General features: G+C 36.9%; 1 protein-coding gene across 1 annotated transcript; it reads right to left on the bottom strand.

The window, feature by feature from the left end:
* Positions 1-32038: 32038 nt before the first annotated feature.
* On the bottom strand, positions 32039-53311 carry LOC122041916 (probable CoA ligase CCL12). Its single transcript, XM_042601796.1, has 14 exons — positions 52964-53311; positions 46892-47021; positions 46466-46725; positions 46135-46336; positions 45299-45339; positions 44174-44302; positions 41460-41536; positions 41155-41375; positions 40967-41061; positions 40667-40883; positions 40452-40577; positions 32759-32857; positions 32452-32661; positions 32039-32237 (listed from the first exon to the last, which is right to left on the bottom strand). The coding sequence occupies exons 1-14, from the start codon at positions 53242-53244 to the stop codon at positions 32124-32126; spliced, it is 2202 nt and encodes a 733-aa protein (XP_042457730.1). The 5' UTR covers positions 53245-53311; the 3' UTR covers positions 32039-32123.
* Positions 53312-72089: the final 18778 nt, after the last annotated feature.

Below are 72089 nucleotides of genomic sequence, written 5' to 3'. Positions count from 1 at the left end.
TGCAATTGTGGAGATATTTATATTCTTTTCGATCCTACAGACTCAAGTTGGGATTTCAATGTTTGATCAATATGTTAAGTTGGTTAAGTAAAAAGTCAAATAAGTCAAAGTTGACCAGATACTTGACAAGATATAAAAAGTTCAAGTGGGTCACGGTTGACTGAAATTTGGTGATCGAAAGTTCAACAGATAATTGGCAAGAGAAAAGTTCAAATGGACCCGGTAGACCAGACACTTGGTGATCAAAAGTCCAATAAGTAGTTGGCAAGAGAAAATCCAATAGGTAGTTAGCAAGAGTAAGTGGGTCTCGGTTGACTAGACATTTGGTGGTCGAAAATCCAATAGGGAGTTGACATGAGGCGAGAAGTTTTGATAGGTCAAGATTGACCAGATGCCAGGCAATAAGGAAGTCTTGGCAAGTCTTGGTTGACCAAATATCAAGCAAAAGAAGTCCTGGTAAGCTGAGGTCAACAAGATGCCGGACAAGACGAGAATTCGACTTTGGTAAGGTTGAAATTGTTAGGGTTGAAATGTGTTAGAGGGGAGGGGGTTGAATAGCTCGTCGCACTTGTCGTTGCTTGTTTCTTGGTGATGGTATGCAGCGGAATGTACAAGAAATAAAAATACAACGTTAACACAAGGATTTACTTGGTATCCATCTCAAGAAGAGGTGACTAATCCAAGGATCCACACACACGAGCACTCTCCACTATGAAAATACTCCTTTACGGTAACTATCGAAGGTGGAGAACCCCTACAACACTCTCAATACAAGAAAAAAGAAAGGAAACAAATACAATTGAAATCTTACAAGATTTACACTTGAAACCCTAACCCTAGTTTCTTCTTCTTGTCGTTGATCGCCTCTTGACTTGGACGTGCACAAGCACTTACCTCCAAGAACCTTCAAGAACTGGCGGTGAGAGCTCGGAGAAGTTGCTGTGTAGATCAGAGATGAGTCGCAGCGCTGTGGAATGATCCCCTATCGAGAAGAATGCTCGCCAACGGATATAACCTGCGTCAACGGTCGAATCTCAATTGATTGAATTGCTCTTAATCGATTGAGGAGGCTTTAGATCGTTTGGTCGATAGATCCATAGCGCCTCTGTGCTCTCTGGAACTCGCTTGAATCGATTACCCAATCGATTCACTAACTCTCGCGCGATTCCAGTCTCTCAATTGATCACCCGATCGATTGGAGGCTCCCAATCAATCGGGTGATCGATTAGGAGGCGTTCTGTGCGATGTCGATTCCTTCCCAATTGATTCACCGACCGATTAGGATGAAGTAATTGTCACGAGACTCACCCAATCGATCAACCGATCAATTAGGCATGAGTCAATCGATCGGTTGATCGATTGGACTCACTTGTGACTTATCAAATCACGTCCAAAGTCACTAAAACCAACATCCGATCAATCATGACCTGTTGGGCCATCATGTCTGACATCCAGTCACCCTCGACCTGCTAGGACTTCCTCACCAAGTATCCGGTTAACCCTTTGACCTACTTGGACTTCTCAATATCAAGTGTCCGGTCAACCTTGACCCACATGGATTTCTGCATGTCTGGTTTCACTCACCAGGTCTTCCCTTCTGCCTAGTTTCACTCACTAGGACTTCCCATCTACCTGGCTTCACTCACCAGGACTTTTACCTAGCTTCACTCACTAAGGTTTCCCATCTGCCTGGCTTCACTCATCAAGACTTTCACCTAGCTTCACTCACTAGGGTTTCTCATCTGCCTAGCTTCACTCACCAGGACTTTCACCTAGCTTCACTCACTAGGATTTTCATACTGCCTAGCTTCACTCACTAGGTCTTTCACGTGGCTTCACTCACCAGGACTTCTCCTCTGCCTAGTTTCACTCACTAGATTTCACCTGGTTTCACTCACCAGAATTTTCTAACTGTCTGCTTCACTCACCAGAACTTCTCAGTCAAGTATCCAGTCAGTCTTGACCTACTTGACTCTTCTTCACATCTAACTGGCCAACATTGACCAAAGGAGAATTGTACCAACAATCTCTCCAAATGAACGATTGCACCTACAATCTCCATGTATTATCAGTCTCCATGTATTGTCAAACATCAAGACTCAAGCTTGAGCCTTCTCAAGCTTAGTCAACCAGGTCAACCTTGACTTAGGAAATATTGTACCAATAATCTCCCCCTTGTTGATGTTTGACAATATCTTTAAGATAGGCTAATCCCATAGCCTCAAACTTCGTTTCATGCCAAGGCATGAATGAGGATTTCCTTCATTCTCCCCCTTTCCTAGAGGGCAAACTCCCTCTTTAGGTAATGAAGGCATAACTTACATCAAAAAGAACTCTCCCCCTGAAGAGTTACTCATCGTTGTTCACAACTTCACTCGTTGTTCATAACACCATAATGAAAGTCCTGTACCCTTCATTATCTTCAACGCTCTCCCTTGAGCATTAATCAATCCAACAATAAAGGTCTCATACCCTTCACTGTATTAAATGCTCGCCCTAGAGCATTATTCCACATTATGATGCTCATCCTAGAGCATCCATAATCCTACAATAAAGATATCCACTCTCTATTGGTTTCCAACGCTCAACCTTGAGCATTGTTTTTCTAAACGAAGGTTTAACCACCTTCAATGGATTTAGAAAATAAATTTTCATGTTCTTAAAGAGTAACTCCCCCTAAAGACATGCACGTAACTTCTGTCATTGCACCAACAATGACTTGGAATCCCTAAATCTTTAGGAAACCCAAAATTTAGAAGTTTTGAGGTTTAAAAATTCAATAATGAAACCAAACCTCAACCTAAACTTCTACTTAGTCTTCCTTAACCAATCCAATCTTGTTTTCATCATGAAAACTCCCCCTAAATGTAAACAAATGTATTTTGAAGGGTTAGAAATGGTTACCTAGACTTAACATAGTCTAAAATGCTGAAAACAGACTTTCCCAACCAAAATCAACACTCCAATCAATCAATGGATCGATTGAATCAGTGTGGATCGATCGGTGGATCGATCCACTGAGTTTCTATTTACGTAAAACATCTTCTCAATCGATCGCTTGATCGATTGAGACACTTCAATCGATCGGGTGATCGATTGAAGCACTGAAATTCTGAAATTTCATTTCAGTGAATTTCAGAAACTCCTCAAATATTCTATAAAATTCAAAAAATCATAAAAATTATTGTAGACATAATTTTGGGTATATACTATCAAGAAAAAATAGTTTTCTATAAAAATACTTCCTATTTTCAAAGATTGACACAAACTTTAAAACTTATAAAAACTTTAGTGTTTTCTTCAAGTTTATGCTTAATTTTTCAATGATGATTACTATCAAAAGATAGTCTTCACCAAAATTTTACAAAAATATTTTTAAATGATTTTCAAAACCAATATCCAACCATGTTCTTTGGGCTCAATATACATGACTTGTATATTAGTTTTCTCAATGATTGGAAAAACATAACTATGTATTTTGATGAACCCAAAACTCAACTAGATGCATTAAATCAACATCTTGAGTTTTGTTCATCAACCTAACATCTCACTTGTATCTAATGTGCACTAAAATACATACAAGTCACCTTATAAGTCTTTGTGAGATGTAAAGTTTAGTTTTGCCCTAAACTAGGGATCATGCATTTCTATCTAGACATTTTAAGAATTTTGAACATCCACTAAGGATGTTACTTGCTAATAAATGTCATTAGTCCTTAATTGCAAGGAATTAAAAGTGATGCATGATGAGTTATGGCATACATCAAAATAAATAATTTTCAAAAGAAAATTTGCTATAACTACATGATGTATGTATGACATGACATGGTATTTTTATGTTTTTCATAATAAAGCATGAATGCAAAGATTATGTCATGGTATATGATGGGCAAGCAAAGCATGGTAGTTTAGCTTAAACAGAATACCTAGATTATCTATCTAAGTATCCTTAAATCCTTAACTAAACCTAAAATTTTAAATCCTAGATTGCCCATATTTTCTTAAGAAAATGTCCAAGCCCAACTTGGTATTTATTTTACTCTTAATTTGTTGTGCCAATTAAAATTAGTCATAATTCCTCAAGGTTTGACACATTTTTACTCTTTCAAAGAGTAATCATTTAAAATTAAGGCCTAACTTGTCCTTAACTTTCTAAGAAAATACCAAAACCCAAATTGGTATTTCTTACGCTTCTCCCAATTGTGCCAATTTAAATTGAATTCCAAATCCTCAAGTTTTGACACATTTTACTCTTCCAAAGAGTAAACAAGTAATCTATTTCATTTTCAAAGGTTAATAAAAACCTTGAACATGCTCTTCGAGTGTCAACTTCATCAAGGTTGGGTTAACTACTTTCCCAATTTGAGTTGACACTCTCTAACTCATCTAAGGGGTAGAGAAATGCTCCTAGGAACCCAAAACCTATTGGTGCTCCTTGGATGCTCTAGATACTCACTAGGGATAACTTCCCTAGATACCTTCCTAGTGACCTTTTTAGGCTTCTTAGAAGCCTTGGTCACCTTCTTTAAGTCAACTCTAGAGATTTCTTCCCTTGTGACCTTCTTAGTGACTTTCTTAGACTTCTTTAAAGTTTTAGTCACATTTGTTGCAAAAATACTCTTAGCGATAACTTCCCTAGTATTTTTGACTTGACCACTAGACCTAGACTTGGTTCCATAGCTATATGGAACCCTATGGTAAGAAGTTACATCCTTCTTAGCCTTTGGTTTGTAACCCAAACCTCTATGACCATAGGATAACTCTTGTTTCTCTAAACCTAGGTTTTGATTCTTGAACTCTTGTGTTTCATTTTTTATTCTTTTAAGGGTCCTCTCCAATTTATCAAGTCTTGACCTCAAAACTTGATTTTCTCTCTATAATACCTCAACCTTAGATTTTTCACTAATACCTTGATTTTTCTTTTTCTTAGGCAAATACCTAGAATCCTTAGAGTTATTGCCTAAATTATTTTCTACCCTTCTAACCTTAGGTTGAGTGGTTTTAGCATGATAGGCTACATAATTCTCCTTAATTCTATCATGCTTCCTTTTTTTTTGGATAAATAGCATTAAAATAATATAAACTAGAATTAGCATGTTTTTTACCATAATTCAAGGGGATAGGCTCAATAAATGATACCTTGGGTTTTACCTTGGAAGCTCCCCCGTGACTTGTGCTTCCTCCTTTAGCTTTGACCGCTTTCTTCCCCTTTGGACATTGACTCCAATAATATCCTTTTTGATGACACGAGAAGCATACAATATGCTCCTTGCTCTTCTTTGTTGTGGAGGCGGTCTCCTTAGGCTTCTTTTTTCCATTTTGTGTCGGTTGACCCTTCTTCTTGGCCAATTTGGGGCACTTACTTTTGTAGTGCCCATGTTCCCTACACTCAAAACATATAATATGATTTTTATTTTTAATTGAACTAGTTATACCTTCGCATGTAGGGATGGCACTTGATCCTGCATTTGATGTCTCTTGATTTTTGGAGGATGCATCATCTTCTTCTCCATTTGACCCGAATGTAGAAGCTTCTCCTTCTTCTTGATCCGGTGTCAACGAAGGTTGCTCCCCCTCAATCCTAGAGGTGGAGGCTTCTTCATCTTCATCTTGTATATGGGACAAGAAGTATGTTCCCTCCTTGCCCTTTTTATTGCATTCCTTTGAAGATGAGGCTTCTTGGATTTCTTTTTCGGAAGTTGAGCATCTCTCAACCTCGGAGTCCTCTTTCTCTTGATTTTGATCCACTGAATCACCCTCTTTGGATTCTTCTTGATTTGGTACAGTGGAGAGGATCTCATGAACCTTGGCCAATTTGCTCCATAGCTCTTTGGCATCTTTAAATTCTCCAATTTGCTCCAAGATGTTACTCGGCAATAGATTGACCAATAGCTTGGTCACTTTATCATTGGCCTCACATCTTTGGATTTGCTCTTGGCTCCATTTACTCTTCTTGAGGATCTTACCTTTTGAATTTCTTGGAGCTTCGAAGCCTTCCATTAGAGCAAACCATTGCTTTGTCTCCACCATCAAGAAATTTTTGATCCTTGATTTCCAAAGATCGAAGCTTGTGGATACAAATGGTGGAGGCACTCTCGTGTCGAATTCGAATCCATCTCCGAATTCCATTTGAAGTTTGAGCTTGATGAAATCTTTGACTTAAGAATTTTGCTCCAAATTCTTCACCCTCTAGCCTTGTTGCCCCTTCCGACGATGATTCCGGTGAAGAGCGACCTCGCTCTGATACCACTTGTTAGGGTCGAAATGTGCTAGAAGGGGGGTGAATAGCTCGTCGCGCTTGTCGTTGCTTGTTTCTTGGTGATGATTGTTGGAACCCCAAGATTGTTTTGGTGTGATCAACAAGTTAAGTTAGGTCTTGTGTGTTTCTAACCTTGTGTCTAAGTGTGCAGGAGCTTAGGAGCACAGGTAGTCGAGCGGAAGACGCAGCTAGCGAGAAGGACGGCAGTCCGAGGGACAAGGTGCTGCGGAAGAGTACACCGACGGATGAGAAGGAAACGTGTGGTGGTTCCAAGGGACGAAAGCCGAAGCAGAAGATTGCTCGGGGAGCAAGAGACGCAGCTAGCGAGAAGGACGGCACGCGGTGCATCCGAGGGACGAAGACTACGAATGAGTACGTCGACGATGAGAAGGAAATACGCGGCAATTCCGAGGGACGAGAAGTCGGAGGGAAGCCCGCTCGAGAAGATCGGAACTTGGGTTCGAGTGAGCCCTATTCTAGATAGCAGAGATCACCCAACCAAGCAGAGGATCCGGACGAAAGTCAACTAGAATTGACTAAGCATCCAGGGCGCCTGGAACTGTCCGGGGCACCCGAACTAGTCCAGGGCGCCCGGACCAGCTCGGGGCGCCCGAAAGTGAGTTTTTGACCAGATCGAGCTTTGACTCGATCTGAACGTTGAGGGATAAAATTTATCCCCCCCCCAGGGCACCCGGAACCCTTCCAGGCGCCCCGACCAAGGCTATAAATATAGCCTTGGTCCAGAAGCTCTTCATCAATTCAGAAATTGTAAATAACACTTGTGCACTTCCACTGTTTAGATAAGCTTCTGTCTTTCTGTGCCTACACTGCTGTAAACGAGGCTTCTCCGCCAGAAGGAGTTCTTAGTGCGACCATCTTCCTTGGATTAACAACCTCCCCGATTGTAACCAAGTCAAATCCGGTGTCTCGTCTTTATGCTTTATTTTCTGCTTAATCTATTTTTTAAGTGTTACCTTAATCGTTCGAGAAAGGGTTGTGTTTTATTCAGGGCTATTCAACCCCCCTTCTAGCCGGCCCAATGGTCCTACAAGTGGTATCAGAGCCGAGACGCCTCAGAAGGACTAACCATCGTCTGAAGCAACAAAGAGATGGTCGGACCAAGCATCCACCTATCGAAATTCTAAGGGGATTTCGCCACTTGGAAAAAGCATATGCAGGTATTCTTTACCACCAATATTGAATTAACTTTAACAATGAAACTTGGCTTTGAAGCTCTAGAGAACAAGGAAATATATCAATGGACAAAAAAGGAGCAGGCCGACTTCGTGGCGAACGGTAAGGCAAAATACCATCTGCTAAGCGTTCTTCCGCCTAAAGAAGTCAACCGGATCGGGAACTATAACACCGCAAAGGAACTTTAGGAGAAGTTCCTCGAGCTGCACGAAGGAACGTCCGAAGCCAAGCTCGCTAGATGAGATCTGCTTCGCAATCAGCTCACCAGCCTGCGACTTGGGGAAGACGAGACAGTCGCACATCTGCACTCCAGAATAAAAAAAATCATTACCGGACTCACGAATCTCGGAGAAAAGGTAAGTAACCGAAATTCGCTCATATACACGTTAAATTCATTTCCGAGAAATTCAAAATGAGCATCACTAGTAGATGCTTTTTACATTTCGAAGGACTTAGAAAAAATTTCATTAGAAGAATTTTTTTCAACATTTGAAGTGCATGAGTCAAGATGTGCAGGAATGAAGGAGCCCAAGAACAACGTCGCCCTCAAAGCTTCGAGAGACGAACCTGAGTCGGAATCTTCTCTCGACGACGAGGAAATGGTAATGATGGTAAGAAGATTCAAGAAACTTTGTAAATCTAGATCTACTAACCATCTGCAAGGGAAAAAGAAAAGGACAATCCGCTGCTACCACTGCGACGAAGAAGGGCATGTCAAGGACAACTGCCCCAAGCTGAAGAACAAAGACAAGGAAAAGGGTAAGAAGTCTATCCAAAAACGAAAGGCCCTGAAGGCGACGTGGGACGATACGTCGTCTGAATCGGAAGTCGAAGCATTCTCCGGACTCGCACTGATGGTGAGTCATCAAGACGACGACTGCGATTCAAGCTCTTCCGAAATGAGTATCGAGATCATCGATGAAGGGGGAGACACGTCGGAAGAAAGCAACAGCTCGGGGGGAGAAACGAACAACGAGATCAACAAGGTAAGTCAGGTACGATCTCTTCCTCCCGATAAAATGTTTAAGCTCGTTAAACTTTTAACAAAAGATTGCTGCAAATTAGAAAGTGAAAATAAAAAATTAAAAGTAAATCTAGTTAAGTCTTGTCCCTTAGAAGAATTAGATAAATTAAAACTAGCAAATGAAAAATTGAAACTTGGAACTAATGATTTGAAAATTCAAGTAGATAACTTGAAAAACTATGCATGTTCATCTAAAACCAATTTTAGAAGATTTAACCATTTAAATTGGTACTTTAAATATCACCCGGGACAAATTAAGAACATTTCAAGAAAATATGTCCCTAAAAATTTTTTGGTTAATCCAGTCGGCTGGAACCTATATTGGGTTCCAAAGTGATGCTTAAATTAATTTTAAAATTAAATTTAGCGCTTTAAGTGAGAAAATTAAACAAAGAATTTCTTTATGAGGCTTTGTCAAGGAAGTGGTTGTTGCTCCAATAACCAAAAAGGCCTAATGCCTCACCACGACCTGGAAGCCAAAATATTGAAATAAATGTTTAATTAAATTACTAATAAAGCATTAATGCAAGAATTAATTAATGATTTAAAAAGGTTATTCAAAATATTTTTTAATTTAGAAATTTACTTACTTAAATTTTTTTAAATTTACTAAGTCATTTTTTTTTTGGAAAAAATTTCTTAAAAATTCTCAAATGATTAAGTTAGAAAATTTTATTTCAAAAATAATCTTTACTTAGAAATTGTTTTTTGTTTTTCTTAAGTTAAAAGATTTTCTGAAATTAGAAATTTATGCTCAAATTACTTAGAAATTTTTTTAAAAAATTGCCTAAGTCATATTTTTAAAACTTTACTTAGAATTATTTCTCAAAATAATTCTTGCAAAAACTTAGAATTGTTATTAACTTAGAATTTCTTTTAAATATTTTTTTCAAATTTACTAAATTTTTAACCCTTAGATTGTTTTTCTTGGAACCCTATTTTTTTGTGATCAAAGGGGGAGAAGGGAAAGTATAGGTCTAGGGGGAGGTAGATAGATTTAAAGGTAGATAGATTTAATTTTTTTTTCTTGTCTATCTTTTTGCCCTTAAATTGAAAATTAAGTTAATTTACTTAATCTTATTTTATGTCGATTTTTACCCTAGCTTAACTTGGATTGATCACACCAAAAAGAGGGAGATTATTGGAACCCCAAGGTTGTTTTGGTGTGATCAACAAGTTAAGTTAGGTCCTGTGTGTTTCTAACTTTGTGTCTAAGTGTGCAAGGGCTTAGGAGCACAGGTAGTCGAGCGGAAGACGCAGCTAGCGAGAAGGCCAGCAGTCCGAGGGACGAGGTGCTGCGGAAGAGTACACCGGCGGACGAGAAGGAAGCGTGCGGTGGTTCCGAGGGGCGAAAGCCGGAGCGGAAGATTGCTAGGGGAGCAACAGACGCAACTACCGAGAAGGACGGCACGCGGTGCGTCCGAGGGAAAAAGACTGCGGATGAGTACGCTGGCGGACGAGAAGGAAATACACGGCAATTCCGAGGGACGAGAAGCCGGAGGGAAGCCCGCTCGAGAAGACCGGAACTTGGGTTCGGGTGAACCCTATTCCGGATAGCAGAGATACCAACCAAGCAGAGGACTCGGACGAAAGTCAACTGGAGTTGACTAAGCATCCGGGGCGCCCGGACCAGTCCGGCACGCCCAGACCAGCCCAAGGCGCCCGGAAGTGAGTTTTTGACCGGATCGAGCTTTGACTCGATCTGAACGTTGGGGGATAAAATTTATCCCCCCCAAGGCGCCCGGAACCCTTCCAGGCGCACCGACCAAGGCTATAAATATAGCCTTGGTCCAGAAACTCTTCATCAATTCAGAAATTGTAAGCAACACTTGTACGCTTACACTATTTAGATAAGCTTCTGTCTTTCTGTGCCTACACTGCTGTAAACGAGGCTTCTTCGCCAGAAGGAGTTCTTAGTGCGACCATCTTCCTTGGATTAACCACCTCCCCGGTTGTAACCAAGTCAAATCCGGTGCCTCATCTTTATGCTTTATTTTCTGCTTAATCTATTTTTCAAGTGTTAGCTTAATCGTTCAAGAAAGGGTTGTATTTTATTCAGGGCTATTCAACCCCCCTTCTAGTCGGCCCAACAGTCCTACCCATCGAAATTCGAAGGGGATTTCGCCACTTGGAAAAAACATATGCAGGTATTCTTTACCATCGATATTGAATTAACATTAACAATGAAACTTGACTTTGAAGCTCCAGAGAACAAGGAAATATATCAATGGACAAAAAAGGAGTATGCCGACTTCATTGCTATAACGACCCGACCCTTTGGCCTCTTGGGTGACCCTTGTGGCGGCCCACTGGCGGCCCTTATGTCGTCAGCCCATTTGGCGACCTCTAATGTCATCGACCGACGACCCTTTGGTCATGTCGTTACTCACTAGGACTTTCCACCCCTAGCAGTGGATTTTTGCCTTCCCCAGGATTCGAACTCTAGACCTCCAGGCTAAGTAGTAGAGTTTATGAATCCTGGTAGCCAAGTAAGCGGCACTGTAGCGACACAACCTCCCTACTACTCTCTAGAGGTGGACGCTACTTAACTGCTAACTCTACTTAACCGGTATGATCGAAACCACGAGGAGTCCCTACCGAAAAAATTTGGCAACACCTCCCTTGTACCGGTGACCATAAACTGAGATACATATATAGTATACATCAGCCATAGGTGGCTGGAACATATATCAAACACTCACGCAGTTAAATAAGTGTCAAACACCACTCACGTCAAAAAATATAACCCAAAAACAGAAGAGAACTATACTAGTGACATCACACGAGATCACAATCCATCTACTATGTCCTAATAACAGCAAGACAACATACACAATCCCAAATACCTCTAACATAGCAATAAGGAAAGAAAACTAAAAGAACTCCTTTCTAGCCCCAAGACTTCCATAGTCCAGGGATCGCACATCCACCACACATCCCCTTGTCGCCTTCCTTCTGGCTATAGCTTCCCTTTACCTTTATCTGCAGTAGGAGGAAATGCAAACTATAAGCGAATTGCTTAGTAAGCGCTATTTAACTCACAAAACTCGAAAGTGCGTGTAAATACAAAAGAAGATGCTAAACTGAATGCAACAAAAGAAAACATATACATAGCTGCTCATGTTAATCTAATAGCATAGAAAAACTAGAAAGTATACCTGTGTATATCTCGTGGCAAAGGAAACTGATCATGCTCAACACATAGCAAACAAAACTAGGAATTAAATCTGCTCATGCATATTCAATAGCAAAGAATCTAGAAAATCTGCTCGTGCTCTACTAATAGCAAAAATGAAAACTGCACATGCTCAAATAACAGCAAATGAAAACTGCACACGTACATCTATAGCAATGGAAAGTCTAAACAGCAAAGGAAAGTTGCTCATGCTCAACTGAAAGTAGCAGTTAAACTAAGGTTTGCAGTGCTAAAAGGAACAATCAGTTCTAACTTGCTGAACTTGAAAATAAAGAAGCTAACTTGCTGATTTAAAATAAAATAGCTAACTTGCTGAAATTAAAACTGATATAACGTTTATTTTGTTTGTTCCAAAACTTATACTCTTATACTTCAAAATAATAATAAAGCTTCTCTAGGCCCAGGCTTAGTACCAATGCGCGCTCCCTAATAGAGACTGTGGTAGCTAGTCACCAGTCCTACGAGGGTAAAGACCTTGGTCTTACCAGGACCAAGACCTTGGAATTGGTCACCTGGATTTGTTTAACGACAACCTTGGAAGTCGGGTACTAGCCTTTCTTTAAAATAAAATACTTGTTATCTTTTAATATTCTTACAATAAAATGCCTTGGCATTTCTTTGAGCACTTGGTGTGCTGCTGATTCCAAATTCTTAAAATTTAGGAATCCTACCAAGACCTTGATCTTTTCTTACTTATAGCTACTCATAATCCTCAAAAAGGGTTTAATGGAACACATAAACACTCCACCAAAATTCATGACTATTCATGCTTATTAAATGGCACGGAAAATCTAGGGCTACATGCACAAAATGAGAAGTTGTTCAGGTTCAGAAATCATGGAGATCCAAGGCTAAAATACCAAACTTAAAGCTAATCATGTTCATGGAATTAGCAAGTAAAAACTAAGCTACAAAATACACTATGTATAGTTGTTCGTGCCCAGTATTGGCAAGGAAAAACTAAGCTACAAGGTACACTATGTATGCTGTTAGTGCCCAGTATAGCAAGGAAAAACTAAGCTACAAATATATTGTTCGTGCCCAGTATAGCAAGGAAAAAAAACTAAGCTACAAATATGCTGAGAAAAACAAATAAAACTGGGATGCTAAAACTGAGATGCTATTAAAATAACAAGGAAATCTAAGTTTGATATGCTAACTTCAAGGGACTGCATACTAAAGGGAAGAAAGTCTGTTGGTGCGGGAAGCATCTAACGATCGAACCTGAGTTTTGATAATGGCAAAGGATTCAAAGTTAAGGTGTGTTGTGATCTAAGATGTTGAATGAGTATTTCAGGAAAAGTCCTAACTGCGGTTAGGCAGGTGAAAAACCCTAGGGGTGGTAACCCTAGGTCCTAGGGGGTGGTAACCCTAGGTGGAGAAAAGTCCTAGCTGCGGTTAGGCAAAGGGAAAAACCCTAGGGGGTGGTAACCCTAGGTCATAGGGGGTGGTAACCCTATGCGGAAAGTCTTGGCAGGTCGATGGCTTCAGGCAAAAGTCCTAGGGGGTGGTAACCCTAGGTGGAAAGTCCTGGTGTCGCGAACCAGGTGAAAGACTGGACTAGCCGGGAAGCGGATGTCCAGCAGAAAGTCCGGAAGCGTCGAGTGCTGAGCAAAAGTCCAGTCGATCTGGAGGATCGCACTGGCAACAGGTAAATCTCCTGAGTGGAGTATGTGAGGACGTGTTCCCCGTAGAGGGAACAGTAGGCGTCGGGTCGACCTAGGGTTTCCGGAGGGAAACCTGAAGTCAGACCCAGACAGTTCGAATGCTGTCAAAACTTTCATTATTATCATTCATTATGTTTCTGTGCTAACTTTGTTTTGCAGGGTATGTGTTTGGGACTAACACATTTTGCAGGAACAAAGGAGCAAGTTACAACTCGGATGAACAGTGTCCGAGGCGCCTCCATGGAGCTTAGAGAACCAGGAAAAGCCAGTGCAGAAGGTTGGAGGCGCCTTAGATGAAGTTCAAGGCGCCTTGGGTCGAAGGTTGAAGGCGCCTTGGGTAGGCTGAAGGCGCCTTGAACTGGATGAAGTTCGACCAAGTCTGTGCTGATCTCCGCGGGTGACTCGGCCTGTTTAAGGCGCCTTGAAGGGCTTCAAGGCGCCTTGAACACCCTTTATAAGGGGTCTCGAGCAGCAGCACCAGAACAACGAACTCCAAGCAATCCTTACGCTACAAGCTGCTCTAGAAACACCCAGAAGTGCTGTTACAAGTCCCCGACAACCCGGAGCTTCAGATTCTGCTACTTTATTGTTGTCGGTATAATTTGTTTTAGTTCTTTCAATTGTAATATCTTATTGTACATTTTACGAGCTTATAGTTGTTGCCCACGGAAAGCGATCAAGGATCGCGGGCCTTCGAGTAGGAGTCGCCTTAGGCTCCGAACGAAGTAAAACTTCTTGTGTCCCTCTGTGATTGCATTCGTTATTTCCGCTGCGTATATTTACTTTGATAGTTTTACAATTCCGATACGATCAAAATAGCCACGAGTGCTATTCACCCCCCCTCTAGCACGTCTCGATCCAACAATTGGTATCAGAGCGGGGTCGCTTCGAATAGGTGAAACCACCATTCAAGCATTTCTTTTGTGGCTTTTTCGTCTATTTAGGCTAAAAATAAAACCTTACGCCTTTCGTTTTTTTTTCCCTCCAAATTTTTTTTCAAAAAAATTCATTTTCATATTTTCACAATTGATTGGGATTAACGAAATATCGAATTTGGCCAAATTTAAAATAATATTTTTTAAATATTTTTTAACAATATTTTTATTTTATTATTATTTTATCATTTTTTCTAGAAACTCGTAAATTTTTATTTCTAGCTTTCTACCACACTATTAATCCAGGATTAAGTCCTGGGACAAGTTTTTGCTCACTTTTTGTGCAAGATTCAATGGCTCTCCAAGAAGGCTATAGCACCACTCGACCACCGCTCTTCTCTGGTGAAGACTTCGGCTACTGGAAAGGCCGAATGGAGTCGTACCTACAAACCGAGTTCGATGTCTGGATGATCACTAAGACCGGGCTTGAAATACCAACTGACGACGTCGGCATACCACTACCGTACGAGAACTAGGACGCGAACCTTATCAAAAAGGTAGAGGCAAACGCAAAAGCAACGTATACAATTCAGTGCGGCTTAACGAATAAGGAGCTGAATCGCGCCGGCACGTTCTCAAGCGCCAAGGAGCTATGGGAGAATCTGATTCAGTTACACGAAGGTATGTCAGACACAAGTAAGCATGATAAATTATTTGAATTACATGAGCAGACTGATACTACTCTGGCCGAGGAAGGTATTGCGATGGTTGCAGGTACAAGCATAACACAGGAAGCTAGAAGATGAAGGCGTGTGGACGAGATCCTGGCGGCGGGGATGGTGGAAGAGCTGGGTCAGTACTTCTAAGAAGTATCGGCATCCGTGGCGGGCGAGTCGAGGAATCCAGAAGGCAAGTCGATACCGAGTCCGAGCGAAGCCACGGATCCGTATCCGTTTTCGAAGGACCCAAACTCACTGTAAGTGCTCTAATTTCAAGTATTAGCTTAGATGATTCAGAAAATTTAATTCCTTACTTATTAAAGAAGTTAGCTAAATCCAACGTCCGGGTTAAGTCGCTCCAAAAGGAGGTAACAGCCCTTAAGGAAGCGACTGACTTAAGTGCTTTAACTGAGCCAGTTCAAATTGGAAGTTCGACTCAAGTCCAACAACTTGAGGAAGAAAATTCCAATTTGAAAACTCAAATTAAAGAACTCAAGGACACGTTGGAATGGTTCACCTTGGGTTCCAAGAATTTGGATCTAATTCTTGGAAAACAGCGAGCCAGTTACAACAAATCCGGACTTGGATTTAAGACTAAAACAAAATATAAATCATATCTGTCTTTATTAAATAGAAATAATAGAAAGGTAGTCCAAGCGTGGGTACCTAAGTCCAACTTGGTCAATCAAGTTGGACTTGGTCAATATTGGGTCCCCAAGGATCAAGTCTACTACATCGATAGACCATATCGAGGCTATGATCCAGGGAGAGTTAAAAGAAAAACGATCTTAATGAAACAAAATTAAATTACAAATTCAAATTTCAAAATTCAAAATTTGAAATTCAAAATTAAATTTAAATTTGAAATTAAATTAAAAAATTGAAAATTAGATGGAGGATCCAAACTAGCTGGCACCTCCAACTGAACTACCCGATAGGGTAACTGAACCTAATCTACCCGAAATGGGTAAAACAAGAGTAGATTACTCGGCAGAGTAATTAAGGTTAGATTAAAACGGACTAGGTTTAACTTGACCCACAGTACTGGTGAAGTTTTTGGATGATAGTACGTTAGGGAAGCTTGGGCATCGCATGTCTAGGAAGATATGGCTTCGACCTGGTGCATTTGGCCAAGTGGAACTGACCGAAGCTACCCTTAAATGGATCCTAACTAGTTAGACCAAGGATTAGTATTAAGTTCAATGGGTAGGACTATTTGGGAAACCTCGAAGGCATGGTTACTTTAATGAGTACCTTGTGACTCACCATAGCCCAGAAGTTTATCCAAAAAATGCTTACTTGTTGAACCCAAAGCTAAACCTGAATCTAACACAAAGTTAAACCAGACCCTTAAATTCAACCATAATTCATCTCACAACAATTATAGGGTTCCCTGATTGAAAATTTAGATCGAGTGAGATGACTAGTTAATTCAACTAAATTATTTCAAAAATCTTTTAAACTTAATTTCAAAATTATTTCAAAAATCTTTTAAACTTAATTTCAAAATTATTTCAAACATCTTTTAAACTTAAAAATTATTTTAAAAATCTTTAAAAGAATTCATTTCAAAATTATTTTAAAAATCTTTCAGAATTCATTTCAAAATTATTTTAAAAATCTTTAAAAGAATTCATTTCAAAATTATTTTAAAAATCTTTCAGAATTCTTTTGAAAATTCATTTCAAAATTATTTTAAAAATCTTTCAAAATTAATTTCAAAATTATTTTAAAATCCTTTCAAAACTTAATTTCAAAAATCATTTTAAAATCTTTTCAAAACTAAATTTCAAAAATTACTTTAAAAATCTTTTCAAAACTAAATTTCAAAAATCATTTTAAAATCTTTTCAAAACTTAATTTCAAAATCTTTTCAAAATCATTTTAAAATTTCAAAACTAAATTTCAAAAATTACTTTAAAAATCTTTTCAAAACTAAATTTCAAAAATCATCTTAAAATCTGTTAAAACTTCATTTCAAAATTATTTGAAATTCAAAACTTATGTTTTATATCAATTGCAAAGACAACTCCATCTCACGCTCACTCATATGCTAAACATGCTTGTTAATCTAGAATGAGTGAGATGGAAAGATAGGAAAATATTTCTTTTACCTCTCATGCTTGGACTCCTGAACTCAAAAATTTATTAAGGCATTAATTAAGGGGGAGTGATTTTGAGTCGGTTTTAAAATTAGTTTTTCTTTAAAATTTTTAACTTGACCTCAAAATTAAAAATTATTTTTACTTATCTTCAAAAATTCAGGTTATTTTTAACTTAACTTTAAAATTAAAATTATTTATGACCTGGCTGTTAAATTACAACTCTGCTAGAATGTTTTCAAAGCTAAGTCTTTACGTAAAACCTCTTTAAGCTAAGTACTTAATCAAGTCTTCTTTAACTAAGCTTAGTTAGATTATACTCTAAACTGCTATTTGGCAAGAAGTTTTCTCATGACAATCATTTTTAAGCTGAATATATAGCTAAGTATTTTCAAATTTAGCTAAGTGCTTTTTAAAGTTTTTTAAAAGACAAAAAGGGAATTTAGCTAAGAGTCTTTCAAAGCAATTGTTTTCAAATGCTAAGTTTAAAGTATTTTCCAAAACATTCTCAAAATTTAAAGTATTTAAAGTGTTTTGATATCACAAAAATTTGCTGAGTCACTTGTTAAAGACAAAAATAACCTTATCTTAGCTAAAAGTATCTCTCAAACTAAAGGAAATGGAAATATTAAGATTAAGATTACCTGTACTTTAGGGCTCAGATACCTGATCAACACCAATTAGATAATTTGATTACTATTTAACTTGACTCATGCTTGGACTTAAAGACCAACTGAATAAATAATCTAAATTAAAATTTTAGCTACTCTCTCTCTTCAACCAAAAAACTAACAAGTCCTTTTTCAAAATAAGTATTATTTTATTCAAAATTAAGCTAAGTCCCTTTTCACTTAAGCTACATTTTCAAAAAAAATTTCAAACTTAGCCAACCTTGAAACCTAACGTTATATATTATTGCTAAGATATTTTCTAGGTTACCTTTCAGATAGTTTTGCAAAATTTTAACTCAGTGCTTTCAAAATTTTAGGTGAAAAGTTATTTTTCAACTTAGTACTTATCCTGTTTTTAGTCTAATTTATTTTTCAAAAAGAAAAATTGAAACTGGCTTATTTTTTGATAAAGGCAAAGGGGGAGAATAAGAAAATTCAAAAGTAAACTTTAAAAGTAAAAAGTAAAAATTTAAAAAGGAAACCCTGGGGGAGCTTCACAAAAGTTTAAGTGTTAGCTTAAGTTAGGAGCTTAAGTTAGGCGTTGATTTGATTTTATATACTTAAGCTTGCTCACTTAAAACCTTTTATGCATTTGTTTTTACTTAACTTTGAATTTGGGGTTGCCATAATCAAAAAGGGGGAGATTGTTGGTGCGGGAAGCATCTAACGATCGAACCTGAGTTTTGATAATGGCAAAGGATTCAAAGTTAAGGTGTGTTGTGATCTAACATGTTGAATGAGTATTTCAGGAAAAGTCCTAACTGCGGTTAGGCAGGTGAAAAACCCTAGGGGGTGGTAACCCTAGGTCCTAGGGAGTGGTAACCCTAGGTGGAGAAAAGTCCTAGCTGCGGTTAGGCAAAGGGAAAAACCCTAGGGGGTGGTAACCCTAGGTCATAGGGGGTGATAACCCTATGCGGAAAGTCTTGGCAGGTCGATGGCTTCAGGCAAAAGTCCTAGGGGGTGGTAACCCTAGGTGGAAAGTCCTGGTGTCGCGAACCAGGTGAAAGACTGGACTAACCGGGAAGCGGATGTCCAGCAGAAAGTCCGGAAGCGTTGAGTGCTGAGCAAAAGTCCAGTCGATCTGGAGGATCGCACTGGCAACAGGTAAATCTCCTGAGTGGAGTAGGTGAGGACGTGTTCCCCGTAGAGGGAACAAGGGTTTCCGAAGGGAAACCTGAAGTCAGACCCGGACAGTTCGAATGCTGTCAAAACTTTCATTATTATCATTCATTATGTTTCTATGCTAACTTTGTTTTGCAGGGTATGTGTTTGGGACTAACACATTTTGCAAGAACAAAGGAGCAAGTTACAACTCGGATGAACAGTGTCCGAGGCGCCTCCATGGAGCTTGGAGGCGCCTCGGGTGCGAACCAGGAAAAGCCAGCGCAGAAGGTTGGAGGCGCCTTAGATGAAGTTCAAGGCGCCTTGGGTCGAAGGTTGAAGGCGCCTTGGGTAGGCTGAAGGCACCTTGAACTGGATGAAGTTCGACCAAGTCTGTGCTGATCTCCGCGGGTGACTCGGCCTGTTTAAGGCGCCTTGAAGGGCTTCAAGGCGCCTTGAACACCCTTTATAAGGGGTCTCGAGCAGCAGCACCAGAACAACGAACTCCAAGCAATCCTTACGCTACAAGCTGCTCTAGAAACACCCAGAAGTGCTGTTACAAGTCCCCGACAACCCAGAGCTTCAAATTCTGCTACTTTATTGTTGTCGGTATAATTTGTTTTAGTTCTTTCAATTGTAATATCTTATTGTACATTTTACGAGCTTATAGTTGTTCCCCACGGAAAGCGATCAAGGATCGCGGGCCTTCGAGTAGGAGTCGCCTTAGGCTCCGAACGAAGTAAAACTTCTTGTGTCCCTCTGTGATTGCATTCGTTATTTCCGCTGCGTATATTTACTTTGATAGTTTTACGATTCCGATACGATCAAAATAGCCACGAGTGCTATTCCCCCCCCCCCCCCCCTCTAGCACGTCTCGATCCAACAAAGTCATCCATACTAAACTTCATGGTTGTTTTTGTTCGGGTTTAATAGAAAACCTATAGCATAAATGCTATAACACATACCATAAGTTCAAAACCACATGTGTGAGGAAACTAATAGCAAAAGATAACTACATATCAAACCTAACAATCCCCCTTTTGTTCTTTAATGAAACTCATGGCAGCAAAAACACAAAATCCCCCAATCCTTACAGCATGCTTCAAATTCAGAAACACAAAGATCCGAAGCAAGCAACCACAAGCTAAACAAACACACAAACCCTATTTCCTTTCATTGAGGTACACGGCAGAAATCTAAAGACTAAAAGAAAATCTTACAACATACTTCGAATTCAAGGAAAACAAGATCCGGAACTACTCCTACCGCAGGTGAGAAGCAACTTACCTTGCGTTCTTGGACTCACAACCGAGAAGAAAGGCTCTAGGGTTCCGGTTAGCTCAAGTTTTCCGGCTCCTCTTCGTGCTCACGGCTTCCCTTCGACAATAGGAACTCATATTGATGAAGAACTCCCAGAGTTAGCCCCTCGCCGGCCACCGGAAACAAAGCTAGGGCTTCGTTTGTTTTCGCTCGGGCAGAAACGCCGCCGTCACACGTGAGGAAGGAGAAGGGAGAGGGTTAGGTCACGAGCAAATAACTCAACTTCCCCTCTTAATATCTCATATTTCTATTATCAACTACCCTTTAAATATATATCGTCCCTTATTTGATCAACATCGCCCACTGGCACACTTGGTCAGCCGGATTCGCTTAGGGTTCTGCTTAATCCGAGGTCTCCGGTTCGAATCTCGGCTTGGACATTATTTTTGTCGAAACTTCTTTCGTTTAGTAAAAATACCAAATGACCTCCAAAAATTACATAGAAATACTCTAAAAATTTCTAAAAATCTCTAGAATATTTCTATAGATATTTTTAAATTACTTTTAGGACTCGAAATGAGGAAATTTGGGTTGTTACAATTTCCCATACCTTATAAAAAGTTCGTCCTCAAACTTAGAATAACTCTAGATATTTCTGTCTCATACTGTCCTCACGCTCCCAAGTAACTTCATCGTGCTTCTGATTCTGCCAGATGACCTTTACTAGTGGCACTTCTTTGTTCCTTAGTCTCTTAACTTCTCTGTCCACTATCTGTGTAGGTCTGCTCTCATAGCTAAGATCCTCCTGGATCTACACTGACTGAGGCTGAATCACTTGGCTAGGGTCGTAGAGACACTTCTTTAGCATAGAGACATGAAATACATTGTGTATTGCTGACATGTCTTGAGGTAAGTCCAGCTTGTAAGCTACTTTCCCAATCCTTTTTGTGATCAGGTAGGGTCCTACGTCGCGGGGACTTAATTTGCCCTTCTTGCCAAATCTCATCACTCCCTTCATAGGAGCGACCTTGAGAAAAACATAATCCCCTACTTGGAACTCAAGTGGCCTACGGCGTGTGTCAGCATAACTTTTCTGTTTACTCTGGGCAGTCTCAATTCTCTGTCTGATCTTTTGGATAGCCTGAGTGATCTCATCTATCATCTCTGTCTAGATGCCCAGCTCTACTTCCATTTCTCTTCTTTCACCTGCTTCTTCCCAGCAAATGGGTGATCTGCACTTCCTACCATACAACGCCTCATAGGGTGTCATCTTGATGGTGGTCTGATAACTATTGTTGTAGGCAAACTCAGCTAAGCACAGATACTTGCACCAACTACCCTTGAAGTCTAGTGCACAAGCTCTGAGCATATCTTCTAAAATCTGATTTACTCGCTCTATCTGTCCATCAGTCTGAGGATGGAAGACTATACTGAACTTGAGTTTGGTGCCTAGTGTATTCTGAACACACTCCCAAAAGTGAGAGGTGAAACATCCACCTCTAGAGAGTAGTAGGGAGGTTGGGTCGTTACAGTTGCTCACTTGGCTACCAGGATTCATAAACTCTACTACTTAGCCTGAAGGTCTAGAGTTCGAATCCTGGGGAAGGCAAAAATCTACTGCCAGGGGTGGAAAGTCCTAGTGAGTAACGGCACGACCAAAGGGTCGTCGATCGACGACATTAGAGATTGTCAAATGGGACGACGACATAAGGGCCGCCACAAGGGTCGCCCAAGAGGCCAAAGGGTCAGGTCGTTACAATAAAAAGGCTCCTTTTATTATAACGACCCGGCCCTTTGGCCTCTTGGGCGGCCCTTGCGGCGGCCCCTTATGTCATCGGCCCATTTGGCGACCTCTAATGTAGTCGACTGACGACCCTTTGGCCGTGCCGTTACTCACTAGGACTTTCCACCCCTGGCAGTGGATTTTTGCCTTCCCCAGGATTCGAACTCTAAACCTCCAGGCTAAGTAGTAGAGTTTATGAATCCTGGTAGCCAAGTGAGGTCTAGAGTTCGAATCCTGGGGAAGGCAAAAATCCACTACCAGGGGTGAAAAGTCCTAGTGAGTAACGGCACGGCCAAAGGGTCGTCGGTCGACGACATTAGAGGTCGTCAAATGGGCCAACGACATAAGGGGCCGCCAGTGAGCCGCCGCAAGGGCCGCCCAAGAGGCCAAAGGGCCAGGTCGTTACAATAAAAATCCTCTGCTCTACCAACTGAGCTAAGGTCGCACCTTTTTATTGTAACGACCCGGCCCTTTGGCCTCTTGGGCGGCCCTTGCGGCAGCCACTTATGTCGTCGACCCATGCCGCTCACTTGGCTACCAGGATTCATAAACTCTAATACTTAAGCCTGGAGGTTTAGAGTTCGAATCCTAGGGGAGGCAAAAATCCACTGTCATGGGTGGAAAGTCCTAGTGAGTAACGGCACGGCCAAGGGTCGTCGGTCGACGACATTAGAGGTCGCCAAATGGGCCAACGACATAAGGGGCCGCCGCAAGGGCCGCCCAAGAGGCCAAAGGGTCGGGTCGTTACAACTCGTCCCTTTGGGCGGCCCATTTGGCCCTTATGGCCGTGCCGTTACTCACTAGGACTTTCCACCCCTGACCAGTGGATTTTTGCCTCTCCCAGGATTCGAACTCTAAACCTCCATGCTTAAGTATTAAAGTTTAAGAATCCTGGTAACCAAGTGAGCGTCGCTCACTTGGCTACCAGGATTCATAAACTCTAATATTTAAGCCTGGAGGTTTAGAGTTCGAATCCTGGGAGAGGCAAAAATCCACTGGTCAGGGGTGGAAAGTCCTAGTGAGTAACGGCACGGCCATAAGGGCCGGCGGTCGACGACATGAGAAGCCGCCAAATGGGCCGCTGGCTGGGCCACCCAAGGGGCCGGTCGACGACATAGAGGTCGCCAAATGGGCCGCCCAAAGGGCCGGGTCGTTACAGTTGCGAACGGTAAGGAAGAATACCATCTGCTAAGCGTTCTTCCGCCTCAAGAAGTCAACCGGATCGGGAACTATAACTCCGCAAAGGAACTTTAGGAGAAGTTCCTCGAGCTGCACGAAGGAACGTCCGAAGCCAAGCTCGCTAGACGAGATCTGCTTCGCAATCAGCTCACCAGCCTGCGACTTGGGGAAGACGAGACAGTCACACATCTACACTCCAGAATAAAAGAAATCATCACCGGACTCACGAATCTTGGAGAAAAGGTAAATAACCGAGATTCGCTCAGGTACGCGTTAAATTCATTCCCGAGCAATCTTCCGCTCCGGCTTTCGTCCCTTGAAACCACCGCACGCTTCCTTCTCGTCTGTCGGTGTACTCTTCCGCAGCACCTCGTCCCTCGGACTGCCGTCCTTCTCGCTAGCTGCGTCTTCCGCTCGACTACCTGTACTCCTAAGACGTTGCACACTTAGACACAAGGTTAGAAACACACAGGACCTAACTTAACTTGTTGATCACACCAAAACAACCTTGGAGTTCCACCAATCTCCCTCTTTTTGGTGTGATTAACCCAAGTTAAACTAGGGTAAAAATCGACATAAAATAAGATTAAGTAAATTAACTTAATTTTCAATTTAAGGGCAAAAAGATAGACAAGAAAAAAATTAAATCTATCTACCTTTAAATCTATCTACTTCCCCCTAGACTTATACTTTACTTTCTCCCCTTTTGATCACAAAAAAATGAGGTTCCAAGAAAAACAATCTAAGGGTTAAAAATTTAGTAAATTTGAAAAAAAAAAATATTTAAAAGAAATTATAAGTTAATAACAATTCTAAGTTTTTGCAAGAATTATTTTGAGAAATAATTCTAAGTAAAGTTTTAATAATCTTTACTTAGAAATTTTTTTTTTAAGTTAAAAGATTTTCTGAAATTAGAAATTTATGCTCAAATTACTTAGAAAATTTTTAAAAAAATTGCCTAAGTCAGATTTTTAAAACTTTACTTAGAATTATTTCTCAAAATAATTCTTACAAAAATTAGAATTGTTGTTAACTTGGAATTTCTTTTAAATATTTTTTTCAAATTTACTAAATTTTTAACCTTTAGATTGTTTTTCTTGGAACCCCATTTTTTTTATCAAAGAGGGAGAAGTGAAAGTATAAGTCTAGGGGGAAATAGATAGATTTAAAGGTAGATAGATTTAATTTTTTTCTTGTCTATCTTTTTGCCCTTAAATTGAAAATTAAGTTAATTTACTTAATCTTATTTTATGTCGATTTTTACCCTAGCTTAACTTGGGTTGATCACACCAAAAAGGGGGAGATTGTTGGAACCCCAAGGTTTTTTTGTGTGATCAATAAGTTAAGTTAGGTCCTGTGTGTTTCTAACCTTGTGTCTAAGTGTGCAGGAGCTTAGGAGTACAGATAGTCGAGCAGAATACGCAGCTAGCGAGAAGGACGACAGTCCGAGGGATGAGGTGCTGCGGAAGAGTACACCGGCGGACGAGAAAGAAGCGTGCGGTGGTTCAAAGGGACGAAAGCCGAAGCGGAAGATTGCTCGGGTAGCAAGAGACGCAGCTAACGAGAAGGACGGCACGCGGTGCGTCCGAGGGACGAAGACTGCGGATGAGTACGCCGGCGGACGAGAAGGAAACACGCGGCAATTCCGAGGGACGAGAAGCCGGAGGGAAGCCCGCTCAAGAAGACCGGAACTTGGGTTCGGGTGAGCCCTATTTCGAATAGCAGAGATCACCCAACTAAGCAGAGGACCCAGACGAAAGTCAACTGGAGTTGACTAAGCATCCGGGGCGCCGGGAACTGTCCGGGGCGCCCGGACCAGCCCGGGGTGCCCGGATGTGAGTTTTTGACCAGATCGAGCTTTGACTCAATCTGAACGTTGGGGAATAAAATTTATCCCCCCCCAAGGGCGCCCGGAACCCTTCCAGGCGCCCCGACCAAGGCTATAAATATAGCTTTGGTCCAGAAGCTCTTCATCAATTCAGAAATTGTAAACAACATTTGTGTGCTTCCACTGTTTAGATAAGCTTCTGTCTTTCTGTGCCTACACTGCTGTAAATGAGGTTTCTCCGCCAGAAGGAGTTCTTAGTGCGACCATCTTCCTTGGATTAACAACCTCCCCGGTTGTAACCAAGTCAAATCCGGTGCCTCGTCTTTATGCTTTATTTTCTGCTTAATCTATTTTTCAAGTGTTACCTTAATCGTTTGAGAAAAGGTTGTGTTTTATTCAGGGTTATTCAACTCCCCTTCTAGCCGGCCCAACGGTCCTACAAGTGGTATCAGAGCCGAGACACCTCAAAAGGACTAACCGCCATGCAGTGGAATGTACAAGAAACAAAAATACAATGCTAACACAAGGATTTACTTGGTATCCACCTGAAAAAGAGGTGACTAATCCAAGGATCCACACATACGAGCACTCTCCACTATGAAAACACTCTTTTACGATAACTACCGAAGGCGGAGAAGCCCTATAACACTCTCAGTACAAGATGAAAGAAAGGGAAGCAAATACAATTGAAATCTTACAAGATTTATACTTGAAACCCTAACCCTAGCTTCTTCTTCTTGTCGTAGATCGCCTCTTGACTTGGGCGTGCATAAGCACTTGCCTCCAAGAACCTTCAAGAACTGGCGGTGAGAGCTCGGAGAAGTTGCTGTGTAGATCGGAGATGAATCGCAGCGCTATGGAATGATCCCCTACCGAGAAGAACGCTCGTCAACAGATATAACCTGCGCCAACGGTTGAATCTCAATCGATTGAATTGCTCTCAATCGATTGGGGAGGCTTTGGATCGATTGGTCGATCGATCAATTGGGAGGCATTCTGTGCGATGTCGATTCTTTCCCAATCGATTCACCGATTGATTAGGAGGAAGTAATTATCGCGGGACTCACCCAATAGATCAACCGATCAATTGGGCATGAGTCAATCGATCGGTTGATCGATTGGACTCACTTGTGACTTGTCAAATCACGTCCAAAGTCTCTAAAACCAACATCCGGTCAACCATGACCTGTTGGGGCATCATGCCTAACATCCGGTCACCCTCGACCTGCTAGGACTTCCTCACCAAGTATCCAGTCAACCCTTTGACCTACTTGGACTTCTCAATATCAGGTGTCCGGTCAACCTTGACCCACCTGGATTTCCATGTGCCTGGCTTCACTCACTAGGACTTCCCTTCTACCTAGCTTCACTCACTAGGACTTCTCATCTGCCTGGCTTCACTCACCAGGACTTTCACCTAGATTCACTTACTAGGATTTCTCATCTGCCTGGCTTCACTCACCAAGACTTTCACCTAGCTTCACTCACTAGGGTTTCCCATCTGCTTGGCTTCACTCACTGGGACTTTCACCTAGCTTCACTCACTAGGGGTTCCAATCTGCCTGGCTTCACTCACCAGGACTTTCATCTAGCTTCACTCACTAGGTTTTTCATACTGCCTAGCTTCACTCACTAGGTCTTTCACCTGACTTCACTCACCAGGACTTCTCCTCTGCCTAGCTTCACTCACTAGGTCTTTCACCTGGCTTCACTCACCAGGATTTTCCAACTGCCTGGCTTCACTCACCAGAACTTCTCAGTCAAGTATCCAGTCAATTTTAACCTACTTGACTCTTCTTCACATCTAACTGGCCAACCTTGACCAGAGGAGAATTGTACCAACAATCTCCCCAAATGAACGATTGCACCTGCAATCTCCATGTATTGTCAAACATCGAAACTTAAACATCAAGACTCAAGCTTGAGCCTTCTCAAACTTAGTCAATCAGATCAACTTTGACCTAGGGAATATTGCACCAACAGAAATAGGAGTAAAAAAGTCTTGGTAGGTTGAGATCAACTGAATATCGGACAAGACGGGAATTCGGCTTTGGTAAGGTTGAAATAGGAGTAAAAAAGTCTTGGTAGATTGAGATCAACTGGATACTGGACAAGATGAGAATTTAACTTTGTAAGGATAAAATAGGAATATTAGTCAATTGATAGGGTGTATTGATCGACAAACGAATGTAAAAACCTCAAAGCATTAAAAAAAAAAAAAAAAGTTGCTACAGTACTGTGACAACGTTGCTACATTAATTAAACAATGTTTAGAAATTGAACAGAAGCAAATCGATTCGATTGCTTAATCAACTAATGACATCAATCGACTAATGGTTGATATCAGATAACTAATGTTGATAAGAAATAGAATAAAGGATTATCGATTCAGTTGTTCGACTCGACTGATAACATTAGTCAATTGATGTTTGATATTAATTGGTTGATGTCGATCAGGAGTTGAACAGAAGCAAGTCGATTTGATTGCGAGATTCAACTAATGAACCTAGACAGGTCGATTAATCGGATTCAATAGTCGACTGATGGTCAAAATCCACTAATGAACCTAGATAGACCCGATTGGACTTATTTTAGGTCTTATGAATTTTTGAGGTTGCAAGGAGTCCAATAGCGCTCTCCATTACTTATTTCAGCATCTCCGGAGGTACTATAATATTATGCTAACTTTCAATTAGAACATGGTCATAGTCTCTGGAAAATCAAGCTCATGTTAGACCTGATTTGAAACAAATTAGACCTGTAATAGTGTTGATTCAGATCATCCGAGCTTGGTTTGATTCAGATCAAGACCAACATGGACCTAATTTCTTAGAGTCCAAGACTATATGAGCATCTGATAGTTTCATTACAGAGTCAGTACCACATGATCTCAACCTCGTTATCTCTTGCAGCAAAAACTTAGATATATCTTACACTAGAGAAGATAAACATGATTTTTAATGTCAACTTCATTCTTTTTTATCACCTTATATCTCATGATTTTCTGGCTACTTGTTACCTTTCAATTATTTGATATTGAATCTTGTTATTTCTACTAGTGTTTTGTTATTATAATAAATGATGCGCAAACACTTTGATTCATCTTTGAATACCAATTGCACTTACGTCGGGTCTAATCTGAATCAAATTAGGCTCAGACATTTTGAATTAGCACTACCACGGGCCTATTTTAATTCAGATCAGGCCCAACGTGGATTTGATTTTCAAGAGACTAAAACCATGTTCTAATACATAATATTGTAGTACCTCCAAACAAATTGAAATAAGCAATGGAGGGCACCGTTAGACTCCATACAACCTTAGAAAATCACATGACCTAAAGTGGATCCAATCTGACCTGTTTATGTCCATCAGTGAGTTTGTAGATGGTCTTAGACAAGTTCGATTTGAACAATTTCATATCATATGGGGTTCTAACACTGCAAAGAGTCCAACAATACTCTCCATTGTTTATTTTGGCATCTCTGAAAATGCTACAATGTTATACTAATTTTCAACTAGAACGTGGTTCTAGTCTCTAGGAAATCAGACCTAGTCTCTGGGAAATCAAGCCCGCATTGACCTGATCTGAATTAGACCAAGCCTATGGTAGTGTAAACCAGGACTATCAGCGGTGCTAATATAATTAATCTGTGGAGATGATTTTTAAAAATTAACACTACAATATTATTGTAATAAAAAGTCATACGTTAATCCCAAGCGCCCCACATGGCTGGCTCCAAAGCTATCTATAGAGAGGTAAATCAAGAAATTATAGTTGGCTAGCATGTGGGATATACAATTTTTATCAAAATTTGATCCATGTCAATTGTAGCAATACTACCACATGCTAGCTAACTCATCCATATCATGGGAGTAGCACCATAATAATTATTGAATGCATAAAAAAGAGAAAAGAAATGATAGAAAAGAAAAGTTGCATGCATAGGGCAAAAAAAAAAAAAAGTGGAGAGAGAATCATATAAAGTCAGATTTGATAAAGGGGTAAAATGAAAAAAAAAATATGCACTTTTTAGACATTTTCAAACATTAGGAGTGTCTTTTGGGCAATTTCAAACTTTGGATGTGTCCCTGGGTGATTCTTATAGTATTTTTACATTTATCAATGATTCTGTTCAAAATCTGAGTCAGACGAATGTCGGCTGAGATGGCATCGGTGTTGACGGAGAGGCTACTTGGACACACCTAGTGTAGGTGCACCAGGAAGGCGAACCCCCACGTGGAGCTCAAAGATAGTGGTGACGAGATTGGCGGTACTTAGGCTCTGCGCACACTCAGATAAGTACACAGAACATTAGAAACCATAAACTAGGGAAATGATCCCCGGCGCAAACCCTTCGATGCTCAAGTTAAGTCTTTTTTCCCAGAAGAACAGTGTACGAAGGAAAAAAGAACTGTAGAAGACGAGTGCGAATATGAGTGTACCTGGCTAAGGGAGAGGACCTTCCTTTTTATATGATGCCGCATACCTTCAAAGCCTGCATGTCGTCAAAGAATGTCGGATGTCAGAGTCTGTAGGGTGAGAGAAGGTGTACAGTGGCCTCCTATTAGTTAAAAGAAGGTTCCATTCGCAGATGATAGCAGACCATTGAAATATTCTCTGACGTATGATAGTTATTTTCTGACAGGAGGTTACGATTCCCTGACATTGTTGTCGCCTAGTGCTTTCTGTCCCGCTCGAGTTTAGCTATGGACAGCTCGGGATGACCGTTCGGGTATGCCACCTGGCTCGAGTCTTGATGAGGGGGACGAGTTGTGGTGAGGGCCTCATTTTCACGTTTGGATCGCTAAAGGGCTGACCGAGAGTTATTTTACTAAAAGTACTAGGCATGGCTATGCGGCCCGAGCTAAAGAAATCGGACCAGTCGGGGCAGGTCAGGCATTACTCCTGACTGTATTTTATGTCTCAGATCTGGGACCCTGATCTGTTTGTACCCGTTGAAAATTATGCTGCTGGTGATATTAGGCGATCTAACTCATTCTTTCCCCTCCTAACTGCTGACTGTCACGCCCTTTTAACTTCTGACTGTCATGTTCCCTTGACTTTAGACTTTCCTTGACTGTCACATCCCCTTAACTTCTAACTGTCTGATCTTATCAAACCCCACTTTTATGTACCATATCATGAGTAATAAACTTCATCCTCAAGCTCAGTGAACTTGTGAGCACCAAACTTAGTTGGTCAATCCAACAAGATCGAGCGAGTCAATCAATTTAGCTAGACAAGCTAAACATGGTTGCCAAGTGGGCTTGTCAAGTGAGTGAGAAAAGCTAGTTAGGGTTGGACGGGCGCGAGCAAGCTAAGTACATCAAAGAGTCACTTGTTTCAGAAAAGTAAGATAGTTTAGACAGATGGATGGATCAACTAAGCTAGAAACAAGGGCTAAGTAGTTTTGGTTTGAGTTAGCAAGCTACTAGTCTTGTAGGCCTATCATACAAGCAAGTCGGGTAGTGTAAGTTGGATTAGACAAGCCAGTTAGGTCGGTTAGACTGATCGTGTTGGCAAGTTGATGTATCTGAATGGTCCAATTAGTTTGACAGGCCAAGCAAGCAAGATGAGCCCTCCGATCTATCAATTCATACAATCTAAGCAAATCAATCAATTTGTTTGAATTGATTAGTTTTAGTGGAGTCTAATTGTAGTGTATAATATGGGTGCAAATGAGCCGAGTTGCTCGTGAGCGGCTTGGTCAAAACTCGACTCGAGCTCGAATTTGATTGAACTCGAACCGAGCTCGAGCCGAGCTCGAGCTCATTTAACACTGACTCGAAGGCTCATCGAGCCTTGTCAAGTCAGGTTAATTTAATATTTTAATAATTAAAATTATTATTACTTTTAAAATAAAGAATAAGTTAAGGAGGAGTTTGTGATTAGAGCATGTCATTTAGTGTATTTGAGGTCTACGATTTGAATCCCTACTTGAATAGGTTTTTAATTTATTTTTCCAAGTCAGGCTCAAGCTCGGCTTGAGCTTGACTTGAGCTCGACTCAAGCTCGAGCTCAAACTCACAAGCTCAATCAAGCTCGAGCTCGAGCTCAAGTTGAGCCTATGTAGTTTTCTCGAGCTCGAGCTGGCATGAGCTCGAGCTCGGCTCGGCTCGATTATAGCCCTAGTGTTTAACAAGTTAATTAGATTAGGTAGGTATTGAGTGATTGATCATGAGATTTACTTTAGATGAATGGTTGCTTAATTTTGGTTGGTTCGGAGGCAGAATTTGTAGCTCATGGCTATTTTTTATATAAAAAAACTATTTGATGAATATTTTTAAAATTTTCTTTTCTATTTTTTTTATTTGGGCTCTTGATTATATGTGGTAAGGAAATATCATTTGTTAGGTCACAGAAGTTGAACACTAACCCAAGGGATGGAAGCATGGTCATTTAAGGTTAGACTACTAACCATAACAGATATTCTCCTTTGGAAGTATAGGTCGAAGTCGTAGAGGAATTCGTTATGACTTTCCTTTGCTAAATGAGGTGAAGATGGATATCGTGCTGGATTTTGATAATCCAAAAAGGTGTTAGATTTTATCATCCCATATCACTCCCCCATGAAATACATCTTTGTAGATTCTACTTGGCAATGAAGCATTTCTACTCTACAGGAGTCTTCGTAGAACCAACAAAGGGACAAAATCACAAATGAACACATTCAGAGATATCGAGTAACTTGTAATCCACACACACACATTAAGAGATATCGAGTCTTGACCACTAGCTTTTCATGTTGCTATGTATAATTCTTGCGTTTACTGCCCACCAGCTCGACTGAAGGACACAACCAGTTGATTGACAGGACACAAACCATGGTTGATCTGTTTAAATGAACCTCATGTTCCAACTATGAACTCTGACCCCTAAATTAAACAGGTCATGTTCACTCTTGTTGAGTTTGTTTTGAAGTGCCGAACGGGTGAATGATGTGAGCTAATCTCCAAGGGCCCCAAGAGAAAGCAAATGCCACAAACAAAACTTAGTGATGTAAGCATCTAGATTAGGAAACCTTGTACCCGTATCATTCTATAACTCCTGAAGAAGGTAAACTTTTATTGATTGTAGAACCACAGTGCAAAGAACAGATTTAGCGTACAAAAGAAGGTAAATTTTTATTGGCCTACAGGGTGATCACTGTGAATGTACCAGATGACCGTTGCAGGCTGATAACTCACTAGATTCGCATGAGATTGTACCTGATATGCGCCATTGCTTCAAACTGACTGATCCCCTTTCAAATTACATTATTTCACAGTTTGCCGAAAGTAAAATGCTCTTGTTGGAGCTGATCTCTTAGCACTCTTCTCAGCAATTTGTTGGACGGAGTCCGAGGAAACTCTGGAACAACTTTTACAAAGCTTACCTGTCCAGTTTGGAGGCAGAAACGGACTGTTAGAGCCTTAACTTGATGCAACATTTAATTGTACATTATTACCGATCAAATTTCATCGTTATCATAAAAAGTGAATAAGCTTAACATTACCATAGTCTTGTTCAGTTTTGTTTTTTTACCCTTGAGTAAGCCTAAACAACTAAAAGACAGTAATATAACATTTTATCTCTAGGAGATGGGATACCTTGAACAAAGGATTGAGGTGGTTCTGGATGGCTTTCTGGAATTTAGCTTTGAGAAAGTCTGGATGACAATTTGCCGACCCATTTCTAAGAACTGCCAACACAACCAGCTGTTCAGGTCCCCCAGTCCTGGATCGAACACTCACTGCTGCCGTCTCCATCACATTTTCATCAGCTTTGTTGCATATGCGTTCTATCTCCACTGAACTTGTCTAATCACAAGTGTTCAAACAAACATATTCATATGACTTGAAATATCTAGTGTAGGTGAAGGTGAAGTTTGTAGAATAAGTTGGGACATTGTGTTACCTTAATGCCCCCAAGATTCATGGTATCATCGGCTCTGCCAAGCACAACGTAATAATTACCCACAGTTCTTTGGATTATATCCCCATGTCGTCGAAGCGTCTAAATCCAAATGTTTTATTAGAGAGAAAAGGAATAATATAATCTAATTTGCATTCCTTTAATCAAGGTACAGGGAAATAATTAACTTTCAAGTTTCGACTAGGCACTTAATGCAGGGATGATGGTGAATCTAGATAAACTATTACAAGCATGGAAATTTTGCATGTAACTGTAAGCGTATAAGACAATGGAAGTAGTTACTCAACTACACAACCTAATAATGACAACACAAAAAATACACGGACTCGAATAATAAAGGCAATGTTTTCAATACCCATCAGCACCAGATACTAGTTTCCACCTTGGTGGAACATCAAGGGCAACGGGTCGGCTATAAGCTGACCCCATGATTTACCTCCCTTCACAAAACCTAGGAACGAACTGAGGGGCGTGTAGGGTGAGTGTAATTACCTTTGCTACAATGCTACAATCATGACAATATGAATTTATTAACAAGGTATCATCTAAAGATGAATGTTTTTATACTAGTCACGAACAAATGAAAAAAGAGGAGGCTAGAAGAGAAAAATAAGTGTAGGAGGAAGCAACAACAATTGCAGGTGAACAACAGAGGAAAGTAGAGAAGATGAAATATTGTCAAATAATAAATATTCTAGAAAGGATGTAAGAGATTGAAAAAAAATCAAAGTCAATCCTATTCTAGCTTATTGGTTCAAATCTACACCGATATATTAAGAAACCCAAACAAATTCTTAAAAAAAAATCCTATTATTACAAAATTACCAAACAACAGAGAAAACTAATGTGCAAATGATATCATAGACCGCAGTCTCAAAATACACCTACAAGGTTAGGCATGGCCTATTAGCTCATTTCTGCATTGTCAAGTTTAAAATCTCAACCCGTGCCGAGGTTTTGGTCTCAGACCGGAACATTACGATTTCGGTAACGCATCGTACTGTGCTGATATGGTTTCAGTATTTTTTTTATTTATATATAATAATTATTAGATAAATATATTTATAGTGTATAATTTAAAAATAAATTGTATATTGATTTTATATAAATTTTCAATTATTGGACAATGTAATATAGTTAGAAAAATAATTAAATATAGTTTTATTTAAAGAAAATTAATCTATCAATAACTTGAATTAAAATTGATACATCATAATATATTAATTAAAAATGATACATCATAATATATTATCTTACTAATACCAAAAAGAGTGACGTGAATCAAATGAAAGCATTGATTCTTGCAACATTTTGTTTAGGTAAATAATACAAATTTTAAATAGTAAAAAATTATCAATTAAACAGTAAAATAGTAAAAAATATATATATATAAAATAAAAAAATATCAGAATATAAATTTAATTTTTTTTATTTTTAAAGATTTTTTTAGAATTTTTAAATGAAATTTAAAATAATAAAAAAATTAGAATATAAATCAGAATTATTATATTTTTTTAGAATTTTTAAATAACATTTAAAATAAAAAAAATTAGAATATAAATCAAATTTATTATAATTTTTTAAAAAAATTTAAATGAAATTTAAAATATTAAAAAATATTTTTTCCAGAATATTAATTAAATAAAATTTATGAAAAAAAGTAATTTTAAATATATTTTTTATATTTTTTTATTGGGATAATTTAATTAGCATTTATAAAAGTCTGTTTAAAATATCACACATGAGAATTGTTTAAATTAATTAAATGAAAATTTTAATTTTCAATCGTCAAAATATCGCTGCGGGGCAACGGCGGATCGTAGTGGGGGGTCGTCCGACTATCTTCCGGCAGCGCCGGAGGTGTCCCGCAACGCCTTGCGAGCTGAAGGTGTCGCGGGATGCTTCCAACGCCTCCGGAAGCGTCCGACAACACCTTCGGCACCGCCAAAGGCATCCCGTGACTCCTCCGACGCCGCCGGAGGCGTCCCGCAACTCCTCCGGTGCCACCTGCAAAGCATTGAGATGGGGAGTCTTAAGGTGCCGATTTTGGTCGGGTGGCGGAACGGTAAAAACCATCTGTATTGCCCGACAAAGAATGACATTTCAGTCCATGGTTGCCATATTGGACCGAGCACGTCATGAGTAGTCACTGCTCGTGTCAGAGATTTCTTCATGGTGCTGATGGTTGGGATACAAGTGATGCTAAGATTGGAGTTCTTTGACTAAGTGCCCACATTTCCTCTACTTGTGGCTAACTCCATCAACATACTTGAAGAAAAGTTGTATGTGGTTCCAACGGAGCTTGCCACCAAGGTACAATCTAAGGCACTATCAACCATGCAATTCAAAGGGGAGCTAGAGACAGCTTGCCACTATCTGGGAGTTGAATGACAGAGAAGATCTTGTCAACTCTAAGGAGTCAATTCTAGAGGTCATACAAGTAGTACTTGAAGCAGCCAAGGATGTAATGCTACAAGAGCTTCCAAAGTAGCTTCCACCAAGGAGTTGGTAGATCACCAAATTAAACTGGAATCATGTACTTAAGCCACTTGCCATGGCACCTTCTCAATTAGCTAAGTTGTGGAAAGAACTCCAAGACCGGTTAGATTCAAGCTATATTCATCCCTTGAGAGCTCCCTTTGGTGCCTCAGTATTATTTCAGAAGGATGGATCTCTCCATATGTGCATTACTATTGAGCACTTAACAAGATCATTGTCAAGAACAAGTACCCCATCCCCCCTGAGAGCTGAACTTTTTGACAATTGGGGAATACTCAATACTTTTTCAAACTAAACTTGTAGTTAGGAGACTATTAAGTGCGAGTTGCAGGAGGGGATAACAACATGTGTAATAAAGTAAGCCTTTGAATTCCTGTTATGTCTTTTGGTTTAATAAATGCACCAACTACTTTTTGCACCCTTATTTAATAAACTCTTCCACCTGTATCTTGACCGCTTCATGGTAGTCTACTTGGATCACATTGTTCTGTGTAGCACAACTCTTGAAGATCGCGTGCAACACCTTAAGTAATTTTTTCAAGTGCTACGGGAGAATGAGTTGTATGTCAAGAAATCACGGTCAATCAAGTCAAGGTAAAGGTCATTCAAGATTAGGAGCCACCCACCAAGGACAAAGCTAAAATTATTCCTTGGGTTGGTAAACTATTATCGCCTTTCATTAATGTATTTTCTACTAGAGTCGCACCCTTAACCAATCTCCTAAAGAAGGATCACTTATGGTAATAGACAAAAAGGTGTCACCAAGCATTAAAGGAGTTGACAAAAGCTATCACAAAGGAACCAATGTCAGTATTGTCTGGTCATACTAAATCATTTGAGGTACACAGATGCCTCAAAATTCGATACTGATGGCCTATTGTGTTCCCATCAACTGAGAAAAATTATAAGGTAGACATTTAAATTTATATATATTTTTGTTTTAGGCTAGGATGTCTAGTTGAGGATGAAAATTGATAGTAGGGGCTGTGTAGGAATGGGGATTATATCAAGCTAGCAGGATCATGATTTTATTCATCAACTTTGAATTTTAGATAATTTTTAGAGTTTCATGTTACTATCATTATTAAATATTTAGCTTGAGTTTTCTAAATTATTTTCATATTGTATTTATAGATATAAGTTCAAGTGGAGCACGTTGATACACTCAGAGCTTTTGTTGTATATAGAGGTGTGGGTAAAATTGATCCTTTGACTTCTCTATATATTTTGTACATGAATAAATAGATAAAATGAATTACATATATGCTTCTACAACTGCTTTCGAAAAAAAGGAATAAAATAATAATTACAATAATGAAATGGATTTTAAAGCAAAGTAAGCTATTGGAGGTTAAATATATCAATATTTTTTTTATATTCATATGTGGATTTTATATGGGGCTAATATGGGAGGGGATTATTTAAAAAATTAAAAATGGATATTCTAAATAACTCTTCAATTGATACCTATCTTAAATCTGATTTGCTTTTTATGATTTCTTTTAAGTTAGATGTTGAGGCCTAATCCTTTAAGTTTATACCTCATATCCAAAGATCACATATCTATTAACACAACTCATTTTAAAAGTTGATTTAGGTTAGTTGCTTAGACTAACCAATAAGATGTGAATCTAGAGAAGAATAATTGTAGTGTAAAGACTTAAAGAGAAACAATAATACATTTAAATGGAGAAAAGAAATACTAAAAATGAAAATTGTAAGTCTATACTTATACCAAAGTAGCTAACCGCCAATGAAAGGACGTGGTAGCGAGGGATCGCTTGTGGTCAATATTTATATATGCAAAGGCACTATATTGTTGTATATCAAGGTGAGGATTTCAGCTCATACATTCAATCTGTGTCAGATGTATTACACTTTAAGAACATTAACGCCACCAGTTCATTCATTAGTGGATTTATTGGTGATTGACTTATCATACCATAGATTTATAATTAGTGACTAAATGATGATGAGTAAAATTATAATAACTTGTGATAAAAAAAAAAAGAAAGAAAGATGATAATTCAAAGAGATAATAGTGATTCTAAATATTGATAAATAATGAAAATAATAGTTGATTTTAATTATATATAGTTAGAGAGAGAGAGAGAGGGGTTTGTATGTTGTGCACCTTGCTTGCGCGACGCACTCGAGATGCCTGAATGGCTCCCAGGCTCTCCGCCTCACTTAATCGTGTAACAGTGTCGTGCATGGTCAGCCCACAGCATAACAAATTTCTCTCTCTCTCTCTCTCTCTCTCTCTCTCTCTCTCCCTCTATATATATATATATATATATATATATAATTAATATGCTCCCTAACCACTCAGTTGCGGATGTGCAGCGCAAACAGATGATCGAGCTCTCTCTCACACACAATATATATATATATATATATATATTGGGCATGTTTGATTTTTTTAACCTCTTAATCAAGATTAAATTCAAATTAATCTTTTGTGCTTACCTAGTTAACAAATTTATGCTCACTTTTGAGAGTAAAGTTGGTTTCTATTGATTTCAGGTTGTCTTATTTTGTTGTATTTTTTGTCAATTGTTTATTATATTTATAAAAAAATGAATATATAAAGTTTTTAAAATTTCTAATTTACCCGAGTTAGTAAATGTTGCAAAGCTCTCAATTCCCTTCTATACTATTGCCATCAAATGACATACTTCCTGGTAAGTGGGAATTACACCTCTAGAGCGTGATATGTAGAGTTCAAGGAAGGTTACATGATAGTGGTAAAACCCTTACCCTAACAATTAAGCCCTTGAAAAAAGTGTACAAGGGGTTGGAAGAAGATATAAAGACCTTCCTAGTCATCAAACGTGTGGGTAAGATATCTTATCAAGTCTAAGTTCCACTAATGATCAAGATTTATCCTACTTCCATCAAGCCTTATAACAAGAAGGATACCCAAGCAAAAACGAAATCCAATCGTGCATCAACAACTGTTGTCACCTCCTTTGATAAAGATGTGGAGTCCAGTATTGCTAAAAAGATTTATTCGAAGGAGAGAAATTCCAAACTACATCTAATGCTTGATAAAGTAGAAGAATCTACCACACATTAAGGCAAGTTAGGAATTTAGAGGATGCCTTGTGGCAATTCACTAAGCACATCAAGCATTAGAAGGAAGAGATGGAACCAAAGACATTCCAAGCTTATGTTGGGGAGAATGTTAAAACCCACCAAATTTTAAGTGCAAGAAAAGTTCTTGATCCACCCTTGCTCACTCTTCTAGTTAGGCTTGATCATGGGTCAGGTTCAAACCGGACTCTGCTCAAAATTGGGTCAACAAGCCAGTTATGCGTTAGACCCTAAGTGAACCGCTGGTTCACTAGTATTTATTAAAAAACCCTTAAATTTTTAAATTGTTTTAGATTTTTTCAATGAGAGATTAACGGTATTCATAATAATTTAATGATATTAATGGTATTGTTCAATATAAACTAACTTATTTTCTTTAAATTTTTCATTGTGGGACTATTCTTCCTTTTAATTGACACCAATTTTTCAATCTATTTGCCATGAATTTTATAATGTGTGACTATTCTACATTTAACTCATTAAATTTATTAATCTCATTTAACTCTCTTAATAGGTTATCCATTAGTCTTATTTTATCTTTTTATCTATTAAACATTGAGTTTATAGAGACTGTTTGACTGTTCAAAAATAAAATTATATATTTATAATGGATGACTATCATCGAACATATAAAATTAATTAAAAGATATGACTTAATGTGATATATATGTCGCATCACACTAACATATAATAATGTTAATGTTAGATAAAAAAACGTATCACAAAAAAGGAGATAGTTTAGGGTTTAGTATAATATTCTTCCTGATCTACTTTGGCTCTCGGCATTTTAGAAGCTTAAGAGTAACTTGATGATTGAACAAAAGTTATAAAAAGAATAAAAGGAATGCAACTTTCAAAGGACGAAAAGACGAAGTAGAAGATTTTGATACCGAAAGAGCTAACAAACTATGTGGCTTTAATTCTCTTATACACTAAGTGGATAGATAGGCAACTTAAATAAGTTCACGCCTTTATTTAATTTTACAATTTTCCACATTTATAAATTTTTAAATATTTGTTTAAAAAATAAAATATAAATAATAATCTTGAACCGTTGTGAACCGTGACCTAAATCGTAACCACCTTTGAAGGTTAAGGTTACAGGTCAAGATTTTTTGAACCGTCGAACCGGCGATTCCTAACTATCGAACCGACTGTCGAACCAACGATTCCAATTGTCGAACCGTCGGTTATGAACCGTGGTCGAGTCTACTTCCTAAGTATCTTGGCTCATGGTCTTTCTTCTAGGTTCTTCCTTTAGATCATTATCGATATTTCTCTAGAATCTTCTCATTGTGAAAATATCCAGACATTATATAGGATCTTTCTAGACCCATAATGTATACCATTGGATCAAATTTATCCCTTCCCCTAACTTGTAAATTATCCTCGAGAACATTCTCAAGAATATTAAGCTCTCTTTATTTCCTAATCTCTCAAGCCCTCTTAATCTCTCTTAGCTTTTGTGAGGGTCACTAGTGAGTTAGGCGTGTTTTTCGTTGAATCAAATTTCATAGTTTGAAAAAGATTATTAATTAATCATCATCAAGTCATGCAACTATATGAATCTTATCCCTTTATTATTTTTTATTGTTTTAATCTTAAAATGCATAAACTAATGTTTAGTATTTGATTAAATAAAAAAGTAATTAGCAAAATTTATCCATCATTACATGGGTTAAAAGTTAGTATGTGCATATATAGACTTCTATGTATTGGTAACTGGTTAAAATAGGTCAAAATAGTAAAATCAATTGATAGATACAAGCATTTTTAAGATTACGAATTTGCTTGAGAGTAGTCCCACTGATTTTTTACAATATCAATCATAGAAACTAGTTCTAGAAGTTACTGCATGATACCAATTAAGTATTTGCTTAGTGTTGGTAAATGCTGAATACTGATTTTGAGGAATTCCATAGTGTTTAGGTTAGGAACCAGATGATCTTAGTCTGAAGCACTTGTAAGATCTTCATCAAGAACTAGTGGTCATTTATACAACTTGAATATATACCTAAGAATAAGATAAGAACTTCTACTTTAGTTAGAAAATTTGGCTGAGAATTAGATCTGTCCATACCGACATTTTGTATGTTGGCATTCCATCAAAGTAAACCTTCTTGTGATCAGCATTGAGCAACCTATTAGTTGCACCCATATATACCGGAAACAAGCCTACTTCTCCAACACAAGGTTGATCATCTGGCTGTAATGTTGGGCACAAAATATCAAATCTTTAAGATCTTAAATGCTATTATTGTCCCATATTCATCTCTATAGAAAAAACCAACTTACATAAGGAATTCCTCGTTCGTCAATAATGACTAATCCTGTTGAAATTGATGGACTGCTAAATGCAGCAAAAGCTTGTGGCTGCAACAAGCTGCCCTGTATATAAGAAGATGCAAGTTCAGTTCCACCGCAACATTCAATAATTGGTTTGTAGAAGTTGCACGAAGAGAGCCATAGGTCATCATCGATATCAGATGCTTCACCAGTAGAAGCAAATACCCTGCCAGCATTAATTCATAGAAATTGTATCAGTTATTCATCACTTGAGATTATAGTGAACAAGCACTAACATTAAATAAGCACCTGATATTGGACCAGTCAAGACGTTCCATGCATTTGCTGCTCTTCCAATATTTCACTAGGCTGGGAACTGTTCCTAACATTGTCACAGATGCATCCTAGGAAATATGTTCACTGATCAACCATGGCTCATGGATAAATTAGTGTATTTATTTAAAAAATGGAAGCTTTGAATTTGTAGCAGGAATTACCTGCACAAACTTTCCAAAACCACGTCCAAGAGGAGATCCATGGTAGAGAGCCATAGTAGCTCCATTTAAGAAACATGAATAAAGTAAAATTGGTCCCATTACCCACCCCAAATTTGTCGGCCAGCAACAAATATCTCCCGGCCGAATATCTATATGGGCCCATGAATCAGCTGCACATCTTATTGGAGATATCTGAGTCCAAGGAATAGCTTTAGGTTCTCCTGTGTGAACATATTAAATTAAACAATCAGCTACCAAGTGAAAAGCTATTGAAGATTAATCTAGAATCAAAACAACAGTAGTACCGGTTGTCCCTGAAGAAAATAATATATTGGTTACTCTATCTCCTGATTGATACACGGGAAGATAGTCACATTGAATGCTGGTAGAAAGTTAAAATTGTCAAATACAAATTGAGTGCTTGTAATTATATATACGTTCGAAGAAGCATTCTTCAGTATATTGGTTATCAGTAATTTGCTTGTATTTAAATTATGAGCTTCCACAGTTCTATCTCATATGCATTAGCAGACGGAGAAACTCTTTGACTCAACAGATGATCAACAGATGATCAACCTTGTGAGTTTCTCCATTGTGTCAAATAGCTTCCCATTCATCAAGAACATATTTTCAAAGACTGCACTAGCAGATAGCACTAACACCAGAGGTATGAGTAGTCATGATTGGAGTACTTGGTTTATCCAGATAAGAAAGAGAAGAAAAATTATCATTCAGTGAAAGCAGATCCAACAGATAGTGCATTCACAAACTATAGAAATATTAGCAGAGCAATGGGAAAAAACACAAAGGATTAGAGCAATGGTAACAAAAACAATGGAGTATCAATATCTTCAGCACCCAAAACTTGATTAAAAATATTATGCTATCACTAAAATGTTTGAGTAATTGAAGACAAAAATCAAAGGAAACCTTGAGCTGATAGAAACCTAGACTGTTTCTGATGTGTCTGAATTAAATTAGATAGTCAACAAAGGGATCATTAAGCTTCATTCATTAACCTTACAAGATACACATTTTGTAGCATATACAAAATTTCGTGCACACATGATTTTAATGATCATTTAGTATTGGTTGGCAATATCAGAACATATCATTTCAATCATACTAACACAATGTCAGCATCAATAAATGTCATTGTGCTGCCTATTCCAACATAATTTTAGTGGTACCAATCAAAATATGATTTGTCTCAACCAAGGTTCAAAATGTCGACTCGTGCCGAAATTTTGGTATTTAAATGGAATGATACTGTTTTGCCATTCTGTTAATGTTCCTATAGTGTCAATGGTGAATTAGAGGAGGAAGGACATATATATAGCACAAAGCTCCCACCAATGCGGGGTCCCGGGAAAGGGTCTGACCACATTAGATCTATTGTACGTAGTTTTATCCTGTATTGCAAGAGGTTGTTTCTACAACTCGAACCTGAAGCCTTCAAGTCATACGGCAGCAACTTTACTGTTATGCCAAGGCTCCACTTCTTATATGAACAGAAGCTACAAAAATTTAATATTATTATTTTAATTTAACTTGACTTATATTGTCGCACCTTTAGGGGTGTCAATTATCAACACAGCATAATATTCACATAATTGACATAATGTCACATGAGATTAATCTATTTGAACAATATATTTTGACAGCGTCATTTAGCATAGTATGAAATTTCAAACCATATTCTCGACCAATATGGTCTACAACTATTTGACACAAGAAGGAAAAAATAAAATATATAATAAGATAGGAGAGAAGACATGAACCACCAATTGGAGCACCAATAGAAATAAAAAGGAGTGATGCTAGAGTCGAAGAAATTGAGATGATCCATATCTTGTACCTTCATGTTTTCTAGTTCCAATTATGCTAGCCCAAGTCTATCTCTTAATAGAGAATCGAGATATATTTTTGAATATGTAAAAAAGCAAGTTTACATACTCGATGTTATAGAAATATTATTTAATTTGGTATTAAAAAATTATGTATTTAATCAGACTAGCATGAACCTATGTCCCCATCCAATAAATAACATTTACGTTGATATCAATATGGTATATATGAATAATCACTATAAAGATACTAGTTATATTTTTGTAATTTTCTACTCTGAAGTCTTAATTTAATTGGCATTGTAATTACTATAAATTTATATTTGGAGGTAAACAAGCTAAGTGGGAAAAGAATATAGATAATCAATTCATTTAAGATGAAATTGGCATACATTGAAGCGAGTCAAGTATCAACATAACATGGCATTGAGGCCAAGAATTTGGGTGTCGATCCATGCAGCCCGAAATGGGCAATTTTTACCATTTCGGAATGGAACCGACATTGTTACCCTTTTGGCACCGGTAGAGCCGCGAGGCAAAAACGGCCTTGAGGCATGAGCCTGAGTTTTTTTTTTCTTTTTTTTTAAAAAAAAAAAATCTTTCTAGTTTAGGTTCTTTTATTTTATTTTATCATTTTAGGATATTTATAGGGTTTAGAGATTAACATTTAAGGCCATTAATTTTTTTCCTCTTTCATTTTTTTAAAATTTTTTTAATTAATTCCTTTCCCTTTGGTAATTTCTTTCTCTCCTTCGTTAGTTTCTTTTCCTACTTCATCCGTTTGCAAATTAAACAACAAAGACCATGGATTGTTACATAGACTAACGGAAAAAATTTCTTTAAGGATAAAAGTGGAGATGAATTATTAGAAAAAGCATGTATAGCAATCAAATACTAATAAAAATATTTTTAATTAATATATTTTATATTTACAAAAGCACTGAAACCGTATGGGTACAATACGGTACCAGAACTGTATCATTCCGATTATAAATCAAAACTCTGATACAGCTCGAAATTTTAAACCTTGATTAAGACTATAGTTTTGTTCAGAGACCAAAGCTCAGTATGGAATGATACTTTAATCCTTCATGTACATTAAATTTCAAAATAAGTGATTGTATATATTAAGTCATTCAACGACACAAATATATAGAATTTTAATGGAATACCTTGGAAATGAAGCAGCAGATAGAAGAAAATCTTTCCATGGCATATCATGATCTCTTAGTTGAACTCCCACATCATCGCCAAGTGCAGGAACAACAATAGCAATACAAGGTGTACTCTTTGCAACACGACTGAATAAAACAAGAGAAAATAATAAATTCAATACCCATAACTTTACAATGTGGTCAACAAGTTTTCGTAAGGCTAGTAAAGAAAACAAATGTAGCAAAGTTTCTATAAATTATATTACAATATTAAAGCCTATAAATTCATGCATTTATCTAAATCATCTTCTTTATTTTATTTTAGATTTTTTAACCCATCAGACTTGTCAAATAAGAACACTTTATTCAAATAATGGGTAGCAAATATTTTTGCCATTACTCTTTATTATAGATGTACTTAGGCAAAGAATATTTAAGAGGGACACATATAGGTGGATAAGTACAAAAAATTTGATTAACTACAAGAATTTTCCATTCAATCATTTTTCTAGGATTTTTTTGGTAGAAAAAAATATGACGAAGATGAGGCAGATGAATCACATAAAAATAAAATTTTTACAGCTGCAAGTAGCTACTTCAATACAATGAATCATTATGACGTCTGCACTAAAAAGTTAACAAAAATATAAAGAGAATATAGCCATCAAGTACTTAGGAGAAACAAATGAAACGAGACCAGACATGTTAAACAATTTGATACTGAGCAGGTGTTCCCATCTTTGGTATCATTGTCATCAACTATACAACACCATATCATAAATATGTACTTAAGCATCATGTAACATTCAACTTAGTCAAAATTACTCCAACCGTGGTTTAAATCTTGAGCCGTACCGAAGTTTTGGTCCCGGACTGAAACGATACGATTTCAGTACCGTATCGTATCGTCTCATGTCGATATAATTTCAATATTTTTAAAATATAAAACATATTAACAAAAAATAAAAAATTTAATATAAATATTTGAATATAAAAAAATATTTTTTAATATATATATATACCTATGGTCTGAAACATGTAGAACAATTAATTGATATTGTAAAAGGATTGCAAAGCTGAGGTTATCACATGTGCATCTTGGCAAATGCTTAATTAACAATTGAATAAACTCATGAATCTCACCTGTAAAGTGGAATCTTTCTTTCTCCTCGAAGAATGAAGTCCTGAAATTGGCAAACTAATTACAAACGTAAAACTGCAACCAACAAAGCTACATTATTTACTTCCATTTATCGTCAAAACTATCTTTGCTATGATGTGGGGAACAAATTTAAACCTTAAAGGCCAACACATGTTGCTTAAAGGAACGATACTCTCTTTTGGCTCTTATAAACATGGTTGATTTTACGTAAAGAAAGATTCATTCTGAACAGTTAACATTTGAGAAGTTTCTGCAATAGTAGAATCAGCATATCATTCCTTTTGTCAAATTTTTTTCAAGTCTTTGACACTCCACCAAAATTTACTTATATAAAGCATGACATGACAATCTACTATTGACTGATACCAACTATATCAGATGGTAACTTTGATGGGCATGGTTAGTGTCAAGTGCTAATGGGAACTTGTGATGTTAATCTCCAATAAGGGCTCTGTAAAATGACTTATATTTGGAAAAGTAAGATCATGATTGCAAATTCATGCAATTCAGTGTAGTGAAACAAAATGCAGATGTCATTATGAAGTATCTTGACTTCATAGAATAGCAATGTTCTCTCGCCTACTGATCATTGAATTTCACATGAATTAAGATATGTAAATATCATGCAAGTGAGGATATGCATTTGTAGAATACACGATAATGAATATCTCTAAATGAAGACACTACCCTAAATGTATTACATAGCAGAAAATCTTGTCACAAAGACCTGGCCACAAAATTTAGAATAGAAAATAGAAGGTTTCTTAAGAACCATAATATTTCCTTCCTTTTGATGTATATCCAAGGATGATCTCACCTGAGTAAATATTCCTCTGGCTTTTGCCACCTCCATTCGTTTTGCAATTTCATTTGATGTGAAACTGTCAGCTATAGATACAACAATACATCCAGCAAGGATAATTGCTAGGTATATGATTACTGCAGTGCATGTCATTGGCATATCTATGGCAATTGCATCTCCCTTCATAAATATTTTCTCCAAAGCACTTGCAACTGACCTGACAATTTGAATAATGTATATTTATGATTTATTACTATCATCAGTTATGATGACAAAAAACGCTATCCACATTGTAGATTTTTGATAATTTTTTCAATAATAGGTTATTTGTGGCAATATATCATACATGACTTGATTGCGAAGGTCCTTCAGTGACAAATAGTTTATTGGGAAATCATCAAAACCTTCATTCCTCCAGAGAATAGCTGCACTTTCATCTGTCTTTTTCTGGAAATCTACTGGTTGAATACAACATTCAGCAATATTTAGTACTGCACCTGGAAACCACGTCCCACTAGCATTGGAATTGTCTGAAGTATCCAAAATAGATGTTGGGGCGCTTTGGAATACCACTGAAAGCTCCTTAATCATAATTGACCAGTACACCTAAGCAAACATGAAAACTAAGTCATATAGGACATAATCAAAAACCTGTTAAAGGTTCTATGAATGTATACTGCAAACCACAGTGGTATTCCACTTTTACTACATTCAGTATGATGATAGCATAGTACTACTGCCAGATTCTAAAATTTCTATAAAGACAAATGACCTCAGGATGGAGCGCTGAGAACTTTTGGAAGAGGGCAAAGCTTGTAAGCGGGTCATGATACGATGAACCTAAAATTTTTGGACCATGATGTTCCATCAGTTTTCCAAGATTTGTGTACTTGGATTGTGACCTGCGAATAACAATCGTAAAAGACCTTGTGATAGGATCTGCATGTTAAATTACACAATGATATTTCTAATATGAAATCTTCAAAAGGTTATTTTACACATTAGGAGTAAACTTCGTTTCCTATATATTCAGTAAAATCAGGACTTCAGATTTACTCAGATACTTATGTAAAAATCAGGAGAAAAGGAGAAGCATAAAAATAGTAAAGACTAAAATTCTGCCAAAACTATCTATTAGAAAACCTTCTAAGATTTACATTATCCTGAAAAGTTCACTAATATATCAAGGATTCTCATGAAAATTTCACAATGCAGCACTTTTGCACCATTAAAAGTTCGAACAACTCATTTCACTAATTTCACTAGAAGAGATCTTAGCCCCTTTTATAGACCGAGAATAAGAATAGGATTGATTCTTTGTAAAAATATGACTTAGCTAACCAAAAAAAAATTCTAACAAATCTTTTTCTAAAAAAAACAATGTGTCAAAAATTCTCTTTCTAAATATATAACAAACTATAGAATTTCAAACAAATTTACCAACTTGATCATTTAAAATAAAATTTGAAGCCTTAACTGTGTTATTCTCCAAAACGGAAGAGGCCTCGAATTCAAGTGAGTTATCAACATCATTTTTAGGTTGTTGTTTCCAAGTATAAGTCATGATAAATTTAATGTTAGGACTGGTAGGATGATGGCCAATTAGCTAGAAGGCTAGAAGAGAATGAATAACACTGGACCTGCAAATATGCCTCTTTGCTCTTATGAAAGTTTTAGCAAGGTCAATCAAACTGATTATACAAGTCAATGCTATCAAAGCAATTTACGTGGATTGAAACACTCGTTACTCCATGGCCTATGACTCTTCGGTGAATTGCTCTTGAATCCCTATTATCAGATCATTCCCAAGAGGAAATACAAGTCAGAAGTAGTACAACTACAAATCTAGGGCTATCAAATGGCACAAGAAAGCTAAAAGAATATTAGAATTTAGCTCAGCTTCACCAACCTTGAAGGGCTCTTCTTGGTCCTCTATTTATAGCCTAGAAGTTGTCTTCAGCAAACCAGTCAATCAACTCCATTCTCAACTAATTGTTTTCGCGAACACCTCATCTTCAGTATGCCAAGTTGACTCCGCTATGCATCAATCAACTTCTTGGCCAGCTAATGACTATTTCAGTCAAGTCACCTTGACTTGAGTCAACTAAACCATTTTATTGTATAAGCAATCTAACGACTTCAACTTTCCTTTGTCTAATAAACATTCAACTGCCCAGCTGACTCAACTCGTCTAGTTGATTACCCAGTCAAGCTTTGAATAGAAATATTTTGTTCGTAACTCGAAACACCTTCAATCGACTGGATTGCCGACTTTGACTAATCTAATGGTCGTGTCATCACCAAAGTCAAGTACTACCATGAACCTAAAATATAAATCGCTTGACTCTCACAAGTCACTTAAAAGTTTACCTTTGTAGCTTGACTCTCATTGACAAAGTCATCTCCCATCAAATCTTAAGTCTCCTGAATGCACTAAGCCATAGGCTTGTTTCAAATGTCATCCTTCACTCTTTACCTACATAGTTTGCCTCCTTCCAACTATCGTCAATGTTGCCACCTTGATGCTCCTTATTATGCGGTGCTTCAAATGCCTTATTCCATTCTTCTCTAATCTCCGTAGACCTCAAGCCCTTGAGACAACTAACTTAGTCTCACTAGGTCAATAGCCATGAGCTTTTTTAATCCTATTCAATGTTTCTCATCTTGCAATTCATCGAATACCTCAAACATCCTTCTCCATCTCCAATAAACCTTCAAGCCATTGTGCATACCAACTTGGCCTTGTCAAGTTATCATCCACAACTCTAATTAGTTGGGTCACAAGCTCTCTAAGTTATGTGTGCATCCTATCAAGTTTCCACACAATTTAACACACAAATAAATACACAGGTAAACCTATCTTAAATCCTTTACCCAATACATTAAGGCGCCAAAGTTGAACATACATGACTACTAAAGGTCCAATTGCACCAACATGTATATGCTTTCATAAAACTTCTAATAGGATTTCTTAGGATAATGAATGCACGGGTATACATTATAATGATTATTGAAGAGTGGTAAATCAACATATTTTTATAATAATTATTACTTAGGAACAATGCCAACATCTAGTTGAGGAGCTGAATAAATGGCTGTGATACAAAATTTAAATCAATCATTAGTAATATGTGTGTATCAAGATCAAGGAGATAAAAATACATGCATAATATAAATAAGACAATAAAGAGTGTATCACTAATATAAGTAATATAACGTGGTTCGAAATAGCAATTTCCAACCCCACAACCTTGTCAATCTAGCATAAAAATTCTTAAAACAAAAAATCACTAAATGTTACATGACATGAGGCAATGGAGTAAACCTATATAAGTTCTGAGGATAAGACCTCAAGCCACAAGTAACAAATGTATATCAAGTAGATTTAAGTATAATAAAACTCATCAAATATAAATGATAAATAAACCACAATGAAATTATCAATTATATCTCCTCCTAACATAAGAATCGACACAAGAATAAAACTAAATTTACCAAATAAGAGCTTTTATCAAAAACAAAGTCTAGATCACATAATTTTGACCTTTGCAAATAAGCTTTTCTACATTGTTATTTTCGAATAGGGAGTGAGTGTTCTCTTGTAGAGAGTGAATTTCCAAAGTTCCAAAGAGTATATAGAAAAATGGTAAAAAATCTAACCTCAAAATTCAAATTTTAGTTGCCTAAAATTGTCCAATTTTAGTTGTCTGACCAAAGTTTGATAGACCAAAAATCCATAAGCTTTAATGTGTCCCCCGAGCTTCTTGAACAAATAGAGAATCAAGGCCAATTGAGCTAAAAAGGAACTACCACTTCACAACTATTAGCAACACCACAAGACTTGATTGATAGTTCCATCTCCCCACTCGACAAAGTCGAGTTATTCTTAGTGGAGAGAATAATATAGTGAAGGAAATAAATCGGTGTCGAAAAGGAAACAATTGAAGGAAACAAATTGAAGACTAATTCCATATTGGTGCATACAACAACCTCCAAAATATTCGAGATTGGCATGGCCATAGGAAATTTTAAATTTGATTTTTGTCAATTAGTAATTCAGAATTAAATCAAAATTTTCATTTTGGTAATATGCATGCAATAATTATAATCTCAATTAAGTCTAACATATTTTTCTTATTTAGAATATTTATTTCCATGATTGCCATCAAATTGAGTTTATAAAAGAATTCTAGAGTCTCTAAGTTTTCCCTCTTAAATTAATACAATATCCAATTTGTCTTCTTTGTGTGAGAGTTATTCTTATGGGTGAGGTTCATGCCCTATAAGTGAAGTTCATTCCTCGAATGTGTTGTGTCAATAGATCTTGATGCTTATCCAATAAGCTGAGATCAAGATGCAAACTAATTCAAAGATGAGAAAAGGCCTCAATATTGCAAGAGGTAGATGGGGACATTAGTCCGCTAGAGAACATTGTGAAAGAAAGGGTGCTGCTGTTGGTGCAATTATGCCCTAGGCATGTGATATGCTTTTGATATTTGGGAAAAATTTAAGTTAAGGGAAATAATTGTTGAGTTCACATGTGTGTCAAGTGTGCAGATGCAGGAAAGTCTGACATGTGTTGCAAGTGCAACAATGAAAGCCCAAGTAGGTCAAAGAGGATTGTTTACTTGCATGTAGAAAGTCACAATAGGCCAGGAAGATTGTATGCTAGGCAATGAAATCCCAGCAAGTTAGGAAGAAACAATGCTAGGCAAAAAGACAAACTCTCGAAGGAATGGAGCCTCTTGGCATGAAAGTAAACTCTGAAAGAAAGATTTTAATTGTAAATGCACACTAGAAACAAATGGGAATAAATTTAGAAACAAGCTTAACCTTAGTTCGGTAGGTAGTTGACTAATGAGTCAATTGATGCTTAATTAGTCAACTAAATACTTATAGTTGTCGATTGATGATCAACAGTAAGAATTCAAGTGATCATGTTAAACTAATAAGTTCAGATGACGACGATCAAGATACCTACACCTAAGAACTAAGCAGTGAATTGATGGTCATTATCAATCAACTGATATGATCATTAGCTAAACAATTCAAGTAACCAGTTGACAGATGGCATGGAGTAGTCAACTAATTATAAACAAATAGGTTGATTCATAGACAGACTTGAAAATAAAGGTTGAGGCTATATACTGGAGCTCAAAGAGGCTCGAGAAGACGAGCGAGAGATTGTACAATTAGATTCTTGTGCTCAAGTGCTCAAATTTCTTGTTCTTTGCAAGTGCTCTCTCATTGTAATCTTCTTATATTCAATTCTTTTCTTTATAAGAAGATATTGTAAGAGCCTAAGAGGTTTCCCCACCTACGATTGTTGGCTAAGAAGTAGAAAATTAGTGGTGTATTAGAGGAGTGATCTAGCTAAAAGAACATATGTTGTAGAGTAGGAGCCAAGAACTGCCAAACCACTGTAAACACTTGTGTCTTGAGTTTGGATTTGTATTTTTTTGTCCTTTTCTAATACTTTGCATATCATTGTTGCATGACTAATCTTGTAGAAACAAAAAACAAGTGCAAACGAAGGCTATTCACCACTCTAGTATCTCCAACGATCTAACAAAAAAAAAAAAAATGTGGAACCGCCACATCAGCGGCCCCCCTAGAGCCGGTCCCACGGATATGGAGGGAAGTAAATGCAGGTACACAGGTGGAAAGTGCATAGCGGAGACGTTAAATCTCCAACGATCTAACAGCTACCACAACAAGTAGATCGAGGCAAGTGGTTGATTAAAGGTGGCTCGTTTAGCAAAATGTGAGAGATGGTGGAGAGATTTTCTTTGGTTGAGCAAAGGGGAGATTTTTGTCTTCTTATCTGTTTTAATCTCATGGAAGAAATAAGCAACAGTAAAAGCCAAGTCTCCATTTAGTGAGGCAGCAACGTCCTGCTTGATGGTTGCAAGCTAGTATAAGTGATTAATGGTTCTTCTATTGGAAATGATGCAATGGTGTGAATATTGGTCAAGGTAGGATCAATCACAAAGTGAAAAGGTTGTGGAGATGAAGACATTGGGACTAGCAACTGGAGAAAAAAAATTTGTAGCACAAAGCATTTGAGATCTTTCCTTCATTTAGAGGGATTATGCAGCAAGTGGGAGGAATTCGAGATAACGAACAAAAGGATACCAAAGTAGCTATTGGCTCTAATACCAATTTATTCAGTAGAAAAATTCACATTAAAAAAATCAAAATAACTCGGCTCACAAAAACCAAAAAAAAAATATTAATAACTCAATACAGAGGATTCTACAACTTTCAGAGATTAGCACTGAGTTCTAGGTTCCTTATAAAAATACAACTTCGCTATCTTAATAAAACTCTTTTAACTTTTTTTTTAAAGATCCAAGTAGTATCTAAAATTCTTTCTCACAAAAAGAAACCCAGGAATAAGTGCGCTTGAGAATCATATAGTCCTTGATCTATTGCATTCCAGTAGCACATTGAAGTACACAAATATACATACTAGCAAGTTCAGCTGCCTAAACTGATACATACTAATTTGCTACCACCCTATTGCCTTTGAAAATTTACAGATAACACATTCATGGGCATGGGCCATTCCATTTAGTAGTCCCAGCAAGCATCAGACTGATCAAATTGTAACGACTCACGTTTCATACAATATAAAAGGTTGAACTTTAATAACTCAATGTTGATTTAGATCAGCAACAAACCAAAAAGTCTATACAATATTTGCAATCTCTTATTTATTCTGAATGTTGTAGCTAAACAAATGGAGTTTACAAAGAATGTGAGGGCGATTCCCAGATGACTATTCTTTAATTGACACAGAGCGACAGGCAAGAGAGGTACTACTACGTAGAGAGTGACTTACAAGGAGGGGAACCAGTAGGGAGGCGGGCCCCGGAGGGCCCTGTCCCAGGTGGAGTAGACGGAGTAGTAGACGAGCTGGTGGAGAGGATGGGGGTGATCGGGCCTCAGTAGACCGGTGTCCACCACGGCCCTCCACGCCTCCGACTCCGCCCCCAGGCGGGGCTCCTTCCCAACCGCCCCACGAAGCCGCGAATGGAAGCGCCGCGCCTCCTCGGGCGGTAGCCCGGCCGCCACAATGTCCTCGACGCCGATCTCCCATACGCTACCCTTGACCGTCGCCATCGCGGTTGCGACTCTCGGTCAGTGAAACCCCTCGCCCAATGGAGGATCAAGGAGGCAGCACCTTATCATATTTATAGCAGTACGGTTAGTTGGTGATTAGTTCGACCCTGCACAGCAGTCATGGGAGTGGGTGGGGCCACTCAAGGGGTCGGTGGGATCCACCCCATGAGTCCCAGGCATTGCCTCGACAGACTGGATCGAATTAACCGGTAGTTGGCTTATGTGGTTGGAAGAAGGGAAGGACAGATAGCGAAGGATATTGGTGCGATGGGTAGATAGAGAGAGAGAAAAGGGTAGACGAATCCAAGTAACTTGGACTGAGTAGCACTAGTATTTTGGAGTCTTCTCATTTAATATTATATTGTTACGATGTCAACCTCTAACTAATTAAATACTCCATAAACACTCCCTTCTCATTCAATCATGCTTAGTAGATGGGTGCCTAGGGTTATGGTACAATGATCAATGATAGATGCAAGCTCGGTTTAAGGCCTAGACCATTAAAACTTATGCTTAGGGCCTAAATTTTTTGGACCAAGGCATTTTTTGGACCAGGTCATTAATATTAATCAATTATAGCCTCATAAATGTTATCTAATTCATTAATTGTACCTTACCAATTAATTTATTATCATCCTATTTATACCTTATGCTTATCATTATTTTCTCATTAATTGTCTTCCATAATTTTATATTAAATTCTATAATTCATTTCTTAATTAGCATATTTATTATTATTATTATTATTTTACAATTAGCCAACACTAATTCTAATTAATTATATGTCTTATAAAATCTAATAAACTCTTTCCTTCTTAATATCTCTAAAAAAATCCTAGTTATACTCTCGTCATTGTTTAGTGTCCTTTTCTTTTCTCATGATTCCATACGTTTTCTTCTCTATTGCTACTCTTAAAGAACGTTCTTCTCTTCTCTTGTCAATAATATTTCTTCCTCACTCTTTTCTGTTTCTTTCTCAATAATAACATTAATTAGAGATTTTTTTATCCATTCAATCCAGTCTTATTTACGTTTAACAATATCTATAAAAAATAAATAATTTATCAATTTTATTAATGGAAAAAATTATTAACAAAATATCATCTAGAAAATTAAGTTTTATTTAAAAATTTATTTTGTAAAATTAATATTTTAATTTTTTAAAAAAATATTTTTTTTTCTTTTGTTAAACCCGTCATTGTCGATCCAAATCCAAATGAAAAGGAATGAGTTAAAATTTAAAAATATATTAAAGGATTTTTTTTTATGCCTAAACCTCAAGGAATCTTAAGATGACTCTGGATAAATGATAGGAGAGTTGGGCGGACTTCTTTGATAACAAAGATTTAAATTCCAGTCCAACATTTCACATATGGCACATTGCATATAGAGAATTTAAACAATTTATGAAGGTTGTCGTCAGAATCCATTTGCACTTCCGAGTGTTCAATAAAAATTTTTCGTAAGATTAGATCAATCATCTTTAAGATTAATCAGATTTTACAAATTAGATATCTGAATTTTAAAAAAAAAAAACCCCTCGAGCAGAGTGGCAACAAGAGAGTTTAGTGGATTTACAAAATATCATGGCTTGAATTCAATTAGGTAAGGACAGACTTTGTAGTAAATTTTTAGTTGTGGAGATCAGCTATTAGATGAATTGGCACGATGGCTTTCAAATTTACCCGACGGTTAAAAGAGAAAGAGGATGACCTTCAAAATTGGTATAAGGATCTATATACTTCGATTAAAAAAAGCTGAATAGATGGGAAGAAGCCTTCTCTAAGTGCGCAGGTTTTTAACATACAAACAACGAAAAATCAGTGAGAGAAGGGAGGTCATTTTAATTTTTTTTATAATTTAAATATCTAAATTTCACTTTGATACGGTGATGATGAAGGGCTCCACCCCGCTGTTATGATAGAGGTCAATGGAGGTCAAAATTAAGACAGTAAATAGACGGATGGTCTTAGCCAGTCGGATAGGACATATCCAGACTGGGGGTTAAACATAGACCCACCGTCTCTGACACAGAGTAATCAGACTGATGCTCAAGGGACATGTAGAAGCTGAGCCGAGCGGCTCTCCCGCTAGGCACAGCGGTGGACGACACAGACCAAGGACTTTTAGCCGAGCGGCTATTCCGCTTGGCGTGACAGCGGGCTTCCGGCCGAGCGGTCATCCCGCTCGGCCCAGCAAATGGGTGACACTTCACTTGAATGACACTTGGACCAAGCGGTTATCTCGCTCAGTATGGTAGGGATACCAGTCTTGGTCGAGCGGCCATTTCGCTCGATCAAACAATAGATACAGTAGGATGTCCTTCGACATCCTTTTGGGAGCTAGTGCCGCTGATAGGCGGCATGGCCAGACAGAGGATCGTACAACGGAAGTTTCCACTGTCAGTTCAGAGATATGTGTTGGTGCAAGGTGCACCAGAATCAAACTTGAGTTTTGATGTTGTCAAAGGTTCAAGTTAAGTCTTGTTATGATCTGATGATTTGACTAAGTGTGCAGGCTATTTACTCAATCAGGAAAGCTCTAGTCACAGCCAGATAGTAAAGTCCAAACAGGTCTGGAGGACCCGACGTTTGGCAAGTATGTTGAGGTAAATAACTGGAGGAGCGACAGTGAGGTCGGGTTCCTGAAGGGAACAACCTAAGGTCACTGATCCAACTGAATAAACTGGAAAAGTTTCCAAGTTAAGATCAAGACAATCTTAACTGTTATACTCATACATATTACTATTCATGTATTATAACTGTGCTAACTTTGTTTTATAGAAATATTATTGTTATATCGAACTAACTTTGTGTTGCAGAATTATATGACCCCTTGAACTTCAAATGGTCATAACTTTTGACTCAAAACTCAGAATCAGGGTCTGTCAGCGGCCACGCGACCAGCACTCAAAAACCTTCATTTAACCAAGGGTTTGGTCGACTGAATATGAGGTTCAGTTGACCGAAACAGGTATTTTATCAGTCAATTGAAAAAAGGTTCGGTCGACCGAACAGGCAAATTTGGCAAAATAGATCAGGCTCACAAACATGATATCACAGCATGATCGATCGACCGAAAATGATGTTTGGTCAACTGAACAATAAAAGCATTAATGGAGCATTAAGTGTGAATCTCGGCGAGAAGGGAAGTTCAACATTCGGTCGACTGAACAAGGTTATCGGTCGACCGAACCATTAAAGATTAGTTAATGCTCAAAGATCAGATCTCAGCGAATTTCATCACAGAAGGAAGGGAGTAGGTTCGATCGACCGAACCCAGGGATCGGTCGACCGAATATCGACGGTTCTTATAAAAGAGAGCTCAAGGTCCAGGGTTGAGTAACACTATTTTGGTTTGAAATTCATCTCTGTGGAAGCTTCTGTTGTTCGTGCTACTGCTCTACAACTCTTCTACACGCAAGCAAGTGTCGACCGAGCTTCAACTTTCATATACTATCGGTATACTTTATTTTTGTATTGCACTTAAACTCATATAAGATAGTAGGCTTGTTACTATCTTATATTATTGCATACTATACGTATTGTTTCTTTCCGAGATTTTCGGGAAGAAGAATCTTAGTGGATTGTCCATCGGTGTGGTTAAGGATCGCGGGCCTTGGAGTAGGAGTCGACCTAGGCTCCGAACTAAGTAACCGAATCTGTTATCTACTTTTCCGCTGCACGACTTTATTTTCTAAAGTAAAAGAAAATTTTTGAAAAGCACGATATTCACCCCCCCTCCCTCTATCGCACTCATCCGATCCAACAATTGGTATCAGAGCCTCGTAGCTCTGAAATTACTTAACCATTTTTTAAAGCACTTTTAAAACTTTTTCTTTTCACTTATTCTTTTTATTTTTCTTTTAAATTTTTCTTTCTTTTTCCAGCACTACTAATCCCAAGACGAGAGTCTTGAAAATTCTTTTTGTTTCTCAACTTTTGGTACAAGAACAAATGGCACAATCTAAGGGATATTCGACCGTGCGTCCTCCGCTATTCGATAGAAATGATTTCCCATACTGGAAAAAGAGGATGAAAGTTTTTCTCAAAATAGACATTGATCAATGGTTCATTATCCGATGCGGCTACACATCACCAGTCAATAACCTAGAGGAATGTATAGAAGAAATAAAGAAGAAAGTACAAATTGATTCAAATGTACTCAACAGTTTACAATGTGAATTATCAAAAGAAGAATTAAAACGAGTCGGCCCCTTCGAAAATGCAAAAGAGTTGTGGGATAAGTTAGTCAAACTACATGAACGGGCAAACAAGACAAAGGTAATAAAGCGTGATCTTTTATTAAATTCATTACTAAATATTAAAATGCAAGATGGTGAATCGGTAAGCCAACTACACATGAGGATTAAGGACATCCTCAATGGACTACATATCATCGGTCATCAACTTGAGAATCGTGATATCATCAAGTATACACTTAACTCATTCCCTCAAAACTCCTTATGGGCATCTATTATAGATGCCCATAAAGTTGCGAAGGATCCTTCTACTATTAAATTAGATGAGTTATTTTGTGAATTAACATTACATGAACAGACTAACTTGAGTCAAGCCAAGAAAGGGTTAGCTTTGTATGCATGACCAAAAAAGGAAGTTAAGCCCCGAATAAAACCAAAACCAGAGCACTTGAGTCATATAGCATTTATGGCAAGGACAGAAGAGTCCGAATCCGAGTCTGAAAATGAGTACGAGTCAGAGTCCGACGACGAGTCTAAGACAAGCCACAGATTTGCATCCGTTTCCAAAGGACCCGATAAGGTAACTTTCAATTCGAAGTCTGAAATGTTGAAAGTAATTAAATGCTTGTTTAAAAAATTAGCAAAATCTGAAAAACAAAATAACTTGCTACTTAAGGAAATAGACCACCTTAACGAGCAAGTTAACTTGAGTAACTCGACTAATCATGTTCAAGTTGGAACTTCGACTCAAGTTACAAAACTTGAGGAAGAAAATTCCAATTTGAAAGGACAAGTCGAGTGACTCAAGAAAATATTGGAAAAGTTTGAACTGGGATCCAAGTGTTTAAATATGTTACTTGGGTCGCAACGAGCGGTGTACAACAAATCGAGACTCGACTATAAATCAAATAAAACAAACAAACCATACTTCTCTTTAATCAGTCAAAATGTTAGAAGTCAAGTCCAAGCATGGGTTCCAATAAAATATTTAACCAAACCAATTAAACCAAATCTTTATTTGATCCCTAAGAGTCAAATCCACTACTTAGACCATATCTAAGTTATGACTCAAGGGAAGCAAATAGAAAAATGGTTCAACCAACTTGATTAACCAACTTTACATGCTTAGGGTTAGGTTTACTTTCTGCTTAGAACGGTTAGTTAAAAAGGTTTATCAAACCCTATAACATAGCATCAGAATAGATTGGGATGATAGTACGTCAAGGAAGTTTTGTCGAAGGCATGTCAAGGCTGAATCTTGTGTATTCTACCTGGTGCACTAGACTTAATGGATCTGACCGAAGCTACCCCAGTCAAACATGGGCTAGTTAGACCAAAACTTAGTATTAAGTTTTTTGGGCAGGACTATTTTGGAAAGTATTTAGCAAGTGGTCCATCGTTGATTCACAAGAAAATCATATGCCTCACCACTGAACTGAAAACTTATCCTTAGAAAACTTACTTGATTTACCCAAAGCTAAATTTGAATCTAACATGGGTTCAATAGTCTTTTTTAAAATATTTAATTAAAACTTAACATAACTTAAAACTTAAAAATAAATTTAAACTAAAACTTAAAGCAATTGAACATTATAAATAAAACGTAAATTTTAATAAACCTAAATGAAATACTAAAACTTAATTTTAACCCTAAGTAAAAGTTTAAAACTTAATTCTAATTAAAACTAAAAATTAAATTAACAATCAATTAAACTCAAACTTAATTTTTAAAATTATAATTAAAACTTAAAATCGTAAACTTAAAGGAAAACTAAATCAACTCTAAATTCAAAACTAAATGATTAATCAATTAATTGAACTTAAAATCACTAATTAATTAGTTAATTTTATTTAACAATTAATCTTGAAATTTCTAAACTAAAACATGAATTAATAAATAAACAAAATAAATCTATAATAATAATAAACTTAAAAATAATTAAAACATAAATTAAAACTTAACTAAATTCAAGGTTAATAAATTAATTAATTAAAACTTAAACTAAAATTTAAAAATATAAACTTAAAACTTAAAGTAAAAAAAATAAATAAAAACAAACTTACACACCGTAAAATTTAATTAATCTAGACCTAAATTCAATACTAAAGTTTAAAACTTAATTCAAATTAAATTAACACTTAATTATCTCAAAATTAAACTCTAACTTAAAATGATAATCATCAGAATAAGTAATAACTAATCTAACAATGATAATAATGTAAACCTAATCAGTCTAACTCAAAACTAATTTAATTCAATTAATTACCTCTTAATCAATCAAATTATTTAAAACTAAAATTAATAATTAAAGTTAAAATAAGTTAATCAACTTAATTAATTAATCTAATTTAATAAATAAATGAATCAATTATTCTTAATTAATACATTTGTAATTAATTACTAACCCTAAATTAATTATGTTAATCAAAACTAATTAAATTGTTTTAAATAATTAACTTAAAAATCAACTTTAAATTAATCCTTAATTAATTAATTCTAAATTAAATAATTTTAAATTATACAATAAATTAGAAACTAAATAAATCAATAAAGTTTTAATCTCAAACCTAATTTATTTAATTTAATAATTAAAACATTAATTAATTTAACTTTACAAATCTAATTAACGCAAAATTCAAACTAATCCAAATTGAATTCTCAACTTAATCAATTAATTATTTAATTTAATACGTAAATTAATTCAAGTTTAAATGATCTTAATCTATTTTAATTCAAAATTAACATTAATTTAAAATTAATCAATTGATTATTAACTTGCTTTAATCTAAAATTGATCAACAACTTAAACTAATCACCTTATTTTATTAATTTAAATTTAATTAATCAATTATTTTAATAAATTATTAATCCTAATTGATAAATTTAAATAATAATTAATTAATCTTACTCAATTCAAAACTAACCTTAATTAAATTTAACTTAAATAATTCGATAATCAAATTTAGCAAATAATATTTGATTAATTAAATCAAACTTACTCATTAATTAAATTAACTTTAAACTTTAACCATAGATTAAAATTTAATCAAGTATTAATTTAACCTAATTACCAAAATAATTTGAATCATTTCACACAACTATAGGTTTATTTAGTTTGATAACTTAGAAATGGTGAAATTAATTAATTAAATTAAAAACTATTCCAAAACTTTGGTCTAACATATATTTTTCATATCTCACTTGGACCTTAGGTTATTATTTAATTAAGGGGGAGCATCAACATCATTTCAATACCAATCTTTCCTAGAATTTTTCAAAAATTCATATTTTCAAAATTTATTTGTTAAATATTTCTTTTAAACTTATGGATTTTAAAATATATTTCAAAATTCTCTTTCCAAAATATTTCAAAAATTATATACTTATTTTCCTAAAAAGTATAAATGTTCTTAATTATAAAATTTTGTTTCAGCCTTTCAAAACTTAACTTTTGCATCAAACTTTCTTCTTCAAAATTTTGACTTAGGATTTTTTTTTTTAAGAAAAAAAACTCTAAAGACTAATTTTAAAACTTAGTTCACTATTTTCTCTTAGAAATTTTTCTAACTTCAAAAGTTTTCCTTAGAAAATTTTTCTAACATATCGTACAATTTATGCTTTCTTTTTTTAACTTACACTTATTCATGGAAATTTTTAAGTTGTTCTAAATATATTTTCAAAAATTTTAACTTAATTCTATTAAAATGCTTAGATATTTTATGATTTTTTTAAAAAAAAATAATTAATTACTATTATTTTCAATCACATAACTTCTAATTTATACTTAGAGAACCTTGATTTCAAAAAAAAAAAAAATCAAATGATTTTTCTAACTCAAACTCTTAATTTTTCTCTTGAACTGCTTCAAATATGTTGGTTGATATTATCCCTATTTTTGATGTGTGTCAAAGGGGGAGAGATAGTAAATTTAGGGGGAGTTATTGAACTCAAGGGGAGAGTTAAAATATTTTTTACTTAACTCTGCATATTTTAAACTTAACTATGAACCTTAGTTGCCAAATATCAAAAAGTGGGAGATTGTTGGTGCAAGATGCACCAGAATCAAACTTGAATTTTGATGTTGTCAAATTTTCAAGTTAAGTCTTGTTATGATCTGATGATTTGGCTAAGTGTGCAGGCTATTTACTCAATTGGGAAAGCCCTAGTCATAGCCAGATAGTAAAGTCCAAACAGGTTTGGAGGACTCGACGTTTGGCAAGTATGTTGAGGTAAATAACTGGAGGAGCGACAGTGAGGTCGGGTTCCTGAAGGGAACAACCTAAGGTCACTGATCCAACTGAATAAACTAGAAAAGTTTCCAAGTTAAGATCAAGACAATCCTAACTGTTATACTCATACATGTTACTACTCATGCATTATAACTGTGCTAATTTTGTTTTACAGAAATATTATTGTTATATCGAACTAACTTTGTGTTGCAGAATTATATGACCCCTTGAACTTCAAATGGTCATAACTTTTGACTCAGAACTCAGAATCAGGCTCTATCAGCGGCTACGCGAGCAGCACTCAGAAACCTTCATTTGACCAAGGGTTCGGTCGACTGAACAGGAGGTTCAGTTAACCGAAAAATGCATTTTATCAGTCGACCAAAAAAAGGTTCGGTTGACCGAATAGGCAAATTTGGCAAAACAGATCAAGCTCACAAACATGGTATCACAGCATGATCGGTCGACCGAAAATGATGTTCGGTCGACCGAACAGTAAAAGCATTAATGGAGCATTAAGTGTGAATCTCGGCGAGAAGGGAAGTTCACCATTCGGTAGATCGAACAAGGTTATCGGTCGACCGAACCATTAAAGATTAGTTAATGCTCAAAGATCATATCTCAGCGAATCTCATCACAGAAGGAAGGGAGCGGGTTCGGTCGACAAAACCCAAGGATTGGTCAACCGAACCCAGGGATCGATTGACCGAATGTTGACGGTTCTTATAAAAGAGAGCTCGAGGTCCAGGGCTGAGTAACACTATTTTGGTTTGAAATTCATCTCTATGGAAGCTTCTGTTGTTCGTGCTACTACTCTACAACTCTTCTACACGCAAGCAAGTGTCGACCAAGCTTCAACTTTCACATACTGTCGATATACTTTACTTTTGTATTGCACTTAAACTCATATAAGATAGTAGGCTTGTTACTATCTTATATTATTATATACTGTACGCATTGCTTCTTTCCGAGGTTTTCGGGAAGAAGAATCTTAGTGGATTGTCCATCGGTGCGGTCAAGGATCACGGGCCTTGGAGTAAGAGTCGACATAGCTCCGAACCAAGTAATCGAATCTGTTCTCTACTTTTCCCTGCACGACTTTATTTTTTAAAGTAAAAGAAAAGTTTTGAAAAGCGCGATATTCCCTACTGTGCTTGTGAGATGCTCTGATACCAATTGATAGATCGATTAAGTGCGATAGAGGGGGGGGTGAATATCGCGTTCTTTTAAAAACTTTTTCTCTTACTTTGAAATCAGAATTGTGCACAGCGGAAAGTAAAGAGATAAACAAGTTTGTGTACTTCGTTCGGAGCCTCTGTTGACTCCTACTCGAAGGCCAACGATCCTTGATTGTACCGATGGAAAAATCACTATAACCCTTCTTTCCGAGATCCTCGGAAAGAAGCAAATCATACAAATACAAAGATATAAGATAGTAACAATCCTACTATCTTATATGAAAATGCAATACAAATAAAATGTATCGACAGTTGTAAGTAAAGGTTGAAGCTCGGTCGGTTCTTCCGGACAGAGTAGCTTGAAGAGACGTAGAAGACGTACAACACAGTGAGCTTGCAGAGATAAACTTTGAGATGATCAAAAAACTGTATCTCTTTCCTCATACTTCGAGCCCCTTTTTATGTACCTTTGAGGTTCAGTCGATCAATCCCTCTATTCGGTCGACCGAACCAGCTCCTTTCCTTCCTGGCTGGAGTCTGACGCTGGCTCGATATTTGGCATTAATTAATCATAAAGGGTTTGGTCGACCAATCCAATTTTTCGGTCGATCGAACAGACTCTTTCCCTGTTCGTCGAAATCCGCTGAGATCTGCACTTAATGCCTCATTAATGTTGATTGGTTCGGTCGACCGATCAGTGTAGTTTCCTTCTGCTCCTGATCGTTGTTGTCTGTACTGAGTCATCAAGTTTCAGTTGACCGATCTTACTGTTCGGTCGACCGATCATGGCTTGATCGGACTCGGTCTGTTCTGATCTGATCTGAACACTGCTTTGATTAATTTCTTCTTGTTTGGTCGACCAATTCTCAGGTTCGGTTGACCGATCCAGCCAAACCTGTAAAATAGTGTTTAGACAATAAGCCTACAAAACAGATGTTAGCACAACAATATAATGCATGAGTAATGTAGGACAGTAGAACTATCTTGATCTCAACTTGAAAACCTTCTCGGTTTCTTCAGTTGGATCAGCGACCTAAGGTTATTCCCTACAGGAACCCGACCTCAATGTCGCTCCTCCAGTTGTTTACCTCAACCTATCTACCAAACTTAGATCCTCCAGATCTAGTTTGGACTTTTCACTTAGCTTTAATCGGCTCGCCATGACTTTTTCCTTGATCTTCGGTCCTCCAGACCTCTTGATCGCACCGCCAAGCGTCAGGTCCCCTCGACCCACTTGGACTTCCACCTGGATTCCATGATCTGCTAAGATTTCTCCTATCTAGCCTCCAACTAGGTCTTTCCTGATTGAGTAAACAGTCTGCATACTCAGTCAACTTGTTAGATCACAACAAGACTTAACTTAAACCTTTGACAACATTAAAGCTTAGGTTTGATTCTGGTGCAACTTGCACCAACAATCTCTCCCTTTTTGATGTTTGGTAACCAAGGTTCAAAGTTAAGTTAAAATATGCAGAAATTAAATAAACAAGCAATTTAACTTTTAATTCTCCCCGTGAGTTAAACAACTCCCCCTGAATTCACTATCTCTCCCCCTTTGACACACATCAAAAATAGGGGAAAACAATAAAAGCAAGTAAAAGAAAATGTTCAAAGAAAACCTTTGAATTCAAATAGGTATTGGTAACAACTTAGCTCAAGTGTGAACCTAGTAGTATTGAACATGTAAAAAAAATTATAACAAGTTTAAGAAACATAGAAAAATTCTAACATAGGTAAATTTTTTTTTTTAAAAAAAATATGTACAATATAAAGTTAAAAATTATTGATGTTAAATGTTAGAAAGATTCAAAATAAAGTAAAAAAATATTTTTGAAAAAATAGAAAATTTTGAAAAATTTGAGAAGTGTGAAAATTTTCACTAAGTTAAAACTTTTGAAAAATATTTTGAAAATGAATTTTGAAAAACATAATATAATTTTTGAAAAGTGTGAAAATTTTGACTAAGTAGAATATTTTGAAATATTTCGGAAAAGTTTTCAAAATTGATGTTTTAAACTTATAAAATAGTCTTAAAAAAATTAGCTCAAAGCTCCCCCTAAAAGTGATGACAACCTAAAAGTCCAAGCATGGGTTAGAAAGACTAAGGAACAAATGTCCTTATGATGAAATGTCCAACCGTTGTACAAGGCTAACTACTACAAGATAGTAGTTATTGACTCAGGTTGGTCAATTTGAGTCATGTGAACAGACTAGGTTGTTACTAGCGAGTCAACTCAAATTGATTCATGTATGTTATTTAAAGCCCAGATTTATAGTCATGTAGAATATTTTGAAATATTTCGGAAAAGTTTTCAAAATTGATGTTTTAAACTTATAAAATAGTCTTAAAAAAATTAGCTCAAAGCTCCCCCTAAAAGTGATGACAACCTAAAAGTCCAAGCATGGGTTAGAAAGACTAAGGAACAAATATCCTTATGATGAAATGTCCAACCGTTGTACAAGGCTAACTACTACAAGATAGTAGTTATTGACTCAGGTTGGTCAATTTGAGTCATGTGAACAGACTAGGTTGTTACTAGCGAGTCAACTCAAATTGATTCATGTATGTTATTTAAAGCCCAGATTTATAGCGATGCACTGATATAAGCATATGAAATCTTACGCTAGGTCCTAAGCATCTCACCCATTCTAAGTTATAAAACAAGGGATCCTACTGTGCTTGTGAGATGTTGGCTCTTAGAACTATAGGATCATGCAATTCTACGGTAGATCCTAGGCTACTCCAGAAAATGAAAAATTTGAAAGATACTTTGAAAGAAAATTTGAAATGGGAAGTTTTATAAAAATATTTTTGAAAATTACTAAGTAATATTTTGAAAGCATTTTAAGAAACCTATTCTATAAAACACAACCAACAGCAAAGCAAAAATAAGTAATCAGAAATACAAATTACTAGTACGAGGTCAAAATATACATAAGTCTGATAGCCCACACTAGTCCAGAAGTAAATACAAAGAGTCAGGTATCAAGAGGTGGAGGATCATGGGCAGCACGAAAATAGCCAAACATCCTAGTCTGCTGTGCCTCCAACGTCTCTACTCGTCTAGTAATATCCTGACGAAAATCTGCTAGATGGTCTTGAAACATCGTCCGAAGAGAGTCAAAACGACCAAAAATATCGTCTCGGAGCTGACTGAAAGGATCATGAAACTGAGGAGGAGGAGTTGTAGATGAAGTCGCCTGAGCAGCATCAAAAACTGGAGTCTGGGAATACTCAATAGCTAACGGCGGTATATAGGGCTCCTCTACAGCAATGTGAATGTCCTCAACATCCATTGCTTCCTCGACCGGTGCAACATAGTATGGATGAGTACGCTTGTAAACCAGACCCTGAGGACTAGTCTTAATCCCAGCCAAGGACATTTGACGAACACTAATGAGGTCAAAATCGGATAACTCAATCAACTCACCACGCCCAACACCTACTCCTAAGGAAGCTATGAAAGCTGTAAGGATATGACAATGAATCATGTGGACCTTGAACGAGGTACTATAGCCAGAGTAGTAGATTATGGACTTAAAAACCTAATAAGCAAAATCTATATCTAGTTTATGCTTAAGGACATACATCAGAAAACGATGAACAGGACGGAGAACTGCTTGATCTCTGGATGAAAGAGGATGAATGCATGAGATGACCATTTTGTATAATGCATTGTCATTTGGGCTTAGTGGGATGGAAGACATCTTCCTTGGTCGAGGACCTTGGAAGAAATCAGTATACATGAGATCTAGTGTGAGATGGGAAAATGGATCAGGCAAAATGTTAGGATATGATGGATAAGGAAAGATCCAGGTAGTTGAGGGACGCATGCATAAGAAGCGAGAAAATATATTAAAATCAAACAACATATCCCTCGAAGAAACTCTAGTTTTAAAATGATATGCATCAATCTCACATAAATTATGATAAAATTCAGTGCAAAGTGTGAGATTATATGCATGCCTACAGAGAACCAGACTGTCTAATGAGTAATGGTGTATAATATCGACTATTTCAGGACAATAGGTTTGATAAAATGGTAGATCAAGGTATCTAGTACCCACAACTAAAAACGTCTTGTTGGAAAAAGATTGATGCAAGTCCTCTGTGGAGAACCTAAGGTCTTGGCTAGGATTGGAGGAGCTAGCCTCCTTTTGGACAAGTTTACGCAGTTTTTCACTAAAAAATAATAAAAAAAAATAAGTAAATATGCGAAAGGAAAGAACTAAACTCGAAAAAACGTACCGAGGCATGGTTTGTGAATGCAGAGACTCAGAAAATCGTCGGATAGATTTGGAGAAATAGGAAAGGAGAATTGGATGAAAGATGTCGATTCTGTGGGCGTTATATAGACCTCGATCGGTCGACCGATAAGCGGTTTGGTCGACCGATCCACTAAATTTGCTGTCATCCGAAGCCGAGAGTTGGATGTTCGGTCGACTGATCCAAGGGGTTCGGTCGACCGATAACTTAAAGATGCACGATTTTTCGGGCACCAACACAGAGTAAACGGTTGATCGTAAAGTCTTCGGTCGACCGATGAATTTATTGTTCATCCCTTTTAAGAATAAAATTGACTGGTTCGAAACAAAATATGTTCGGTCGACCGATAAATATGATTAGTCAACTGATAATTTTTTTTTAATTTAATTAATAATTTTAATTAGGTTTTTTTTAAAAGATTTAAATTAAGTTTTTTAAAAAATAATTAGGTTTTTTTTTAAAAAAGATTTTAATTAAGTTTAAAAAAAATTAATTATGTTTTTTTAAAAAGATTTTAATTAAGTTTTAAAATAATTTTAATTAAGTTTTAAAATAATTTTAATTAGGTTTAAAAAGATTTTAACTAAGTTTTAAAATAATTTTAATTAAGTTTTAAAATAATTTTAATTAGGTTTAAAAAGATTTTAATTAAGTTTTAAAATAATTTTAATTAAGTTTTAAAATATTTTTAATTAGTTTTAAAAATATTTTAATTAAGTTTTAAAATAATTTTAATTAAGTTAAAAAGATTTTAATTAAGTTTTAAAATAATTTTGATTAAGTTTTAAAATAATTTTAATTAGGTTTAAAAAGATTTTAATTAAGTTTTAAAAAGATTTTAATTAAGTTTTAAAATAATTTTAATTAGGTTTAAAAAGATTTTAATTAAGTTTTAAAAATATTTTAATTAAGTTTTAAAATAATTTCAATTAGGTTCACGAAGATTTTAATTAAGTTTTAAAATAATTTTAATTAGATTTAAAAAGATTTAAATTAGATTTAAAAAGATTTTAATTAAGTTTTAAAATAATTTTAATTAGGTTTAAAAAGATTTTAAGTAAGTTTTAAAATAAATTTAATTAGGTTTTAAGATAATTTTAATTAGGTTTAAAAAGATTTTAATTAAGTTTTAAAATAATTTTAATTAAGTTTTAAAATAATTTTAATTAAGTTTTAAATTAATTTTAATTAGGTTTAAAAAGATTTTAATTAGATTTAAAAATATTTTAATTAAGTTTTAAAATAATTTTAATTAAGTTTTTAAAAATATTTTAAATTTTAAATTTTTTGTATTTTTATTTATTATTTATAATTTTAATTAATTTTAAATTATTGAATTATTGAAAAAGGTTGTTGAACCCATGTTAGATTCAAACTTAGCTTTGGGTTAATCAAGCAGGCTTCCTAAGGATAAGCTTTCAGTTCAGTGCTGAGGCTTATGACCTTCTTGTGTATCAACGGTGGACCACTTGCTGAAGACTTTCCAAACTATTTTCGCTCAAAAAACTTAATACTAAATTTTGGTCTAACTAGCCCATGTTTAACTGGGGTAGCTTCGGTCAGATCCACTAAGTCTAGTGCACCAGGTAGAATATACAAGATTCAGCCTAGACATGCCTTCGACAAAGTTTCCTTGACTTACTATTATCCTAACCCATTCCGATGCTATGTTATAGGGTTTGATAAACCTTTTTTATCTAACCGTTCTAAGCATAAAGTAAACCTAATCCTAAGTGTATAAGATTGGTTAATCATGTTGGTTGAATTGTCTTTCTAGTTGCTCCTCCTGAGTCATAGCTTAGATAAGGTCTATCTAAGTAATGAATCTGACTCTTAGGGATTAAGTATATGTTTGATTTAATTGGCCCGGTTCGGTTAAATATTTTGTTTGGACCTATGCTTGGACTTGACTTCTAACATTTTGGCTAATTCATGACAAGTAAGATTTGTTTATTTGTTTAGGGTTGTAACCAAGTCCTGATTTGTTATACACGGCTCGTTGTGATCCAAGTATCATATTTAGACACTTGGATCCAAGTTCGAACATTTCCAATGTTTTCTTGAGTCGCTCGACTTGACCCTTCAAGTTGGAATTCTCTTCCTCAAGTTTTTCAACTTGAGTTGAGGTTTCGACTTAAACTTGGTTAGTCGAATCACTCAAGTTAACTTGTTGCTTAAGGTGGTCTATTTCCTTAAGTAACAAGTTATTTTGTTTTTCAGATTTTGACAATTTTCTAAACAAACATTTAACTACTTTCAGCAAGTTAGACTTAGAATAAATTGTTACCATATTTGGATCTGTCGATCCGTGGTTTTCCTCGGAATCAATGTCGATCTTGGACTCATACTCTTCATCGGACTCGAAGTTGGAATCTTCATTTCTTGCCATAAAAGCAAGATGGCTCGAATGCTTTGTTTGCTCCGTGTCGGATTCGTCGGAAGAAGTCTCGTCCCATGTCGCTTGAAGAGCCTTCTTTCGTCTTATTGCTTTAGGCCTTTCTTCATTCCGATTTGGGCATTCGTTTTTTAAATGTCCCTTCTTGTTGCATCCATAACAAATCATTTCTGATTAGTTTTGGGTCTGGTTGAGAGGTGTCTTTTTGGCAGTTCTTTTGAATTTCTTCTTCGTCAGAAGTCTCTGGACCATGTTGACTAGTTCTTCTTCATTTGTCGAGTCAAAGTCTGACTCACTTTCTGACTCGATCTTTGTTTTTGATTTTAGTTCCTTGCTTGGACCTGCATACAAAACAACTCCTTTCTCGACATGGCTTACGTTAGATTGCTCGTGTAATTCCAACTCACAAAATAATTCATCCAACTTTAGAATTGAAAGATCTTTAGAAACTTTGTAAGCATCTACAATTGATGCCTACAAAGCATTCCTCGGAAAGGCGTTTAACGCGTACCTTATTGTATCACGGTTTTCCAGGTTATGTCCAATCAGATGGAGGCCATTTAGGATGTTTTTCAATCGAGTGTGTAGTTGCGAGGCCGTCTCTCCAGGAAACATTTTAATATTAAACAAATTATTTAAAAGTAGGTCCCGTTTATTTACCTTAGATTCATCGGTCCCTTCATGTAGTTTGACTAGAGAGTCCCACAGCTCTTTAGCATTGTTGTATGGGCCGACTCGATTCAACTCCTCCATTGTGAGCCCGCACTGAATGGTATTGATCGCCTTATAGTTCAGTTGTGCCTTCTTGATCATTGGGGGAGTCCACTCTTCTGGTTCTAATAGTGTTCCATCTTTCGTCGAAGGAGTGTAGCCTTTCAAGATTGTGAACCAAAGCTCGATATCGGACTTCAAATAACACTCCATTCTATTCTTCCAATAACTGAAATTTTCTCCTTTGAATAGTGGAGGTCGGACAGTACTGTATCCTTCTTGATATGAGTTCGACATCCTTGTAAGAAAAGAATTAAAGAAAAAATATTTCCAAGACTTTCATCTTGGGATTAGTAGTGCTTGAAAAATAGAGATAAAAAAAATTCTAAGAGAAAAGAAAAAAAAATGCTTTGAAAAATGGTTAAGTTATTTCAGAGCTTATGAGGCTCTGATACCAATTGATAGATCGATTAAGTGTCATAGAGGGGGGGGTGAATATCGTGCTATTTTAAAAAAAAATTCTCTTACTTTGAAATCAGAATTGTGCATAGTGGAAAGTAAAAAAGAGACAAGTTTGTTTACTTCGTTCGGAGCCTCGGTTGACTCCTACTCGAAGGGTCGTGATCCTTGATCGCACCGATGGACAAATCACTATAACCCTTCTTTCCGAGATCCTCGGAAAGAAGCAGATCATACAGATTCAAAGATATAAGATAGTAACAACCCTACTATCTTATATGAAAATGCAATACAAATAAAATGTACCAACAGTAGTAAGTAAAAGTTGAAGCTTGGTCGGTTCTTCCGAACAAAGTAGCTTGAAGAGACGTAGAAGACATACAGCACAGTGAGCTTGTAGAGATAAACTTTGAGATGATCAAAAAACTGTATCTCTTTCCTCATACTTCGAGCGCCTTTTTATAAGTACCTTTGAGGTTCGGTCGACCAAAGCAGCTCCCTTCCTTCCTGGCTGGAGTCTGACGCTGGCTCGATATCTGACATTAATTAATCATAAAGGGTTCGGTTGACCGATCCAATTTTTCGATCGTTTGAACAGACTCTTTACTGAGTCTGTTAAAGTACTATGTTAGGGACACTTTGTAGGATTGAAAAGAATTTAGATATCTCCACAATTACATGATATTGTCCACTTTGGGCCTAAGTCTTCATGGTTTTGCTCTTGGGCTCTCCCCAAAAGGTCTCATGCCAATGGAGATATCTTTTCTCTTATAAACCCATGATCTTTCTCATGTGTTTCCAATATGGGACTATGTTTGCAACCTTACAACCCCAACAATCCCCCCCTCAAACAAAGAACCATAGGCTTTCCACGTCCGATCCTCGACCCACCAGGTCTTCATGCCCCTCGGTCCACCCGACCTACTAGGACTTCCTTGCCTAGTCGCAACTAGGACTTCCTGCCTGGTATCTGGTCCTCTTGATCCGAACATAGGAGCCCCCACTTTCTTTGTTCGAGATTAATATTGTACCCACATGACTCAATCAGACCATAGCTCTTGTGCACAGTCGGCGGTTAAACCTTCTGGCAGTTCGGGCTCTGATACCAATTGTTGGATCGAAAAGAATTTAGATATCTTCACAATGGCATAATATTGTCCACTTTGGGCCTAGACCCTCATGACTTTGCTCTTGGGCTCTCTCCAAAAGGCCTCATGCCAATGGAGATATCTTTTCACTTATAAACCCATGATCTTTCTCATGTGTTTCCAATATGGGACTATGTTTGTAACCTTGCAACCCCAACACACTTTACTGATATGTCTCTTCAGGGAGAGCTTGGGATAGTGTGCCCGCTTTAAGAAGCGTGCACACACGCTACAGGAGCCCTATATAAAGGCGGTC

The sequence above is a fragment of the Zingiber officinale genome, chromosome 2A, assembly GCF_018446385.1.
Source record: "Zingiber officinale cultivar Zhangliang chromosome 2A, Zo_v1.1, whole genome shotgun sequence".
Lineage (NCBI taxonomy): Eukaryota > Viridiplantae > Streptophyta > Magnoliopsida > Zingiberales > Zingiberaceae > Zingiber > Zingiber officinale.
Note: the sequence above shows the minus strand (reverse complement) of the source record. Positions and strands in the feature narration are given on the sequence as shown.

Bases quoted from the DNA above. Each gene is read 5' to 3' on its own strand.
- LOC122041916 (XM_042601796.1), bottom strand. From the start codon at position 53,244: ATGGCGACGGTCAAGGGTAGCGTATGGGAGATCGGCGTCGAGGACATT. The intron at 41,537-44,173 runs GTATTCCATTAA...ACTTTCTACCAG, and splicing joins TCTGCTGCTTCATTTCCAAG to CATTCAATGTGACTATCTTC. The intron at 40,578-40,666 runs GTAAGTTGGTTT...CCAACATTACAG, and splicing joins ACGAACGAGGAATTCCTTAT to CCAGATGATCAACCTTGTGT.